The sequence below is a fragment of the Callorhinus ursinus genome, unplaced genomic scaffold (assembly GCF_003265705.2).
Source record: "Callorhinus ursinus isolate GAN/ISIS: 27379988/994484 unplaced genomic scaffold, GSC_fseal_2.0 scaffold15, whole genome shotgun sequence".
NCBI classification, from domain to species: domain Eukaryota; kingdom Metazoa; phylum Chordata; class Mammalia; order Carnivora; family Otariidae; genus Callorhinus; species Callorhinus ursinus.
In genome coordinates this window covers 4,101,898-4,172,093 of record NW_027397077.1, presented here as the reverse complement: position 1 = coordinate 4,172,093, position 70,196 = coordinate 4,101,898, and the positions used below count along the sequence as shown (strand labels likewise).

The window sequence follows — 70,196 nt, the reverse complement described above, 5'->3', positions numbered from 1 at the left end:
TGCAACCCACCCTCACTGTGGGAAACACAAAGTACAAAGGGGAAAAACCCACCACTGCAAAGCACTTGTCACAGCAAAGCCCAGAAATAACCACAGTTCACACTTTGGTCAATAGATTTCCCATTTTTACTGGGCATACTCACATATACAATGCAGTTTTAAAATACATAGTTTTATCACCTGGTTTACAACAAAATATATTGTGAACATTTTCTCTCTTGCAAGTTAAAATACTTGCAAGGTATGGAGAAAACGTAATTTATTAAGCTCTCTTGTTGGAGAAATTTAGTTAGAATTTTTTTCCAGGGAAGACTCCATCCCCTTTACAATGCATTGAGAAAAAAAGGGGGTGTCCTTGTCTTCTACAACTTTCTATAGATGATAGAAATTTGCCTTTTGGGAACCCTCCTACACTGCTGGTGAGAATGCAAGCTGGTGCAGCCACTCTGGAGAACAGTATGGAGGTTCCTCAAAAAGTTGAAAATAGAGCTACCCTACGACCCAGCAATTGTACTACTGGGTATTTACCCCAAAGATACAAATGTAGTGATTGGAAGGGGCACCTGCACCCCAATGTTCATAGCAGCAATATCCACAGTAGCCAAACTATGGAAAGAGCCCAGATGTCCACTGACAGATGAATGGATAAAGAAAATGTGGTACACACACACGCACGCACGCACACACACACACACACTGGAATATTATGCAGCCATCAAAAAATGAAATCTTGCCATTTGCAGCGATGTGGATGGAACTAGAGGGTATTATGCTAAGTGAAATAAGTCAATCAGAGAAAGACAATTATATGATCTCACTGATGTGTGGAATTTGAGAAACAAGATGAAACCAGAGAGGGAGACAAACCATAAGACTCTTAATCATAGGAAACAAACTGAGGGTTGCTGGAGGGGAGGGTGGATGGATGGGGTAACTGGGTAATGGACATTGGGGGGGTATGTGTTGTAATGAGCACTGGCTATTGTATAAGACTGATGAGTCACAGACCTGTACCCCTGAAGCAAATACATTATATGTTAATTAATTGAATTTAAATTTAAAAAAAAAGAAACTTGCCTTTCAACTTAGCTTTTTAACTTGCTTTTTGGGCCCATCTAATCATCAACCAAGTAATTCATTTTGTTTTCTCCAATATCTCTCCCATTTGCTTCCTCTTTTCTACCCAGTCTCCCTGGTACACACACACATACGCACACTTCTAATACTTCAGCATCCAGTCCCTCACCTCCAGTATCTGCTCTCTGCACTCTTGTCTGCTTTCTTTACAGACTGTTCCTTTCCTTTCTTTTTAAAAATGAGGCCTTGGGGTGCCTGGGTGGCTTAGATGGTTGAGCGTCTGCCTTCGGCTCAGGTCAGGTCCTGGGATCGAGCCCCGCACCGGGCTCCTGGCTGGCTCCGCGGGGAGCCTGCTTCTCCCTCTGCCTCTCCCCCTGCTTGTGTGCTCTCTGTCTCTCTCTCAAAGGAATACATAAAAAAACCTTTAAAAAAATAAAAATGAGGTCTTAATTGATTTTGGTCAACTCTACTCAAAGCCTCAGTTCCACATTAGGAGTAGCCTTTAATAATCTGAAGATAGAATTCAATTGTTAAAGGAAAATAGTAAGAAACCCTTGGTAGAGATACGTGTATCAAGAAATGTAGATCTTGGTCACAGAGTAGATATGACTGACTTTTTTTTAAAAATATTTTATTTATTTATTTGAGAGAAAGGGCAAGACAGAGCATGAACGGCAGGCAGAGGCAGATGGAGGGAGAAGCAGGCTCCCCGCGAAGCAGGGAGCCCGATGTGGGACTCGATCCCAGGACCCTGGGATCAGGACCTGAGCTGAAGGCAGAAGCTGAACCCACTGAGCCACCCAGCAGCCCCTATGGCTGACTTGTTATTTATTTATTTTTCTTCTTCTTTTTTTTAAGATTTTTATTTATTTATTTGAGAGAGAGAGTATGAGAGGGGGGAGGGTCAGAGGGAGAAGCAGACTCCCTTCTGAGCAGGGAGCCCCATGTGGGACTCGATCCCAGGACTCCAGGATCATAACCTGAGCTGAAGGCAGTTTCCCAACCAACTGGGCCACCCAGGCGCCCTAGCTGACTTTTTAAAGAAGTTTTTGGGAGAGGGCAGGGCAGAGGAAAGTAGTTGGTACTTGAAGAAAATGTTAGGGACCATGATAAAAATCCATTCGCTGTTTCAAGGCAACTAACAAATGATCATCTCTCAGTTAGGACACTGGAAGGACAGCCTTTACAGGTTATGAAACTCACATGACAAATATTGCATATGCAAATGTCCATTAACAGTAACTTTGTAGAGCAAGGCAGACGCCAGCTAGCGAGAAAATGGTGCCCGAAGACAGTGTTAATTCTGGAGTCCTGGAGACCAGGAAGTGCTCATCCATCACGTGGCCATCTGAAAGGTAGGGACACTTGGTCATTAAAGGAAATCCCTCCAGCAGTTTATCCTGCCCACGTTGCACATCTCTACCAGCCAAAAATCAGTTGGGACTCAACATTTGATGAGTAGAGCTATGCTTATGGGACCAAGAGTACCAATCACATGGAATTCAGGCTCCCCTGAAAAAAAAAACAACTCTTTCAGCAAAAGTCGCCATAGGCCTACCGTTAACTTGGGTTTTCCCTGGACATGTGCTCTCACACCTGGAAACTTACCCCAGCTGGTGGCACCTTCAATGGCAGGGGTGCCGCAGGACTTGGTTAGGCATCGACGAGGAGGAGACAACACATTTTGGGCCCCAAGTTCCAGGAAGAAAATACAGTCTCCACCCCTCCAGTCATCCCGTTCACACTTACCAAACACCTATCCTGGGCCTGACACAGCCAGGATGCAAGTGGAAAAGCCACAGTCCCCATCTGGGTCAGGGCTCCCCACCTGTACTCAAGTGAAGCATCCTGACCATGTGCAATTTCTAACATCTCCAGGGTCAGAACTCTGAGAGGCCTCTGAACTTGGGGGGACCGAGAAATATGGCTCAGGGCGGGGCAGGGTGAGAACCCTCTCCTCTGGGTCCCTGTCCTTCTCGCTACTGTTTTCCTCAAATCAATAAAAATCTGCAAGGTGAGAGGGTTGGGACCATTCACCAAGGGGTCCATGCGGGGTGGGGGGGGGCCTTGAGGATCCATGAGGAAGTTCCTGAGGAACAAGACGGGGGTGGGGGTCAAGCCTCTGGTGGAATTGAAGGGCAGGAGTTGGGAGTTGTCTGCCTGGAGCTTGTCTGGGTCTCCCTGCCCAAAGGGAAGGAACCCCCAAGAGCACCTCTTGGTGTTTTCTTGTGTAGAAGATTACATACTATAACACGTCAAATAGCCTTGACGTAACTCTCCAGCTGGAAGGTGACATTTCTGAGGCATGAGATATTAGGGACACCAGCGTGACCACCCCATCTGGAGCCCTTGATGCTTTTAGTAAGCAGCCCTTCGGCTGCCAGGATCTAGCAAGCCGTGGGTAAGAGGAGAGACCCCTCCCCCCTCACCAAGTGGCCACAACAACCGAGGAACTTGAAAGGACAAAAGAGGGGACTATGGCTTACCACAGCCCGGTAGGAACGTCTGCCGAAAGCAGTGAAGCTGGCCGCGCCAGCATTTACAAATGGAACATCCCTTGGGCAGCCAGGTGTCATGGGGCACGGACTCACAGTTCCTGGGCAAGAAGGAACAGAGAAGGCGATGCATACGGATTTTAACTCCTGCCTCTTTTCCTCTCCGCCCACCCTGCCCCCTTTAATGGCTTACTCTTTGCGGGAATCATGCTCACAGTTGCGGCCATAGAACGAGGGGGGGCAGGCACAGAAGGACCCCAGCATGCAGGTTCCCCCATTCAGGCAGCAAGTTCTGTTTAACTCCTTACCTGAAATGTAAGGAGAGGTGGCTGAGAGGGTGGGGGGGACTGAAAAGCTAAGCTCCTGGGAGCAAAGGTTAACACAGTGCTGAGGGCTTGGGTTCCCCAGTGCTTGGAGATGTCTAAATCTTGTGAACCGCACAGAACAGCACGCTTGCTTTTTAGTGTGGTTCTGCTACCTGAGCCTCCGAGCAGAGAAAGCTTTTACGTCCTCAGGCCAGGGGTGGTTCCCAGAGCCCTGGGAATCAGGAGGGAAACTTAGTGCATCCCCCGGAGGTCAAGTACACAATGCCGGACTAGGCTCCAGGGCCAAGCCCGGTCCATCCCTCTGCCCAGCTCCAGAATCAGCTTGCCACCCAGGAGAAAGAGCATCAGGAAGAGAGTTAACAGGAAGGACCAGGACGGTGATAGCACGCAGTAGATCTAAGGCAGGTGGGTCTTACTATCCTGGATTCCTAACGACGGCACAAACTGGGAAGACCGGTGACGGACTGCAGGCTCCTCCCGGGACCGAACGCTGTCATCTCTTAAGGGAGGCTCTCTCCTGGCAAGTTCACGGTGACCCAAGCCTAAATGACAAAAATCAACCGGTGGGCTCAGGATTTCAGGCCCGGTGACAATTGCTGCTGATCAAAATGACAAAAAGTCTCTCACCAGCAACCAATTCCAGTTCAAACGCTTTGGAAATGGCCATGATCAGAATCACACTGGGAAGACGAAATCAGACACCCGTTAGCAAAACAAGGCAAATAAAACCTTTTGCGTTAACAGAGTTAACACCTGGGTCTTCCCAGCACAAGGACAAGACCACAGACCACTAGGGAGAAATTGTAGAGTCCTCCTTTCTTTCTCCTTCCTTTCTTTTCAAATGGCTAACTCATGTAACAACATCAAGAAACACGATGAGAATAAAAATCACCTAAAAGGCAATTCTTTTCCATCTGTATCATGACTTCTTAGGCTCTGTCCTCCTAGAGCCATAATTTTAAGTAGGCATAAATCTTTTAGCTTCGATTTCACAGAACGCATATTCTGCTGTCAGATTTCATATAAGAATTTAAAAATGACTGCATGACATTCTCTGTAATCAGTGAATCACATTTTACAAACGATTTCATTTAAACCGGCCATTTGAAAGATTTTCAGGTTAAAACAAATCCCGCCTATAACTCTTCACAGTTTTGCAAATACTGAATCTATGCCTTGAAACTTCTCAGGAGCAGATTTTTAATCTGGTTGTTGATACTGATCTTTTCTTACCCAAGAGAGGAAAACGCTAGTCATCTATCTCCCAGGCCGCGCCATTAACCCCATTGAAAATGTTAAAAAAACCAACGGCAAAGCTGGACGGAACTCTGTTAAGTGTGAAGTTCTGGGTCTTTAGGAAAAAAACAGCATCCCTGAAGTTCACATTCAGGATAGGTTCATACCTGCAAGAGAAGCGCTCCATTTTTCTGCGGTCCATAGCTCCTAACAGGTTAAGGGGGAAAAAAGGTCCTCATGGCTTTCATTCATGGTCGTTGCTAAAACACCCAAAGGAAAACATGAATTTCCTGAAGTGAAAATGGGAATTCAGAAAGAAGAGTGTCCCCGATGAGAAATACGCTTTCCCCAGAAGGTCTTAGGAAGAGCAGGAGCCAGGATGTCTGGGAGACTGGGGGCTCACCACCCAGCTGGGTCCTAAGGAATGCTTTGACCTTAGCTGGGGAGCCAGCCCGGCCCTGGCCTCTCCTTTCTCAACAGCCACGCCAGCGGTGGGGAGGGCCTGCAGGAGGGCGGGAGGGGGGGGAGTGGGCGGAGACCTACGCCCATCACCCTGCGGAGCCTCTCCCGGGCTGAGGTGAGGGCGGTGAAGACCTGGGACAAAGTGGGATGGAAAAGGCGGGGTCTTGTTAAACTGGTTAACTAGCCCAAATGCCTCTATCATTGGTTGCCTCTTAGAAAAAAAAAAAAAAATCAGATTTACTCTTAAAAAAAAAAAAAGCAAATCAATTGTTCTGTGCAGTTGGTGATTCCAGATTGGAGGAGCGGGTAGAAAGTGATTGCTTTTTTTTATTTTTAAGGATTTTATTTATTTGCGAGAGGGAGTGAGAGAGAGAGAGAGAGAGAGAGAGCGCATGAGCGGGGGGGGGGGGCAGGGGCGGAGGGAGAGGGAGAAGCCGGCTCTCCATCGAGCAGGGAGCAGGGAGCAGGGAGCAGGGAGCCAGACTGGGGGCTCGATCCCAGGACCCTGGGATGATGACCTGAGCCAAAGGCAGACCCTTTAACCGACTGAGCCATCCAGGCGCCCCCAAAATGATTGCTTTAATTAGGAAACCCTCAACACCACCGAAAAGTCTCATCTCAGGGAGTTTGATACTTTATTGCCAAGTTTTACTTGAATTTCATCTTCGTTTTTCCCAAAAAAAGGCGTGTTGAGCCTGGTGCTCGGTCCTGAGTGTCCTCAGGTGGCTGAGTTGGGTGTCTCCACCAGCGGGAGGACAAAGACTAGGAAGCTCTCAGAGGGGAAGTTCAGGGTCACCAGGGGATCCCAGGGGCTCCTGACCCCCTGTGAGTGAGTGAGTGTAAATTCCAGGCGGGCCGGAATTGCAAGTGGAGGCTCCGCCTGGCTCCCCAAGACACCGGAATGAACCCCCTATTCTGGGTCCTGTGTTACCCCTACGAGTGGTTATTTGGTGGTTCCTGGGAGCCCCCTGAGGCTGCCGCTGGAGAGGCGTGTCCCTGAGTCGGAGTCCCCACCTACCATCTTGGCGCTCCAGATGATGTAATTCGCCCCAAATCATGAGTAGTTCCAGATATCATTTAATTCTAATTTCTGAAGGAAAAGCCTGTCGTTTACCCACTGCTGCGGGGCATACGGGTGTGAGGCTTTTCTGTGCTATTTTTTTTTTTAAAGATTTTATTTATTTACTTGACAGAGAGCAGGAGAGCACAGGCAGGGGGAGCGGCAGAGGGAGAGGGAGACGGAGATGGAGAAGCAGGCTCCCCGCTGAGCAGGGAGCCCGACTGGGGGCTCGATCCCAGGACCCTGGGATCATGACCCGAGCCGAACGCAGTCGCTTAACCGACTGAACCACCCAGGTGCCCCTCTGTGCCATTTTCACCCATCTCTGTCCATCGAGGTCACCCCGTGGCAGAAAGGACCGGGCAGCATCGGGGCCACTTCAGGCTCAGTGTCCCCCATGCGCAGACCACGGGCCACAGGTGCTGAGAGGAGCCCTTAATGGCTTCCACACCTGCATCTTGGGGGAATTAAATTTAAAATAATTTTTACTGAGGAGTAGGGCCCCATCAGAGCAATGGTGGGGTGCAGCCCATTTACTTTACTATAGAAGCAGCCGGCTGTTGGGTTCCTGCTGAGCTTCAGCTCCCGGTGTGGCCTTTTGACTTGTTAAAAGCTTCAGGTGGCATGCTGAGTTGCATCGGGAACGGGGAGCTTAGCTAGAAGCTCTTGGAAGCTGGATGCGGGGGAGGGCAGTGTCTAGGAAAAGGCTAACCACCCAGCCCTAGGAACTGCAAAGAAGCAGAGTGCAAAGAAAGTCAGTACAGGCACGCCTCCTGCTATCGCGCGCTTCGCTGTATTGCACTCTGCAGATACTGCTTTCTTTTGTTTTTGTTTTGTTTTGTACAAATTGAAGGTCTGTGGCAATCCTGCGTTGGCCACTGGTTCCCCTGTCTTCTCCCTCTCCTCGGGCCTCCCAGTCCCCGAGAGACACCAATATTGAAATGAAGCCAATTAATAACCCTACGGCGACCTCGAAGTGTTCAAGGGAAAGGAAGAGTCGCATGTCTTTCCCTTTAATCAAAAGCTAGAAATGGGGGTGCCTGGGTGGCTCAGTCGTTGAGCGTCTGCCTTCGGCTCAGGTCATGATCCGAGGGTCCTGGGATCGAGCCCCACATCGAGCTCCCCGCTCCACGGGGAGCCTGCTTCTCCCTCTCCCACTCCCCCTGCCTGTGTTCCCTCTCTCGCTGTATCTCTCTGTCAAATAAATAAAATCTTTAAAAAAACAAAAAGCCACAAAAGCTAGAAATGATGAAGCTTGGTGAGGAAGGCACGTCCAAAGCCGAGACGGGCTGCGAGCGAAGCCTCCCCTGCCCAACAGTTAGCCACGCTGTGAATGCAAAGGCAAAGTTCTTGAAGGAAATGAAAAGTGGGTCTCCAGTGGACACACAAAGATAAGAAAGCGACACAGCCTTATTGCTGAGAGAGAGAAAGATTTCCTAGCGAGCAAATTCCTAGCAATGGAATCGCGTGGTTGAAGGGTAGACATGCACAAATCATTTTCCAAGAAGGCTGCACCAGTCTCTACATATCCCCCACTTCTGCTCCCCCACCCCACATCCCTCTCCTAACCAGCTGGCTGCAAAAAGCCTCTTAAGTTTTACTAATTCTGTATGTAAAAAGAGTATCTCATTATTTGGATTTATACTGTTGCCCAGGGTTTATTGGATCTTGTATTTCTTTCTCCATGAGCTGGCAGGTAGTTCTTGGAGGGAACTTGAACTGGCTTCTTTCTTGCCATTTGCTCTGGGAAGCCCTTCCCCAGCTTCTGGTTAGCCCAGAGCCCTGGCCTGGCACCCACTGCTGGAGTTCACCTTATCTTATCAACACTGTATTGTAAACTGCTTGTTTTCCTGTCTTTCACCAACCCTTCCCCCTGTGCCTTCTCCCCACAGACTAGGAGGTCCAGAAACCTGGTGTGCCAGAATTTCACCTTCCCCAGCCTCCCGTCCCGTGTCTGCCGGTGCTAATCTGACCCCATCTGCCCCACCTCTGGCTGATGGAAATGTCGTTTTAGCCTCCATTTCTCAAAGTGGGGGTGGGACGAGGGCAAGGTCTTTGAGAGGCACCACAGGCAAACAACTCGCTTTCCCTATCGAGAGCCAGAAGATACGACAAAGAATGCCCCTCCCCCCAACAATCCAGGAGAGAAAAAGAAATCCTGCGTGCTACAAACCTCGCCCATTCTGGGTAACTTCTTCAGGAGAGTTCACCGTACAGAAGACAAGATAATCTTGATGTACTTACTGGAAAAGTCTGACTGAGACTTTTAGACGTGGCTATGGTTTAGAATTCTTTCCCACCAAAACAGTTCTTCTAATCAAATTCAACAAATATTTACTGACTGGCTATTCTGTGCTGAGCACAGTGGGGGAGATGGGATCTCCGAGACTGGGGCTCCCGCTCCCTAACCACCCCCTCCTTCTGCCGTAAGACAAGCCCAGAAATCTATGCCAAGTGCCGTTTTACTTTTATCAAAACTCTGCTGATGGGGAGGGAGCGGTCACTTCCTGAGGCCCTGCTGACCAAGTCATGGCTCCAGCAGAGAGCTGGTTTCACAAGACCTGGAGAATCTCATTTAAAAGTGCTTCTTAAGTGGATTTTGTATGTGATTGCATCCGGGCATTCTTCACAGCTCTTGATGGTTTTGAAATGGATTAAGAGCAAGTGGAAGTCCAAGGCTGAAATGCAAATCCCAAATCGTATCAGAAATCAATTACAGTGAGGCTTCCTGGATGCAAATGGCCCCGGGAAACTTTGAAGTGTGCCCCATTCTGGAGACAGCCCCCAGGCTGCCCTTCTGAGCTGCGGCCACCACCGTGCTAATCAGTGGATGTTGTGTTAACCCACTGAGTTTGTGAGAATTTGTTACCCAGCAATATAGAATGAATGCAAACACTTTGGAACTTTTTTTTTAATTGAAGTTAAATTTTAAGTTTATGCACTCATAAAAATGTACAAATAACAAGGGTTGTAGGTTAATAAATTATTCCAAAGTACTATGTAACCACTACCCAGGTCAAGAGTAAGAATATTACTAGAACCCCAGAAGTCCACCTCCCACTTCCCCAAAGCTAACTACTTTTCTCATTTCAAATCCCATAGATTGGTTTCTCCATGGTTTGGAACTTTATCTAATCCCAAGTGTGTGTGTGTGTCTGCTTCTTTCTGCTCAACGTTATGCTGGGGGGGAGCCATCCATGTTGTAGTTTGCTCTTATTCACTGCTGTGTGGTGCCCGTTGCATTGAATCTACACAAAGATTCAGCACCACTTCATTGGAAAGATCATTCTTACATTACTGCTCTACAATGGCATTTTTCATCAGGAATCATTTGTTCATGTGGTGTGAGGGTTTTGTTTTGTTTTGTTTTGTTTTGTTTTTAATGTCTTACTCTGTTTGGTTCGCCTCTTTGTCTCTTCTTGTAGAACACATACACACACACACACACACACACACACTATATTCACCAATAACATGATTCTACATGTAAACAATCCAAAAGACTCCAGAGATAAATTATGGGACTTGAGAAGTGTTCTGAGCTTAATTGGTGTGTCCTGAAATTTATATGTTGAAGTCCTAACCCCTAGAACCTCCGAAATGACTGTTGGAGATAGGGCCTTTGATGAGGTCGTTAAGCTAAAATGAACTCATGTGGGTGGGCCCTAATCCAATATGACGGGTGTTCTCATAAGGAGGGGGAGATTAGGGCTGAGGTGTGTGCACACACAGGGAAGACCATGTGACCCAGGGAGAAGACACCCACCTGCAAGCCAAGAAGAGAGGCCTCAGAAGAAACCAAACCTGCTGACACCTTGATCTTGGACCTCTAGCCTCCGGAACTGTGAGAAAAGAGATGTCTGTTGTTGAAGCCCCTAGGTCTGCGGTATTTGCTATGGCAGCCCTAGCCAACTTACATAGTAAGTACATTTCACAAGGGCACTAGATGCAAGGTCAACAATGAGAAGTGGGCCACCTGGAAGAGGGCCCCCCCGTTCAACTGTGCCCTCCACTTGATCTTGGACTTCCAGCTTCCAGAGCCGTGAGAAACAGATTTCTGTTGTTCATAAGCCACCCTGTGTACAGTACTTTATTATAGCAGCCCGAATGGATGGAGACAGTATGTGAACAGGCACGCTGCTGATAAATCTGACAGTGTAAGTCCACAAGGGGGATTAATCAGAAAGACAGGACCCTGAGCAGACTAGCTCATCCAGAACTGGATCCTTTGGCCTAGAGCAAGGCTGTAGTGAATTCAAGATTTTAATAATAGGGAAAAAAGGTGATTTTTTTTTTCCCATTTCAATTTCTGGGTATGTATTTACCTTTCTCCTTATCCACTTATGAAAATCACCAGGTTGGAAATCCATTGTCTTATTTCATCTCTAGATAAGCCATTCAGGTTTTCCTGAGTGCGTTTTCCCTAGAGCTCTGTTTGTCATTGATGTGGACGTTGTTTATGAAGCATTATTTGTGGGTGCTCTTTGTTTTTTTTTTTAAGATTTTATTTATTTATTTGACAGAGAGAGCATAGCAGGGGGGAGGGGCAGAGGGAGAGGGAGAAGCAGACTCCCTGCTGAGCGGGGAGCCCGACATGGGGCTCGATCCCAGGACCCTGGGATCATGACCTGAGCTGAAGGCAGACACTTAACTGACTGAGCCACCCGGGCGCCCCTGTGAGTGGTCCTTGTGTCCATGTTCCAGGTCACACTGTGTCAGACTGATGCCAACACCCAAGGCCATGCTTCCTGGGATTTCTCAACAAATATGTTGAAGGCAGGTGGAAGGCGGAAGGTGAGTGCATACCCCTGGGCACATTTAACCTATTTTAAAGAGGTTACTAAGCCTCAGCTTCATTATCCTGCATTATCCTCCTACAATGGGAATATGAACATCTGCCCACAGAGATGCTCTACTATAGGCTTCTTATATTTTATAAGATATCTTATATCTTTATTAGATAAACACCTACTATAATTCTAGCACATTCAGGCATTTGACAAATGTCACCACCTTTTTAAAAAAAGATTTTATTTATTTATTTGACAGAGGGAGAGCACAATCACGGGGAGCGGCAGAGGGAGAGGGAGAAGCAGGCTCCCCACTGAGCAGGGAGCCCGACCTGGGGCTCAGTCCCAGGACCCTGAGATCATGACCTGAGTTGAAGGCAGAGGCTTACACGACTGAGCCACCCAGGCACCCCATCACTGCCTTTCTATATATCTCTTTCCCTCCTGAGGCAGGTCAAACAACCCTCAGACATTCATTCATTCCTTACTCCTACTGTGTGCCGGCACACAGAATTTTGCCTTTAACGTAGCACTATGAAGAATTCAGCAGGAGAGTGACCTGAGCAGGTCTGCGTGTTTGGGAAGATCTCTGGCGACAGAGGTACCGAAGCTGGGAGCGACTGTTGTAATAAATCAGCCAAGAAACGCACGGGCCTTGAGTGATGCTCCGCTGAGCGGCTGGAGAAGTGGGCGCGAGGGCTGGGCAGGCTGAATCTGCAGGCTCTCCCGAGATTCCGTAGGAGGAGGGAGTAGTGACTCGCTCTGAGGGCAATGTGCTATTTCTAGTTTCCTAAGGACTTAGAAAAAAGGAGATCCATGTATAAAGAAAGCGTCAACAGGCTTCTGGATGCAGCACGGTATCTCAGGGAGGTCACTGGTGTTCCCATGTTCAGCTGAGAACAGGGTATCCTTGGGCCTCGGAGCCTGCTCAGTGAAACGAATGGAGTAATGCCTCTCTGTTGGTGTGGTGGCCAGTGTGTGACGAGATAATAGAAAATGCTGAATGTCATTTCTGGTATGTTAAGGACAGCGGTACATTTTATTTCCTGTTTTGTTTCTGGTATTTTCCAAGGTTAGATATGTCATCAAGCACTCAGAACTGTGCCTGGCATACAGTAGGCACCCAAACAGTGTGAGCAATGATTCGTGGGATGTGTATTTTTTGTTTTGTTTTGTTTTGTTTTAACTTTGTGTGTGTGTGTATCATTTTAATCATAAGGATAGTACCAAAATTAAAAAAAACAAACATGAAAAAAATTAAACAGAAGTAGCTCCACCTCCAATTGCACCAGCCCACACGAAGAGCTTCCAATGGGAATTTTAAGACTGGCATTCTTTTTTTTTTTTTTTAATATTCCATTTATTTATTTGAAAGAGAGAGAGACAGAACACAACCAGGGGGAGAGGCAGAGGGAGAGGGAGAAGCAGGCCTCCGGCCGACCAGAGAGCCCGACATGGGGCCCGACATGGGGCCCGATCCCAGAAACCCTGGGATCATGGCCTGAGCCGAAGGCAGACGCTTAACCATCTGAGCCACCCAGGCGCCAGAAGATTGGCATTCTTGATCATTACAGTTTGGCTGAGTGGGAATGACCAATGCGTCCCTGGGTTTCTTAATAGAGCCCGGTCATCGGCAAAACCGTCCTCCAGGGGGCGCCGGTGAGCACTACGTCCAGACTGCCTGGGGACCGCACGGATGTGTGGTCCGCGTCCAGGATACGGATGACAGTATTCCCAGCGGCGGACCTGGCACAGATCAGCGTTCTGGCCTCCTGCAGTTGAATAACTGTATTTGGGAAGAGGTTTGGCCTCCTCCCTGAGAAAAACTTCATGAAAGTCTTCGAAAGGGTGCCACATTCTGAGCCTGGGTTCTCAACCCTCTCCGTGGCCCGTCTTGGTGGTGAGGGGAGCTTAAATGTTCTGGCTGGTCACGTTGGCAAAGTACAGAGAATCGGCTAAAATTAACTTTCGTAATATATTTTGATTGCACCCAGTGTATCCCAAATAGTATCATTGGGTCATGTAGTTAATGTAAGTTACTGTAAGATGGGGGCAGGGCAGCCTTCCTCGGGGGCTTTTAGCCGCACCTGCCAAGCGGTGAAGCAGGGGCTCCTTCTTCAGCGGGAAGCATTTGGGAACAGTCACTGCAGTAGCGTGAATCGGTTGCTAACATTTTGGGTTTTTCATTCTTCTATCATTATATCACAGTGACGACAGGCGTGTGACACCAGGGATTTACTTGGAAGAAGGCTTTGTAGTGCGTGTGACTCAGCATTGCCACAGGCATCCCAGGCTCAGAATGGCGGTGAGGAGAGCACTCGGGCCCCGTGGACGTCTGGGCGGCTTTGTGTGTGGGGCCCCCTCAGATCGGAGGCAAACCTGGGGGTCCCCGGGGAGACGCCGAAGCTGCGGACTGCATTTGGTGAGAGGCTCCAAGGCCAGCTGGAGCTGAAGTGCTTAAGAAAGCGCCCAGCTGTGAGGAAGCAGCTGAGGTTGGTAATAAGACTGTGTAAGAGTTGGGGACTGTACGGGGACCACAGGGCTGCCCCTCGGGAGCTCAGAAACTCCAAGTTCGTTCTTTCTTTTTTCTTTTCTTTTTAAGAGTTTATTTATTTATTTGAGAGAGAGAGAGAGAGGGAGCATGAGCAGGGGGGAGAGGGAGAAGCAGATTCCCCGCTGAGCAGGGAGCCTGATGTGGGATGTGGGACTGAATCCCAGGACCCTGGGATCATGACCTGAGCGGGAGGCAGACACTTAACCAACTGAGCCACCCAGTCATCTTCCTTCCTTCCTTCCTTCCTTCCTTCCTTCCTTCCTTCCTTCCTTCCTTCCTTCCTTCCTTCCGTTCTTTCTCCTTTTTCTTTTTCTTAAAGATTTTATTAAGTAATCTCTACATCCAAGGAGGGGCTCAAACTTACAACTCTGAGATCAAGAATCACATGTTCTGCTGACCAAGCCAGCCAGGCACCCCTGGAAGTTCTTTCCGGACACAGCCAAGAGATGCGGCAGTGAGTTTAATACAGTAATAACAGTTCCCTCTATTAACATAAGTACATTGTGTATTTTAAAATACTTCCTGATCCACATCCCTGCCTGTGAATCAGAAGCCACTGTAGAACATGCTAAACTATGATCACTGGACTTCACCCCAGATGGAGTCAGAACCTCCTAGGGACAGAGGGGTCCACCCGGGCCACCTGGGTACCACTGTCTCAGACTGAGCTAATTCCAGGTCCTTAGGGTCCTTTGTGCTGGGGTCCCCGGACCTGGAGCTTCGGCATCACCTGGAGCTTGTTAGGGAGACAGACTCAGCCCCTCGCTGGCCTCCTGCGTCAGATTCTGCACTCACTAAGATCCTAGGTGGTTTGGGTGGAGGGTTGCCAGATAAAATACAGGACACCCAGGAATATTGAAATTCCAGATAAACCACAAATAATTTTTAAGTATGGCTCATGCAGTATTGGAAACATACTTATATCAAAAAATTACTTGTGGTTTATCTGGAATTCAAATGTAACTGAAAGTATTTTTATTTGCTAAGTTTCTCAATCCTATCTGGGTGCACATTGCAGGCTGAGGAGCCTGGGCTGAACAATGACCTGCTTCTCTAACCCTGGCATCATAAAGGATGCCTATTGTATTTGAATGTATTGGTAGGGGAAAATATTTTTCCCCTTAAATATGATTGAGCTTTTGAATAGTTAGCCCTCTTATAAATTGAAAAAGTATTTAAGTAGTGTTTGACCTGAAACTAGCTTTTCAATTTATATTCTTTGGTTCAGAACACCATAAACAAAACAAAACAAAACAAAACAAAACAAAAACCAAAGGAAACAATCACTAAATAGGAAACTTACATTGTGTAGCAAAAGAGAAAAATACTATTCAAATTCTAAGTAATAAAAAGCATATCCAACACTTTAGAGGTAGGATTTAATACTGTCACAGAGTTTTATTTGATTCCCATCAATTTGGCATACAATTTAAAATGATAATTTATTAAAAATTTTTTATTGTCTATTAAAATAAAAAACCTTATTTAAAAAAATTTAATTCCAATATAGGTAACTTGCAGTGTTATATTAGTTGCAGGTGTACAACATAGTGATTCAACACTTCCATGCATCACCCAGTGCGCATCCCAACAAGTGTGCTCCTTAATCCCCATCACGTATTTCACCCACCCCCTATCCACCTCCCCCTGGTAACCAGCAGTTTGTTTTTTATAGTTAAGAGTCTGTTTCTTGGTTTGTTTCTCTCTTTTTTTCCTTTGCTTCTTTGTCTTGTTTCTTAAATTCCATATATGAGTGAAATCATGTGGTATTTGACTAACTTACTTCGCTTAGCATTATACTCTCTAGCTCTTTCCATGTCATTGCAAATGGCAAGATTTCATTCTTTTTTATGGCCGAATAAGATGAACACTTGGGCTGCTTCCATATCTTGGCTATTGTAAATAATGCTGCTATGAACAGGGGGGTGCATGTTTTCCTTTGAATTAGTGATTTTGTCTTTTTTCTGGTAAATACCCAGTAGTGTGATTACTGGATTGTAGGGCAGTTCTATTTTTAACTCCATACTATTTTGCTCGGTGACCGCACAACTTTGCGTTCCCACCAACAGGGCCCGAGGGTTCCTTTTTCTACACATTCTCACCGACACTTGTTGTTTCTTGTGTTTTTTATTTTAGCCGTTCTGACAGATGTGATATCTCATTGTAGTTTTGATTTGCATTTCCCTGATGATGACTGATGTTGAGCATCTTTTCATGTGTCTATTGGCCATCTGGATGTCTTCTTTGGAAAAATATCTGTTCTTGTCTTCTGCCCATTTTTAATTGGATTGTTTTTTGGGGTGTTAAATTGTATCAGTTCTTTATGTATTTTGGGTACTAATCTTTTATCTGATATGTCATTTGCAAATATCTTCTCCCATTCTGTAGGTTGCCTTTTAATTTTTTGATCATTTCCTTCACTGTGTAGAAGCTTTTTATTTTGATGAAGTCCCAATAGTTTACTTTTGCTTTTGTTTCCCTTGCCTCAGGAGACCTATCTAGAAAATCATTGCCATGGCTGCTCTGAGAGACATTACTGTCTGTGTTCTCTTCTAGGATTTTTTTTTAAAGAATTTATTTATTTATTTTACAGAGAGAGAGATAGTGAGAGCAGGAACACAAGCAGGGGGAGTGGGAGAGGGAGAAGCAGTCTTCCCGCGGAGTGGGGAGCCCGATGCGGGGCTCGATCCCAGGACCCTGGGATCAGGACCTGAGCCGAAGGCAGATGCTTAATGGCTGGGCCACCCAGGTGCCTCTCTCTTCTAGGATTTTTATGGTTTCAGGTCTCACATTTAGGTCTTTAATCCATTTTGAGTTTATTTTTGTGTATGGTGTGAGAAAGTGGTCCAGTTTCATTCTTTTGCTCATTCATTCTTTGATCATATGTAGCTGATCAGTTTTCCCAACACCATTTGTTGAAGAGACTGTCTTTTTCCCATTGCCTATTCTTTCCTGCTTTATTGAAAATTAATTGGCCATATAATTGTGGGTTTATTTCTGGGTTTTCTATTCTGTTCTGTTGATCTACGTGTCTGGTTTTGTGCCAGCACCATACTGTTTTGATCACTACAGCTTTGTAATATAACTTTAGGTCTGGAATGGTGATGCCTCCAGCTTTGCTTTTCTTTTTTCAAAATTGCTTTGGCTATTTGGGGTCTTTTATCATTCCATATACATTTTAGGATTGTTTGTTCTAGTTCTGTGAAAAATGCTGTTGGTATTTTGATAGGGATTGCATTAATAAAATGATAATTTAATTATAAATGTCAACACATAGAACATATAGTCCCTTCAAAATCCAACTATTTTGTAGTTAGAGTTATTATGTCTATATTAGACAAAGGGTGTTTTTCTGTCTAGGATGAAGGTGTATAAGGAGTCTGTTGCTCGGAAGTGGGGGTGGTTGTAGGGACCCTCTTGGAACAGGCAGGGGTGGGGGCTGGGAGGGGGACCTGGGGGGTGGGGGGATGCAGTAAGGTGGGAGCAATTCCTGATTAACTGACTGTCACATTGTCACAATGTTGGGTCTCAGCAAAGCATCTTTGCCCAGTTAGTAAAATCGCTAAAGAGAACCTAAATTCACATATGTTTTAGGAACTTTAAAGGAAAAACAAGGTGAAATCCAGACCTGTGATAGCTGTAGCTTCAAACATTGAAAACAGTTTTACATTCGCTGGATCGTATGGCACCCTGATCCTGCTTTTCATGTGGTTCCTAGTTCGGAGTGCAGAGAACACAGGGCTCTCTCTGGCCTATTTTACTTGACTCGCTTCAGGACGGCCTGTGTGAAAAGGGAGGTACGGTAATCCCGGGTTGTAGGGCTCACATTGGCCAGCTCATCGTTTGCCCCGTGCCAAGCCCTCCCCTCTGAAATGTGTTTTGTCTCATGCCGGGCTGAGTCACATAGAATAGATAGATAGTTTATCAGCACATGTCCTACAGATCATATTATCAGCTGACAAATATAGCCCGTTAGTGCACAGGCCAGGAAGCTCCAGTGTGTGGTGGCCGCGGGTGTCAACAGTCTCTGCAATCCGGATTCCACTGGGCAGGCAGCGGGCAGGGGCTGGGGCTGCCGTGCAGTCACGGGTAGGTGGCCATTGTGGGAGGGGGACGTGGCAGGGGCAAGTGAGCATCTGCTCCTGAGACTGGGGGGTGGATCATGGGGGCGGGGGCTGGGAGTGAGGGGGTTTGTGGCACCTGCCGGGAGGATGGGGGGCAGCGCCTCCTTGTTTATATCTTCCCACTGTCCCATGGCAGGACAGGGGTAAACACCCCCAGTGAGACACAGGGCAGAGGCTCGTGCATTTATCTGCATTTTAGGGCAAGAACTGGAATTGGGTGGCGAAGGAGAGAATGTGGCCGGGGCAGGTGGTCCCCAGCAAGGCTGCTGCTGTGGCTGGGGGTCCCCAAGATTCCTGCTCCTGGTTAGTGGGGTCTTTCCCAGTAAACTACCCTGGTACCCAAGGCTGAGCTCAAAACTTTCGGGTCCAAAGTGTTGTCTAGGGGAGATAAATCAACTTTGTTTGTGTCTTGGGTGGCCTGGAAGGGATGATTGACATCTGCGGGGGAAGTCTTTCCTCCTGGGACTGTCTCACCCTCCTGGGGAGAGGGTGAGGGTGGGAAAGTGATCAGAGACCCAGGGGAGAATCATCTGGCTTTGTAAGCCGCTCAGCTGCGTGCCGGTGACCCTTTTCTGCCAAATCCTCTCCGGTAACTCAGGGGCTGGGGTGATCTGGCAGAGAACCTCCGCTAACCATGCCCGGAGGAGAAGAATCCTCAGGTACTCATATCTTATATTTCACTGGTGACAATGTCTGCCTTCATTTCTTTTCTTCTTTTCTTTTACTAACTGATATTTTTGGAGTTTACTAGGTGCCAAGTTCGGTCTTAAGCACTTGACACAAATTATCACACGTGACCCTGTCACCAGTTCTCTGAGTGGGGTGCTGCTGTCCCATCGTGTTCAGATAAGTACACTGGGGTGCAGAGAGGTTAGGTGACCATCTCAGGTACGTGCAGCTCTAAGTGGAGGAGGCGGGACTCCAGCCCCAGCAGGCGGGCTGACCCTGAAAAGGTCCTCCGAATCCCTTCCCTGAGCCTCTGCCTCCCAGCCAGGATTTTCTAGTTTAACAAATTACCATGAAAACAATGGGTGTTCCCAGGGAAACTCTGATCTAGCGAGAGAAAATGTAATTTAATTTAGAATTTGGCTGCAATATCATGACTATGCAGACCTCACTTGAGTATTTAGCCTCTTTAATAACCCTACTGTTTCTATCGGAAAACTCGCCCTGTGTTCCAACTCTGGGGTCCAGGCAGTGGCCTTACGTGAGGATCGAATGGGGTTTGTGCATCACGAAAGCCCTTTGCTGGCCATGTCTTTGCCCCCTCTGTACACTGGTGTCACCAGGAAGCCCCGTGGTCATAGTCACTCCCTTGGTTCCAGCAAGGCTGATAGTGGGTGTCTTGTTCACGTGGTGGCCATGCTGGGAAGAATGCTGTGGAAAGCCTGGAGCCGGTCTGGGCAGAGGAAAGAGGGGCCCTGGGGGTTCTGAAGAGCAGGTGAGGACCATGGGGCTAGGCCTCTCTCCCCATGGATGTTCGGGTGACCCCCCTGGACCTCAACTCTGTCCCTCAGACTATGCACACACTGTGCGTTCTGCCTAGACACACCTCCCCCTTGCTGCTGTCTGTCTTCCAGCCTGGCAGAGGGGGCACCCAGAATGGCCGGACCCCTGTATTGTGGGCTTTGTTGGGTCTCCTCCCCCAGGCCCTTTGTACTTCAGACCCTCAGAGATGTGAGCTCTGTACCCAGCCTCCCACGCCCCTCTGCCCAGTCTGCCGCTTGACCAGAAGGGGGAGGATGAGGTGACCAGAAAGTCCCCTCCCGCCTGGAACCCTGGCATTCATCTTCTGAGTGGGGACGAGTGCTCTGGTGCCAGGGGACATGTTTTTCCAGTCATGCCCTCTGGCTCAGACAGTGGATAGCTCTGTAAAAGGGATTCTAATGTACCTGGGCTGTGGAGGGAGTGTGAACAATTACCCAAGCAAACCTGCACGGACAGTCCCTTTCCCCTTCCTCAGGGTCCCTGTGGGACTGCCTTGAGCCCCCCTCCCCCCACGCACTTGAGGGCGTCCCTCGCTCCTCTTCTGACTGCACAACATCTGTCTGCGCCCATTATCAAATCCACACGCAGCACTGAAATGTATCTCTGTGAGGATTTGTTCTCCTCCCCAGATGGAAAGCTTAAAGGCAGGGACATTCATCCTTCCCCATTTGATAGGTGCCCCTAATGTCAGTTATTTGGGGTTCCCAGCAATCAAAGAACAGGGATACACGCCAAGTAAACTGGCTCAACATGCAGGGTTTCTGTGTTGAGGTCCAGAAGCAGGAGCCTGGCTACATCTCCTCCAAAGCTACCATCTGTCACCCTCTGTCCCCTGGTGACCGCTTTTTAGGGTCAGTGGCTGACTCTGAGCCCACGTCTGGGGCTTCTCAGGTGGCTGCCCCTGTCAGTAAACCGTGGCCCTTCTCAGTGCAGTCCACAGTCAAATTATAATTAAACCAACAAGCAAATCGTTCAACTCATATTATGTGCTGTGAAGTAAATTAGCAACAGTCTGAGAGATGAACTAACGGGGGGCTCTACCTTAGATGAAGAGGCCGTGAAGGCCGTGCTGAGGAGAGAACACTGAAGCTGAGTTCGGGGGCGTGGGGTGTGGGGAAGCCAGGAAGATGGGGGAAGAGAGTCTAGGCAGTGGGCACAGTGTGTGCAGGGTCTGAGGTACGAAGAAGCGCGGAGTGGGTGAGGCACAGAGGAGGAGAGCGGTTGAGGGTGGATCATGCCAGAGTCTCACTGGGCCCTGGGAGGAGCTGGGATCTCCCCCTCACCCCAGAGGGAAGTCTCTGGAGCACTTGAACCAGGCGGCAGGATGATCTCATTCTCTCACTGTTGTGCGACAAATGGATTGGATGTGGGTGAGTGGGAAGTCAGGACGCCAGCTGTGAGGCTTCTGCATGACTGAGGCCAACTGTGACACTAACTTGTGGTGAGAAATGCATGCCCTCTAAGACTTGGGTGATACACTGGATGTGCGAACGAATGTGTGTGTTTGTGTACGTGTTCGTGCCCACATGGTGGGCAGGGTGAGGAAGCAGAAGGCATAAAGGAATGACCTCCAGGTAATGACAGAGTCAAGGTGAGGAATTAAGGCAGCCAGGAATGGTTAGATTCTAAGTGAGGAACTTTGGAAGGAATTATATTTCTTTGAGATACGTGTGAGACAGCCAAGTGGCTATGTCAAGGAGGCAGCAAGATATAGACACTAGATGTCGCTATAAATTGAGACTGATTCTTATTTTACTGTCTACCGTATTAATGATTTATTGCTGCATAACAAATCACCCCAACACTTACAGCTTAATACAACAAATATATCATGTGATGGTCTTTGAGGGTTGGGAATGGCTTAGCTGAGAGGTCCTGGCTTAGGGTCTGTTGTGAAGTTGCAGCTGAGATGTCTTCTGGGGCTGCTACCATCTGAAGGCTCAACCGGGACTGGAGGATCTGCTTTTAGACAGCTTCTGCTCACGGGGCTGCTGGCGGGAGGCCTCTGTTCCTCTCCATATGAAGCTTCTCCACAGGGCTGCTTGAGCATCCTCATGACACAGTGGCTGACTTCCCCCAGAGGGCATGCCCCAAGAGATAGAGAGAGGAGCACCTGGTGGGACTTGGCCTCAGAAGCCACATGCCATCATTCTCACCACATTTTATTCATTAGAAGTGAGTCACTGAATCCAACCCATGCTTAAGGGGGGAGAAATTAAGTTCTACCCTCTTAAAGGAAAGAATGTCAAGGAATTTGTGGGTACAATTTAAAGCCATCATATCCACAAAGCAAAATCTAGTTTATTGTTCATTAAAGCTGGGATGCACACACGGGACCGGCAGATGTTTTTGTATGGCACGTGGGCACCGCTGGAGGGGGCTAGCACTGTGAGCCATGGAGACCAAGCTGGAGCCTCCCCCACCTATTCCCCTCCACTCTCAGTGTCTGTCTATCTGACCAGCTGTATCTTGCTGGTCAAGGCCCATGCTGGTTGCTCTCTATATGTTGGAGACTCTGCTGTTGGCAATGGCCAGGCACCAGGCAGTGGAATCTCTGCTCAGGAGTTGGTGACTTAGCAAGTCCACTTAGCCTCCAGCCAGCTACCCAGCTTGAGCCGGCAGGAAGAGAGAAGGACACACCAGCATCTGGGTGTCACCGGGACAGAGAGTGAACCTGACTACAGCAGATCCCCATTCCCAGTCCCTCTGTGTGCTGGCCTGCTGGGCCTTTCCCTCTTGGGCCAGTCGCTCTTGTCTTGAGAATGTCTCTAGCAGGTGGCAACTGAGCACAAAGCATGGAAGCATGCTCATGGCTCTGGCAGGCCCAGGGCAAGTCATCAGGGAGGGGCAGACCAGGAGTTTTCTCTTTTGCGATATAAGTACCTACAGAATATCTTCCATTTTGCCAGTTGGACCGCGAAGCCTCCAATATTTACTATCTTGCCCTTTACTGAAAAAATTTACTGACCCCTGCAGTGAAGCAAAAGGTTTTTCCAGGAGGAATTTTCCTTTCCACTGTGAATCCAACCTTTGACCGTCTCTGCTTGTTGACGTGTTCACTCAGGACCCAGAACACCAGAAGCACGGGAGAAAAAATAAGCTTCAGGGCACTCTGCCCCAGTGTCCTTTCTATTGCCATGAGTGATGTTATTGTCATCCTCTCGTCTCTTCTAGTCCTGTGTGTTTTCTTCCCTGGAAGATGCTCTGTGGCTGTGGACCGTGGGGCCCAAAGCTAAGGATCCGTGTTCTGGTGCTTCTGCTGTAATGCAAAGCCAGATAGATCTCCAGCAGGGAACTGGAATCAGATGTCCCCTTGGGTCCATGAATCTTTGCTGTAAAATCCACTGAGGGCTCAGGCTAATGCTCTGCATTTTTTATGGCGCCTCAGGAGAGTCTGCTCAGATGTTTTGTTTTCTCCATTCTCTAGGAGGATAGTGCTTTATTGGAATTGACGGTCTCTCACACCACACCCTGGAGAGGTGAATTTCTCTTTACTGCTTTGGGATAGTATATCATGGTGCTCTTTCTATAGTTCTGGAGAAACCTAATGCTTAGAAAATTGCATTTTACGTATTTGCTGAAAGGTTGTGTTGACTGGAGCTCATGCTACAAAGAAGAGATGAGCTTTGTAAATTTGCCAGGGAATCGTCTCTCGTTCCTGAAACTGCTGAGTGACTGGTCCCCGCTCCCCATTGTGGCTTTGTTCCTGGATGGAGCGTCTCCTGCCTGTCCTGGAACGACTCATTGGCTCCGATTATAAAACCTTTTTTCTGATCTGACACCCACCCACAGACCTACCATCTCCAGGGTTGATCTCGAACCTGCCCAGTTGTCTAGGGAGGCCTAGATTCAGCCCTGTCCTGGACAGGACACCAGGGGCTGGGCTGGACCTGGCATTCACGGGTTGGTTATTTCTTAGCTTCCCAGGCTTTCTGGACAGTACATGCACACTTCTAGCAAACGTAGTCATCTCTCACTGCTCTTAGAGCCTCTGCATTTTGTCACACACATTTGCAAGCGGAACATCTCACAGGCAAGACCTTGATTTAAATTCTGACACATTCAAAACCCTCTTAATTGAAGAATAGAACCTCCTTCTCTGCTTTGCGAGATACAAGGGAAATGGGGAACATGGTTAGATGACAGACAGGATATGCTCTTTCCCACCCAAATACTGACATTAAAATTGATTTGGAAGTATTTAAAAATAGAACCTACAGGCATCAAGTAGAGACCATTCCTCTAGGATACAAACCTGAATTACATTTTTCTAAATGAATGCATAGAAACTAATGAGCAATGGTGTGTGTGTTGGTGTGTGTGTGTGTTTACAGCATGGGCGGTTAATGGACAGATCTGGCTACTCCCCAAGGATTTGCTGGTCTAAGAAAATGACAGTAACTCAACAGCAGAGGCTGAGCCACGCTGGTTGATCTAGAGCACACAAATCCTGAACAAGAGTGCAGTCTTTCCAGCTTTAAGTACCCTGGGCTGCCTGGGCTGTCCACGCTGCTCGGAAAGCTTACTTTACTTTGGCTTTTTGCTTTGCTTTTATGCGTAGACTTGGATTATGTGTAGAGATGGCCTCAAAGCATTTAAGTCGCCCTGGTTCTTTCTCTCCTTCTAATTTTTCTCTATTTCAGGCTGGGGACTGTGCTCTCTTGTCTTCAGGCTGTTGCTTGGCCGGCCTTTATGGAAGCTTTTTTTTTTTTTTGGTCAAAAGCCAAAACCTTAAGACCTTTGCAGCGTAGGAGCTCCTGAGCTGAAAATGACAGAGTAAGGAATGTGGTAAAAGACAAATTAAATGCAGTGGTTTCTGGTTCTGGGTGAGACAGAGTTAGGCACACTCCACCATGTCTATCCCACTGAATGCAGCTCTGAAACCTGGAACGAATACATGGAGCAGGAATATGAAGACTCTGCAAAGTAACTGGTTGCAAGAGAGTAAGGGCAGGACACCAGAATTCCAAGTACAGAGAGCCCGTGGTATGTTTCCCATTTTCGCCTGCAGCGTTGCGCAGCCTGGACTCAAAGCAGCCTCGAACCCAGAATTGGGCACAAGGATGCCTAATATTGCTCCACAGGTGGAAGAGGGGACCCCTCATGCTCAGAGAGTGCAGGCAAATCCCTGTTCTTCTTTTCACCATCCTGTCATGCCTCAGCCCCCAAAGGATTTAGTAGTAACAGGAGGGGCAGGGGCATGGCGGGGGGAGGTTGATAGTGGAGGGCCTCAGTCACTCAAAACTTTGAGAAAGGGGTCTTTCCTTTTGGATCGGAGGAGTTGCAGGCCCCAGAGGGTGGAGAAAACTCTCATTGCTTTTTCTCTCCCCAGGCCTTCCTGCTACTTGGCCCCCAAAAGAGCATGCATAGCAAAGCAGGGGGATTAAAGCCCCAGTTCTCTGGCCAGAGGACTGTAAAAAGGAGCCCCAGAAATCTAGGGCGCCTGGGTGGCTCAGTCGGTTAAGCGACTGCCTTCGGCTCAGGTCATGATCCTGGAGTCCCGGGATCGAGTCCCGCATTGGGCTCCCTGCTCAGCGGGGGGTCTGCTTCTCCTTTTAACCCTCCCCCCTCTCATGTACTCTCTCTCTCTCTCATTCTCACTCTCTCAAAATAAATAAATAAATCTTTTTAAAAAAAAAAAAGAAATCTAGAAGAACCCGGGGAACTGAGGAGAGGGAAGAGCTTGGAGAACAATCATAAAGTCATTTAGAGCTCCTGGGCTCATCCCTGAGCTGCACCTGGGGATCTGACCCTAATCAGCATGCCTTCTGCTGTTTGAGCTGAAGGCCAGGGTGGACCAAGGCCTCCATCCCAGACGGCCACTGGGGGATGACATGGGCAGCTGAATGGCACTGAGCCATCGGAGGACAGTCTGCGGGGGAAGGAATGTGAGGTCTGAGCTGAACCACACTGATCACCTACTCTGTCATTCATCAACGTACTGCCTCTCAGCTCTGAACGTAGCCTTCAACATCTGTACTGTGTGACACACAGCATTGTTCCTTGAAGTACTAGTCCTTTAAAGAGAACTCCACGTTAGACTTTCTCAGGGGAGAGCCCTGGAGGGACAGTGCGGTGGGAGGAGTTCCCCTACCTTTTCCAGGGGCAGGAGGGGGCAGGCAGGGGCACGGTTACTGGAGCCGGCCCCAGCCCCTGGCCCAGAACCTGGTCCTTTGCAACCCCCCAGCCCTGGCTAGCAAGAACTTTTCTGCAGTTCTTTCCACCTAGAAAACAGAGCCCTCATAGAGCCCCTGTGCTCTGAAGGTTTCCTGCGACCCGGGACCCCCACTGCATATGTGCACAACCCTGGTGGCTGGTCACGTGGCCTTCCACTGGCGCTCTGGGTGCGGGGTGGGGTGGTGGGCGCTATGAGTTGCCCAGTGAGCCAGACCAGTCTGACCAAACCAGAGGACTTCCTCGCTGTCTGCTGGGCTGAGCTGCAACTTCTCAAACGAGGTTGGAAGAGCTTCCAAGTTTGTCCTTTCTGGGGTCCTCTCCCTCTGCCCTCGGGTGTGAATGGAAAGATAAAAGGATCAGCAACAAGTAGAAGATATAAAGAACCAAAGGGCAACTTTAGAAATAAAATAGACAATCACTGAAACAAAAGCACTCCCTGGATAGATTCATAAACATAATGGAGATGATCTAGGGAAGGGGTGGGACCTTTGAAGATGGATTGCTGAATATTACCAATCTGAAAAAAGAGAGGAAAAGAGACTTCTAAAATAGTGAACAGACTCATGAATCTACACAACGATATTGAAAGGGCTAATATTTGTGTTGTCCGAGTCCCAGGAGGAAGGGAGGAAGAGGGCAGTGCAGAAAAAAAATAGTTGGAAGGATAAAATGGCTGAAAATCCCCAAATTTGGCAAAAGATAAAAGCTCCCGACCAGAGGAGCTAGGCAAATCCCACACAGTATAAACCCAAAGAAATCCATGCCCAGATTCGTCATAATTAAACAGGAAAACCAAAGACAAGGAACAGTTCTCAACAAATCGAGAGAAGCAACAAAATGAGAGAACCACGATGCATCACCTCTGTGAGACTTCGGGTTCCAACGACTGCACACTTCTCTTGGGCAACCATGGAGGCCAGAAGAAACGGGCAGTGCCTATAAAGTGCTGAGCGAAAAGAGTGAACTCGGGATTCTCTATTCAGCAAAAACAATCTTTAGGAGTGAAAGATATTCAGGCGAAGGGGAACAGAGCATTTGTCAGCCGATGTCCTCTGCCTGAGGGGACTGTTGAAGGGAGCTGTTTAGGCAGAAGGGAAATGCTGCCAGAGGGGACGTGGGACAACAGCAGCACCAAGGCTAGAGCCTAGGTGACCTCGGTGGTAGTAAGGTTTCCACGTCTCATTCCAAGTGGTTAAAATACTGTTTCTGATGGACTATGAGAAGGGAAGCTGGAAGCTTATTCTCCCTAGGGCAACCATGAAAAAGAAAAGACCACACGGAGAAACATAGTCCAAAACACAATAGAGAAAATAAATTGAATACTAAAAAAATGTTCAGATAAACACAAAGGAAGACTTGAACGTGTAAAGAGGAAAACAAAAGAGGAGTGAAGCAGAAAATAGGTAATAAGTGAATTTAGACCTAAATGCAAAGTATCAGTAATTATGTTAAATGTAAATTGCCCAAATACACCAATTAAAAGACATTGTTGGAGTGTGTGAAATAAATGATCCGACAAGATTCGGTCAACAGGGGCGCCTGGCTGGATCAGTCAGTGGAGGGTGCGACTGCTGATCTCAGGGTTGTGGGTTCAAGCCCCACGCTGGGTGTGGAACCTACTTAAAAAAAAAAAAAAGCTTCTGTCTGCAAAATCTCACATCAAATATGACCATATACTTAGGTTAAAAGTAAAAGGATGGAATTGAAAAAGTTTTGCAAATCACGTATCTGACGAAGGACCTGTGCTTAGGATATATAAAGAATTATTACAAGTCAACAAGAAAAAGGCAAATGGCCCAGTTTAAAATTTGGCAAAGGATCTGGATAGACATTTCTCCCAAGAAGGTATAAAAATGGTCTGGGGCGCCTGGGTGGCTCAGTCGTTAAGCGGCTGCCTTCAGCTCAGGTCATGATCCCAGGGTCCTGGGATTGAGTCCTGCATGGGGGTTCCCTGCTCCGCGGGAAGCCTGCTGCTCCCTCTCCCCCTCCCCCTGCTTGTGTTCCCTCTCTCTCTCTCTCTGTGTCTCTCTCTGTCAAATAAATAAATCAAATCTTTAAAAAAATAATAAAATAAAATTTAAAAATGCCTTTAAAAAATAAATAAAATCTTTAAAAAAATGGTCGATAAGCACATAAAAAGATGTTCGGTCAACATCATTAGCTGTCAGGGAAACGCAAATCAAAACCACTAGAGGCACCTTTGTCAGAAATCTCCTTTAGGTAAAAGAATTTTAAGGGAGACAAAAGACAGTCCCAGATGACAGAAATGAAGGGAAAGATAGAAGTAAATCGGGGCCAGCATTTTCAGCTCCTTAGACGAAAATGAGGGCTCTCCAGCATTCCACTGCACAAACAGAAGCCGGCTCTCCCACTCAGCATGACAAGCCATTCATAGAGTACACAGCTGAGTCAGAAGATTAAATATTTGATTTTGTATCCCCACTGACTGCCATTTAGAAGCGTCTGGAACTGGAGCAGAGAATATTCAACAGTCCTGTGATCTGCCTGCCAACTGACATGCTGTGTGTGTGTGTGCAAATCAGGAAAAGGATGGAGCCAGATTTCAGTGCTCTTAAGTAGGGGAAATTTAAAATGATAACTAGGAAGTTATTTTTAGATAAGGGAGATCAGTGTAAGTTAGTGGAATGAACATTAAAATGTACTTTTACGTCCTAATAATTTTTTTTTTTTTTTTTTTTTTGCTGTGAACAAATAATCACTTAAGGCACATAGTAAAAACAAGATGCAAGATGGGAACATAAAAAAGAAGAGAGAAAGCTCGTTGAGCGGCCTGAGAGGGGAGCAATCTGGATGCAAATCTTTTATTCAGTTTTCATTTGTTGATTCCACAAGTATTTATGGAGGGCCTGCTGTGTGGTAGGCACTGTGCTGGGTCTCACTTCAATGAAGGGCCAAGATGTACCTGACTTTGATTTTCCTTGCACTTGGAAAACCAGTAAACAGAGACCAGCAGCTTGTGAGGTTTCATGTTGCAGGGGACCCTCACAGAACAGTTCCCCATGCTCTGTGGTGTGGTCAGTCCTGGCTGGGAAAGTGCTCATGCGCTTGGTGCAAGGATCGGTTTTGTCGCTTAACGGTGACTGATGTGTAGCCTCAGATCATCAGGAGTGTGTGTATGTGTGTTTTGTGTGTGTGTGTGTGTGTGTGTGCGCGCACGCGCGCGTGTATGTTCTGATTAACTCACAAACGTACCGTTGAGTATGGTACAGCTCTATTGGGAAGATGAGATGCTAGAAAATTCAGTGGAACGTGGGCTCGATCCAAGGACCCCAAGATCACAACTGGAGACCTGGAACCATGAGGCTTGCGGAGGGCCCAGGGGGCTTTGGGAACCCACAATTCAGCTGAGAGGTAGGGACACAAATGTGACCTTGTAGAGGAGAAATCACAGAGTGGGTGTTGGACTTGACTTACCCAGAGTACTATCAGGCTTTAAGAACATTAGCAAACTGCCATCTTGGAATTAATAGGGCATCTCATCATTACTTAAGACAATGGATTCATTCTTGTTTCATTTTAAAGTTCTTGCTAAAACTGGGGCGCCTGGGTGGCTCAGTCGGTTGGGCGTCTGACTCTTGGTTTCAGGTCTCCAGTCATGATCTTGGGGTCCTGGGATCGAGCCCCGTGTGTGTCATGGGCTCCATGCTCATCAGGGAGTCTGCTCGTCTTTCTCCCTACCCCTCTGCTCTCTGCCCCCTCCCCCCCACCGCCGGCTCATGCGCACTCTCTCTCTCTCCAATAAATAAATAAAATCTTAAAAAAAAATAAAGTTCATGCTAAATCTATTTTCTTCCGTGTGTGTGTGAAGCTGACATATGTATGTTTCTTAAATAGGTAATTTCCTGCTCCCAACATGGGACACAAAGTAGCCGTGTTCGACATTTCTGTCATCAGAGCCCTGTGGGAAACGCGTGTCAAGAAGCACAAAGCTTGGCAGAAGAAGGAGGCAGAAAGGCTCGAGAAAAGTGCATTGGAAAAGTATGTGTTTTCTGTCCTTACCTGTAGCTTCTTTAGCAAATGGGGACTAGGCAGGCTGCGGTTGTGGTGTGGAGGGGGATGCCCTTCTTTTGGGATTTCTCAGTGACTCTTGCTCATTGGGCTTCAGAGCCATCCCACTGTTGCCCAGAGCGAATGTCTGATTCCCATAACAGTGACCGCCCCCGCCCCCCGCCCCCCGCCCCTGCCCTGTGGTGTATGGACCTACATGCATTCCAGGCACTGTACCAGGCACAGGGGAGATGCCATGATACAGTAAACTCTCTACAGTACACTCTGTGGAAGGCTGCTCAGCTGGCCTCACGAGGCCCTCTGATGCTTTCCACACCTGGGCAGACCATGCCCTAGGGCAGCTCAAGGTCACTCGCAGTCCTGCATTTCCACCCTCACCTGTTGAGCTGAATGCTGGGTAAGACTCACTGTACTGACACCATTTTTAGTTGGATCGAAAGGAGGTAATTTGACTGTGCTCATGTAAACTCATGGAATAGGCGTAAAAGAGAGTTACACGTATATGAAATGAAGCTGAGCACTTTGGAAAAACTACATTTGGGACAGCCATGAGCCACACAATTGACTCAGCACTGCACAAATCCGAAAAGGTATGGCAAGTTGGAGAGGTTGCACATTCTGATGGCTTTGCGTGCCTACTTTTTATTCCCTATGAAGGAACCAAAACTGGAGCTCTTGCATGATGTGCGGACGGTGTGGTTTATATAAGGAAGGCAGAATGGGATTTCTGATTGGCAGACCCATTCTCGGAGGAGGTCCCTGACCCTATCTCAAGTTGGCAAAGGTTGATATTTTTCTGTGCTTTAAGTTAAAAACCAAAGGTGTAAGGTGTGAATGTCTCTCTATTAGTTCTCCATTTTTATGAACTATTTGGATCAAACCAATACCTATTCTGGTCATGCTTGATAATTAAGCTGTTACTGTAAGCATCACAGCTGTTCCAGGTGGTTATCTTCATCCCCAACTTGCAGACAAGGAAGTTGGGACCTAAGTGACTTGCCCGAGCTGACACAGCTGCTAAGTGGAGGATTTGACCAAGCTTTCCCCTGCACAACGCTGCAATCTCAGACAGTTGGGACGTTCTTTCCACTTGGACCAATCTGAGGTTATCCAACATGATGTGAATCTTGAATTTAAGCACTGGAACCTCAGACCGGGGAACACCTGCGGTAATGGGTCTGAGTGATCTACACTAGTACGAATTACACAGGTCCCCAGACCCCGTGAGCCCAAAGTGGCTCTCAGCTCTGCTCAGACCTCCTCCCCACTCCTAGCATCTAGGGTTACTCTAGGGTAGGACAACTTGCTGAAGGGGCACCCAAGCCCTGGGGGGTTTGGGGAAAGTGTCTGTAGCTGGCGTAAACCTCCCCCACCATCCCGAGGGTTCTTGGAGCTGGAGGCATCTGCAGAGAGCCCGGGTCCACAAACTGTTCTCTCAGCTGTTTTGGAGTGGTTTTTGCCTCCTGGCCTCTGTCTTGCATTGTGGTGCTAAATGGCCTTGTGGACAGCTTCCCATACCTCCCGTACACCAGGTCGGCCCTGAATTGGGCTTGTGCCACGTCTTATCTTGCCCTAAGACGGAAAACTTCTTAGGGATTTGTTAGGCTTTTCTAGCTCAAGATAAGAAAAACAGCCATCATATTGGCTGGGCAGGTGAGGAGGAAGTCGGGATGGTGGAGGAAGGAATGTGGGGGTTCAAGGAGCAAGCTGATTAGCTTCCCTGCAAAAAATGAATGTAGTAAATTTACGTTTTTTGCAGGTGTCTCTGAGTTTCCATACTATGATTCATACTGTGATTGTTAATACTATTTGAAGGTTAACCGTTAGTTTCTCAAGATTTGTTTTCTGTGGGGAAATCAATATATTGAAAAGCTGGTGAAATCCTAATCAGAACACGCAATTATCTGGTTAATTTAATTTTATGAAAACAGGCAAAACACTGTAGGTTGCTCTGTGACCTCACTTCATGGTACTTCATTTTTGTAAGACTGTATTTGTTTCATGAAGCATGTATCAAAACTTAAAAGTTATAAGCAGGGGGCACTGGGTGGCTCAGTCAGTTAAGCAGCTGCCTCCAGGTCAGGTCATGATCCCAGGGTCTTGGGATCCAGCCCTCCACTGAGCTACCTGCTCATTGGGGAACCTGCTTCTCCCTCTGCCTGTCGCTTCCCCTGCTTGTGCTCTCTCTCTGACAAATAAATAAATACAATCTTTTTAAAAAAGTTATTAGCCGAGGGGGCACCTGGGTGGCTCAGTCATTAAACATGTGCCTTCGGCTCAGGTCATGATCCCAGGGTCCTGGGATCGAGCCCCACATCGGGCTCGCTGCTCAGCAGGAAGCCTGCTTCTTCCTCTCCCAGTCGCCCTGCTTGTGTTCCCTCTCTCACTCTCTCTCTCTGTCAAATAAATAAATAAAATCTTTAAAAAAATGTTATAAGCAGAGATACAATACAGACTAGCACTCTATCTGAAACTCAGTCACCAAGTGGGGGAAATAGAAGAACCGCTGTAAGGCTCTGAGAGAGGACTTTCTCATCCAGGGAGGCTCTTTGCCATCCAGCCTAGGATTGTGGGTTCTTTTCTTAAGGGAAGAGCATTTTATTTGCACATTTACTGATTTAATTAGTGGAACTGTAATGGCATCATTTTACATGTCTATCTGTCTTGTATTTGAAGTTCTACTAAAATTGATGCAAGAGGATGATAATTCAACTATACGGGTGATAAAGTATAAAGACAAAGACAGTTTGTTTATTTATTTATTTGTTTATTTTGATCTCCCTCCCTTTTTCTTATTGAAATGTGGCTGACACACTATGTTACGTTAGTTTCAGGTGTACAATGTAGCAATTTGACAACTCTATGTTATGCTAGACAGTTTATTTATTTTAATTAGTCTCAAGGAAGAGAATGGAATTGAAAAAAAGAGTTCATAGTCTCATCTTGACTCTCACCAAAAAATAGCTTATATTCTCATGAGGTTTTGGAGGGAATGGGATAGAAAACATTTAAAACGAAATCCAAAAAAGATTTGGTATATGCTTCTTTTTAATGAGATGTGTCTAATATTCTTTTGTTCTCCATTGTATATTGGCTGCACCAAAATATGTGAGCCATTGATGTTGGTTTATTTGTGATATAGGAAGGATGTATTCTGTAGGGCTTAACGGGCATTGTTCCATTCCATTGGCAGGGTAGCCCTTCGGGTTCGGTCTAAGAAATGAGGGTAGAAGAGACGTTAACCTGAAAAGTGCTTGGTGAACACAAGGCTTGGTGAACGGTGGCCATGCTGTTGGCTGTTGCCATTTTGGGGGGGGATTTCTTTTATTCCTTCAATCCGCATGTCTTAGACCCGGGGTCTGCCCCACATCCTTGACTGCTACAATCAGGTCTAGATCTATAAGCAGGTATTTACATTCATTTATTTATTTATTTTTAAATATTTATTGTTTATTTAAAAGAGGGAGAGAGTGCATGAACAGAGGGAGGGGCAGGGGGAGAAAACGGAGAGAGAGAATCTTAAGCAGGCTCCATGCCCAGTGCAGAACTTGGACGCAGGGCTCGATCCCAGGACCCTGAGATCATGACCTGAACCAAAATCAAGAGTCGGATGCTTAACTGACCGAATTGCCCAGGTGACGCTAGGTATTTACATTTATTTTTATCACATGGTATTAAAATATTTAAATTATACAGAAGCGCTAATAATGAAAAGTAACAATCCCAAGCCAATCCTACCACTTTCTCCCAGTATTAAACTCATCTCTCTCCATGTGCTGGAATTTTTAAACTTACCCCTTTTATGACATTACATGGAGACGTCAGAGGTAGATCCTGAAGCCCTACCTCCTTGATTGCTGAGTGCCTACCCCAGCTCAGCTCACTGTGACTAGGATCTGGGTAGGGTGGTAGCTGGGCTAACCAGGGCCATCAGCAAAATACTTTTTTAAAATGCTCCTCTTTCTCCCAGCTTAATGGCAAGCTTGAAACTCCAATGATACCCAAAGTCATTTTGGAAGAGCAAAAACTGTGACATAGACCTTGGGAGCCAGCCCTGCAGAAATTCAGGAACAAATGTCCCAGGCAGACACAAGAGCAATGTGAACACTAAGGCATGGGTTGGCCTGGGATGGGGAAGAGGCGGGTTTTAGGGTGAGGATTAGGAATTTGGGTTGGAACATGTTAATTTGGGACCACTTTTTGACACTCAGCTGGAGATACAGGGGAAGCAAGGAGTCTGGATTCAGTGAGGCAGTCTTGGCTAGAGAGCTATAATTGGGCACCATCAGCATACAGATCTATTTAAAACCACGGCACTGGGAGATATCCAAAGAATGAGTGTAGATAGAGAAGGGCAGAGACCCAAGGGCTGGGTGTTGGGACCTTGGAGATTTGGAGGTTGGGAAGTTGAGGGGGGGCGGTCAGCCTGGCGACTAGAGAGGTAGGAGTAGAATTGGCAGAGAGGGAGGTCCTGGGAGCCAAGTGGCAGTCAGGCTTCATGGGGGGTCGGGGGGGAAGGGCTGTGCCAAATGCTGCAGATGGAAGATGAAGACTGGATTTGGCCACTGCGTCTAGCAAAGTGGAGGTCATGATGACCTTGAGAACAGTTCCAAAGAAGCGGGATGCTGAGTGAAGGGGGTTCAACAGAGAATAGGGGAATGGGAACAGAGAACTGTGGATGTGAGTCAGCACAACTCTTTCGTGGGGTTGGCTATAAAGTGCAGCGGGCTTGATGGAAGACATGAGGTTGCAGGGGGTAGAGGTGGGGGGTGAAGGTGGTAGTGTTGCCCTTTAAGTTGGGAGAAATAACCGTGGTGCATGCATCAATGGGAATGATCCACAGGAGGAAAATACTCAGGAGAGAACCAGGGGCAGGAAGTCCTTGAGCAGGTGAGAGGCTGGGTTTAGCTCGGGAGGCGGTGTAACCACAGGGAGGATCTGGGAGAGTTCTTACAGACCAGCCTAAGCACAGGCAGAGTTGACAGGAGCAGATGCGAGCCGGTGGCGTGGATGTGGTGCTGGGAGTTCCATGCGTTGTGTTCTCTTTCATTTCTTCCCTCCCTGAGCCAGGAGCTCTGAGACGGAGGATGGGGTAGGCACTGGTGGAGGTTCGCTTGAAAGGGAGAAAATGTACAAGAGTCACCTAGGGCCTGGGGCAAAGGATCAAGCTTGGGAGTGTGGCAGGGCTGCTGGACAGCGGTGAGGGGCCTGGGGTCAGGGGTCACCATTCAAAGCGAGGCCAGTTTGCAAGGCAGTGAATTTTCCTCCACCTTCACTCCTGGGTGGGTGCAGGGGCAGAGCCAGGGGTTGGGGGGGGAGAGGTGGATGCCAGCTAAACTGAGGTTTGTCCAGGTGCACACAAAAGAACAAGAGAGGGGCAGGGGGATTGAGGAGTGATGCAGGAGTGATGAAAATGGGACCACAAAATGTTTTTTTTTAAAGATTTTATTTATTTATTTGAGAGAGAGAATGAGATAGAAAGAGAGAGTATGAGAGGGGGGAGGGTCCAAGGGAGAAGCAGACTCACTGCTGAGCAGGGAGCCCGACACGGGACTCGATCCCGGGACTCCAGGATCATGACCTGAGCCGAAGGCAGTCGCTTAACCAACTGAGCCACCCAGGCGCCCCACACAAAATGTTTCTTATGAAAGCCTTACTGAGGAGCATAACTGACACACAGGAAACTACACGTATTTAAAGGATACAGTTTGGAAAGTTTGATGTACATATACCTCCGTAAAACCATTTGCACCATCAAGATAGGATCATATTCATCATCTTAGATGTCTCTTCCTCGCTCTAGGTGGTTCTTTCTTCTCATCCCCTGTCCTCGGTGCCTGGGCAGTCACTCCTTCCTGTTGCTGTAGATGATTTTGCATTTATTAGAGTCTTACAAATCATTTTATATAAATAGAATAATTTTTTTTTTTTGGGGTCTGGATTCTTTCGTTCAGCCTGATGACACCGAGATTCATTCACGTGGTAGTGTGTATCAAGAGTTTATTTCTTTTTATTGCCGAGTGGTAGTCCACGTGTGGATAAGCTACAGTGTGTCCATCCATTCACCTGTGAAGGTGCATTTGGGTTGTTTTGGCTATAAAGCTAATATGAACATATGCCCAGGTCTTTGTATAGTTATACACTTTCCCTTGTCTTATAGAAATACCTAGGAGTAGAATGTCTGGATCATACGGTATACATATGATCTTTATAAAATCCATTGGGATCTAGAGGGTTGGTGACTGGCAGGGTCCGGCTGTGTCCCCAGCCACCCACCCCGGCATTGCAGCTCTCCTGAGGAATTACTGACATTGACCACACTCTAGTGCTGCTACCAAGCTTTGCTAACACTACCAACTCTTGGCTGGTGGAAAGACAGTCTATAAGCACTTACTAGAATGTTTCAACACCTGTGATTCCTTTAACAGCGTGGTCCAGGCTCTGAATCAGGGGTCTCTTGCTGGCCCTGATTCTCCTTCTCCACTTTTTTAGTCAAAGTTGCTGATAATTCACAACTCTGAGGGTTTAAGATGCCCCTTACATTCCCACAGCAGAGGGACCAAGAGAAGAGGTGCAGGGAGGAGGGCTGAGGTTTGGGTGGTTGGGTGGGTGGGGGTGCTTGAGTCTCCTGCGGCGGCGGGGAAATTGCCGGCCTGGGGAAGGGCTGCGCCTGTGCCCAGGTGGCCTGCCGGCTACTCGAGGCAGGTGAGGGCGGTTCCCCAGGAACGTGACTTCGGCCTCTGCTGTCCATTTAGGATAAAGGAGGAGTGGAACTTCGTGGCCGAGTGCAGGAGGAAAGGCATCCCCCAGGCTGCGTACTGCAAGAATGGCTTTGTAGACACCAGTGTGAGGCTTCTGGAAAAGATCGAAAGGAACACCCTCGCAAGGCAGAGCTCACTTTTCAAGGAGAGAGACAAACGGAGCAGTCCATTTGTGTTTGAACTTTCTGGGGAGCAGTGGACGGTGAGTGCAGCAAGGCCCAATGTGCGCTGCTGGGCTCTGTTCCAGGCATTGATTGGCCTTGGCCTTGGCCCAAAGAAGAGCTTTCCCATGGATGGGGAGGAGCCAGTTGCCTGCTCTGAACCAGATTCTCTCCTCCCTTCCTCCATGCAAGACCGAGTAGTCCTGGGGAGGGCAGCAGGATTCCTCCCAGGCTGGCAGGGGCTGCGACCCCAGCGGCCCTCACCAGGATGGCGCAGCCTTTAAAGTGTTTACTCCTGTGGTCTCTCCCCCAGACCTTTAAAATCACTCTTTGCCCCCCACCCTTTTTTTTTTTTTTTTTTTTAATATACTGAGTCTTTTAGGTAACAACCCCTAGTGGGTAGTGACAGACCCTTTAACTGCTTTTCCTCCTGAGAGTCTGAGGCCAGGACAAAGATGCCCCCTGTGCCCTTTCCTCAGGTGTTTACAGGTGGCCTCCTGCTCCCAGTGCCCCTGACCTGCTGCTTTGCTTGGGGAGGCATCTCCAGGGCTTGCCCGTGATCTGACGTTTTCTGGTAGAAGCAGCACCTGAGTGTGCCATGGGCAAGCAAACTGGGACGATGGTCCCTTTCTGGGGCGCATCTCTTTTTATCTCCCCAACTTATGGCTGAAGGCACTCTGGGCCCGGAGACTGAAATTTGGAGGGGGGGGTCCTGGGGGCTGTCCTTTATTGGCCATGTGATCTGGGGGCAGTTTACTCCACTTCCATATATTTTATCTTCTCCAGTGCTAAGGCCTGCCTTGGCTTCCTCTAAGGGCTGTTGTGGGTTCTAAATGAGCCGATATTCTACGACACTGACTTGTTGGCTGCGCTGCCCTTTGAAACCGGGAGAGATTATTACTGTACAACCTCTAGTCTTCTTTCTCCTGCATCCCCATCACTGAGATCAGTGGGTGCTCTTCTGCAGTTCCAGTTAAATACCGCTGGTAAATCGTTCTCACGCGCCATTGTCAAACATGGTCCTGGTCTAAGCACTTACCCCACAGGGGTTACCCAGCCCGCCTGGAGAACCTCCAGCCATAAGCACTTCTCAGCACCTTTCCAACTGTATCCCAGAGCCCTTGAGCTAGGGGCGGCCTTGGATTCTGCTGAGTTCCTCTGTCACTGCACAAATGAAGGCCGAGGGAGGTGGTGCACCTGGAAAAAGGCAGAGCCTGGCCCAGCATTCAGGTCTCCCTGCTGTCTTTCTGGTGCTCTTTCCTATGATAGACTCAGAAAAACAGTGAGAAATTTGGTACAGCAACTATTAGATCTTTATCAAGCAACTACCTAGGGAGGGGAAATGTAGCACAAATTTTAAAATCCAGTGCATAGACAGATTTTGTTTTGAGATGTTAAATCAGTGTGTTGTAAATTAACAATATATGTCATGGCTATGGGTGTGAGCCTGGTTGTCTGTGTTCACTGGACATTTGATCTTAGTATCATGAATGAACGGCAGTTTTGTAATTGGGCTAATCTGTGAAATTAATGACAACCCCAGAGTGAAATTAATGACAACCCCGGAGTCTTAAAGTGGCTTCTTGGAGGGGCTATGGAGTGGGCTAAGGTTAGGCCTGACGCTCTCCCCCATGCTCTCTTGCTTCTTGCCTTTTACGTAAATGCCTGGTTGTACTTGGCTTTGTGCATGCTGCCACTCGGCTCCGACACCTTGAGGAACTAGTTGTGACTGATGTCATTCATTCTGTTTTAGGAGCTCCCGGATTCACTGAAGGAGCAGACACACCTGAAAGAATGGCACATCAGTAATACCCTGATTCAAATCATTCCTACTTATATCGAGCTGTTTCAAGCCATGAGAATTCTGGATCTGCCAAAAAACCAAATCTCCCATCTTCCTGCTGAAATCGGTAGGTTCTCCAGCAGGAGCCTCAGTGTTCTTGTCTGGCAAGCAGGCTGCGGGTGGGCAGGTGGTGGCTTGGCCCAGGACACCGCTGGGCGGGGCTGTTTCCTGTGTTCCCAGAGCTGCTGGTTAGTTCGCAAGGTCCCCTTGGGGCAGTGATAGCAGGATGCCACCTGCAGAACTCAGCATAGGCAGACATTTGCCAATGGCTCAGAAACTAGAAGTCTCATGAGTGAGCAATGCTGTGTTTAGGAACTTTTTGTTTATTTTCTTTTAGTTTTAGAAAGTTAAGCAGGCAATGACATGCTCATTCAAACATAAAATACGACCAATTTGTTCCTGTATAAGTTTAGTGTAGCCTATTATGTCATTTTGATCAACATTTTATAATTTTCCATCATTTTTCTGTTCAGCTGCAGTACCTTAAAATGAAGACTACAGTGATCATTACTGCTTCTCTTTCTCTTGGGGTGGGAGGGGTGAAGGTCTGGGGGCTGCCTATAGTTCCATGAAGGATTAACTAGAGAGTAAGCAAAAAAATGCTATGGTCAAGGACTGACACGCTCAGGATAAAAGACGAACGGACATTTAATCAAGTGCTTAAAAAACAAATACAAAGTTATGTTTCATGTCTCCCCCATTGTCATTTATACAAAAGTTTTATATCTTGGTCTTGTGTTTGTTATTAAAAGACCTTAAAGGATCTTCCCCATGGATGTTCATTTGTTCTGACGACAGGTCGTTTGAAGAACCTGAAAGAACTCAATGTGAGTTTCAACCATCTAAGGAGCATTCCTCCAGAACTGGGAGACTGTGAAAATCTAGAGAAACTGGATTGTTCTGGAAACCTAGAATTAACCGAGCTCCCCTTCGAAGTAAGAAAGCAGTCATGTTGGCATTGTGATTTACTTGTATTTGGCTTATGACATGGGCTGATCTATAATGCAGGGAAGGCAGTTTACAAGATGAAATCCATCTTTATTATATCATGCTTTCTTGACATTTCAATCGCCCTATACCAGCGATTTAGAAGGTCTTTTAAAATGTTTTTATACTAGGCCAGGAGCTGAATTTAAGTTCAGAAAAGCTATCAAAAACAAACAAAACTAGGCAAAAATGTCCTGTTTTCATATAAGATATTTTTATTTAATGCCTATTCAATGTATGATGCCTGTTGTCTGTAATGCAGATCTGGATTTTTTTTAACCCACAGTGGTAAAATAAATTGGAGACAGTTGGAAATAAAGGGGGTAAAAACTTTTTAAAAGTTTATAGATTCATAAAAACTTGTAGATAACTAAAGTAGTCTTAACAGATAGGATTTTAAAAGTCCATTAATTTAAGCAATATTCGTTAATGATTTTTGGTCTGTATTCACTGGAGAAATGATTTAAAATCCCATTCTGATGAGATGGAGCAGCTGAGAGCAAAGAGTGTTGCCAAACAAAACTCAACAGGCTTCTTGAGAAGGGAGATAGAGATCTCATAATCCTGCTGGTAATGAACAGAGTGGAAACAGTGTTGCTGGTGTGGTCCAGACAAGGCCCTGGCTGCTGATTAGAGTCCTAGATGGGGTGTTACTCTCCTTGCTTGGAAACTTCTGGGTGGGAGGAAGTGGCTCCGTCCACTATCGCCCCAGGAAATGCCTGACAGTCCAGGTGAGGGCGTCTCCCCAGGGGCATGACTCCCTGCATGAGACTGCTCATTCCCCAGGCCTCTCTAGTTTATTTATTTTAATTAATTAATTTTTAAAGATTTTATTTATTTATTTGACAGAGAGAGAAAGAGCGTGCCCGCTAGCAGAGGGAGTGGGAGAGTAGAGAGCCTGATGCAGGGCTCCATCCAGGTTCTGAGATCATGACCTGAGCTGAAGGCAGATGCTTAACTGACTGAGCCACGCAGGCGCCCCCAGGCTTCCCCAGTTTAGAAATTGGCTCAGTCTTCTCTTGGTTGTCCAGGCTGGAAACAGTCCAGGTCATCTTCACCTCTCTTGCTCCCATGCCCTGTATTCACTCTGTAAGTGAGTCTATTGAAAATGCCCTTCAGAATAGGTTCTGTGTCTGACCACCACCCAGGAACTGGTCACCAACACCCTTGCCCAAGCCCGTGCTGTCCATCATCTGGACTGGGACAACAACCTTTCTGGGCTTGCGTCTCTGTCCCTTCTCTGTTTCCCCCCCTTTATTGAGATATAATTTATAGACCTTCAGATTTAGCCATAAGTAATTCACTTTTAGGATATTTTAAGCATTCCCTCAAAATTCTGTCTCACCTGTTTACAGTTAATCCGCATGAGTTGGCATATTGAACAGCGCTAGGCAACCACAATTTGGGTTGTTTTTTGGTTTGTTTTGTTTTTGTTGGCAAACAGCAATGTCCTGCTGATTCATCTATATTGACATAGGTGGGAGCAAATGTACTTGGGATATAGATTTTTTAGGCTCTTTGCTTTGAATGGGATTCTGTAAATGCGCTGTACTTGTTATACTTCCCCAGGTGGCTCTGTTAAAACAGCTCACTGACTCTTCTTGTATATAATGTCACTATTTCCAGCCTGAATGGTTCTCATTGGCCATAAATTTCAGCCACCTGTTCAAAGTATGGCTTATTCAGGATAAATAGAAACTATGTAGCTGAAGACAGGTCATGTCTCAGCCTCATGTATCCAACTTGTAGTATCCAAAGGAAGCACACAGCACACCAGGTTCTCACCTCTACAGACTCAGGAAAGCACTGTTTGCCTGGATGCGGTATCCAAATGCTGGCTTTAGAACATTATTTTCCCTTTGGTTAAAAACATTACATTTACCATTGTGACCATTTTTAAGTGTATGGTTTGGTAGGGTTCAATGTATTTGCATCATTGTGCCTGTCTTCATGAGGATGCTTCTCACGCAAATAATTGTCACAACCCTGAATTCAAGTTCAAATAGACCTCAAGTAGAATGAATGACCCATGGAGGGAACTACCAGGAATTTTGAGACAAAGGTAAAGATAATGAAACTTCTGTATAAATGAGTGTTGTATTTATTTTGACTGAATGTCAGATTTTTATCTGGACAGCACCGGAATTGTCAGGCAAATATTAACTACCTTTCAAAAGAGTTTGAGTGTTTTGCTTTGCCCTTGCTGAAGGTAGTTAGTGGGGAATGACTATATCCAGGCATTTGCTCTCCTTGCTTGTTTGATGCCACTGTGATTTTCCTTATTCTAATTTTCACAGAAGTCTTAATTTATTGAGGATATTTAAAGGAAAGAACTTGGGGCACCTGGGTGTCTCAGTAGGTTAAGCATCTGTCTTCAGCTCAGGTCATGATCCCAGGGTCCTAGAATTAAGCCCCATGGCTTCTCCCTCTCCCTCTGCCTGCCGCTCCCCCTGCATGTGCGCGCGCTCTCTCTGTCAGATAAATAAACCTTAAAAAAAAAAGAAAGGAGAGAACTTATTCTTTTAGAGGCTGAAAAAAATGCACCTTCTACATTTATTGTAAAAAGGAGAAAGATGAGAGGCTGATGGTAATTCAGTCTTGATTTTTCTGCTGGTCTGAGAACCCCTGCAACACAGCCAGAGACTTTAGACTGAATTTTGGGCACCCCAAACATCTTTTTTGACTGCTTATTCGCTGTCACATTACTGTCTTCACATTCATTTTCATAAATTCAAAACAAGAGCAAAATTAGAATGTGCCCATTCAAGGGGGTGAGTTTGACCTGTGTGTCACTAAAGCAAATGTGGCAATACGGAATTAGGTATTATATTAAGGTAAAGAGAGGCATAAGCCTACTGATTCTTTCTTTTCTACATTTCACATTTCCTTCTGTTGGTCCAACTGGCTCCATATTGCATATTTCATAAGTTTGGAAAATGTGTTCTGAGAGGCAGCCCAAATGTTATTTGTGGACTCTGAAAATAAGTCAGTAAAAGGTAGCTCCTTCTATTTGTCTATATTGTCACAGCCATGACCCAACTTACAAAAAAATCCAAACATGAGACACTTTTCCATTCAATATTCATAGATATGCATTTGAAATAAAAAAAATATTTCCCTGCATATCCAGTTACCATGTTAAAAAACACAAATTACGGAAATGGGACATAAAGAGTAGAGATTTCTGATCTTTTGCCATGCCCTTCACAAGTTCAAATGTGCGTCTTTTTTAAGATTTGCCAAAACTCCTTGTGGCTGTCTTCAAGTCATTCTGTTTTTTTAAGGCTTGCGCTTTTTGTCTTCTGTGACTTTGCACATGTTGTTTCCCACCTGGAGTTCACTTCCCTATCTTTCCACCTGTCAAGGAACCTCAGGACCCAGTGTAAAAACTCTATTCTCTGTGAAATCTTTCCTGACCCCTTCCCTTACCCCACCGTGACGTCGGCACATTAGCCCCTTATGTCTGTGTTACGGAACGCTCCAAGTTGAAAACTTCTTCACATTAGTTCTTGCTACATAAAATGGCATTGCTTATTTTTAAAAGTGTGAACTCCTGCAGGGCAGCCCCTGTGTGCTGTTGATCTCAGCCTGCCCCGCATCAGCGCTCCAAGATACATACTCTGCTGATCTGCGTTGCATATATTCTTAGAAGGGCCTTTGGGAAGAAATAGCACCTGAAAATTAGTAGTTGAACATACCGGCTCTTACAAAAGTAATTAGAATATGTTGTTATTCCTTTCTAGTTAAGTAACTTGAAGCAAGTTACATTCGTAGATATCTCAGCAAACAAGTTTGCCAGTGTCCCGATCTGTGTCCTGAGGATGTGTAATTTGCAGTGGTTGGATATCAGCAACAATAGTCTGAGTGACCTGCCCCAAGATATAGACAGGTAGCTACTCGCATTCTGAAGGTGAGGTGTATGAATTACTTACTAACGCCTTAGACACTGTTAACGTTTTAAACATGCATAACACACGAATGGTCTTTGAAATCAGTGACTTTTCCAAGAGCTTATTGTTTCTGGGAAATGAGTTTCATTCTTTATATGATAAGACAGCTTCCAGTCAGCCTCATACATGTGCGTGCATATGTGTGTGCATATGTGTGTGCATTTGAACACATTTCTGCTGTCTTGGTGAACTTTAATTTGCTTGAGTCCTCAAAAGAATGACATCATTAACTTTCCTTTACCCCACAGAAATAGCAAAGTATTTTTATTATATATGGAATAGACACATATCACTCTGTGTCTTTATATATATGTTATTTTTGGATGAGGAACATATTACTCTGTGTTTAGACTATCGGTGAGGATAATTTTTTTGTTTCATTTATTGATTTATCACACATAATTTTTCAAACAAAATCGACGTGATTAGGAGGTTTTTCCAATTATATCCCTGTATTTCGTGTTTAGAGAATAATTACACCAGGCTGCCTGGCTGGCTCATTCAGAAGAGCATGCGACTCCTGATTGTGGGGTCGTGAGTTCAAGCCCCACATTGAGCATAGAGCTCAAAAAAAAAAAAAAAATTATACCGAGTCATGTAAGATCCATTCATTCACTCATTTATTTCATTCATTCATCCCACCAATGATTTTAGGCTCCTGAATGCCAGACCCAGAGTTTAAAATGGTGAATGAAACAAAGTATCTGGCCTCCTGGGATCCACAGTCTTCTTTATAAAGATAGAGCATAATAAGTAAGCTGTCGTGACACAGAAGCCAAAACTGACTTAGTGCCAAAGGTCACTCACATGACCTTTTTCTACTCCGGGTACTTATGATGTGTATTGGTGCTTTCCAGGTTTGTGAGATTAAGTGGGAATTGTTTTAGTTTGAAACACGAGGGGAACTTGGTGAACTATTTGTGGGATCAGTCAAGATTTTGCAAATGCATGCAAGAAAAAACTGGGGGGGGGGTTGTCCACCGAGTCAGAATAAAACGGAAAACAAATAAAACATATCTGGAGCGCATTTTGCTCATTTCCTTTTCATTTTGCAGGTTTCTTTCCATTTTAAAGTTAGAAAATATGATGGGAGAGGAATATCGGGCTTTCAAGATATACCCCAGGAAACATGTTGCCCAAATCTGTTCATTCCCGGCCCCAACTCCAGTAGGGTTCCTTTCCCATCCCCTGCTGACCCCGGGGAATGTGGCAGACACTTGGAGAGGTGTACTGATTGGTCAGGCCCCCTCCCAGACTAATGTATAATGCGCCGTTTGCTTATCCTGCTGTTATATTTGTCTTTGCTTGGCAATTAAGCCAGTGAAAACTTAAAAAAACCCAAATAGTGTCACCTGGCATGACTTTATTTAAATTTTAAAGTCCGTTTATTCTCATAGGGTCACATACATAAAATAAACTATGTAGGGATTTCGTACCAGAATTTCCCCCCCCCCCCCATGAAGTTAATCCTTAAAGTCTAATCCGTTTTACTTCTTCTTAGGCTAGAAGAACTGCAGACCTTTCTCTTGTATAAGAACAAGCTGAGTTATCTTCCTTATGCCTTGCTTAACCTAAAGAAGCTCACCTTGTTAGTTGTCAGTGGGGACCATTTGGTGGAGCTCCCGACGGCCCTGTGTGACTCATCCACACCTTTAAAGTGAGTAGATCCCTGTAGAGACATTCACGCGCAAGGTAAGGGGCACCTGGAGCCTGGGCGCCCACCTGTCTCAGGAACCAGACTGGATGGTTCTTGGACTCAGAGGACCTAATCCCAGTTCACAGAAGTTTCAATGCCTTTTTACAGGATTTTGAAGTTTTTGGCCAGTGGCATGAGGAAGTAGATCTTGGAGGATTTCTGGACAAACGCTGCTTTGTTTGAAACGTGACAAAGTGCACGTCCAGGGCTCCTGGTTGTCTTAAGCTTCTCTGGTTTCCTTAAAGGAACCTGTAAACCACCCCAAACTAAGAAAAACCATCCCTGCAAATGTGATACAGATTCTAATCTGGCAGGAGACATTTGAACAGTCTTTTTTACCTTGGAAGTGGACTTGAAAAGCCCCGGCTCCACCCTCCCCTGAAGCTGACTCCAGGCCACCTTGACAAGAGGTTACTCCAGTGAGAGCTACTTCCTCCCTGTGTCCGGGGACCCATCTGCCTTGAATACCAGGTGTTTGCTAATTGGCGATTAAGGGGCGATTTCCCAGAGATGTCCAGTTCTTTCTGTGGTAAATGCTCACTTCGGCATAAATCTTCCTCATCTTCCGATCCTGGCAGTAAGATGCATAGCAGACAGAAATAGAGAAGTGAACTATTGCAAAGAGAGAGACGAAATTCATTCCTGTGTTAAGCACAAGATGAACAGGGGTATGACATCTTCTCCCTACTGGCCCACCATACACCTTGCACTGGAATGGGTCTTCCCTTGCCCTTGGCTGTCCTAGGAATGTCTTCTGGTTGGGAAGAGGCCCCCTGGTGGGAGGGGTAGCAGGACCCCCCCTCCCCCCGCCGCCTTGGAGCCCCTTCCACACCCACGCAACCAGGAGCAGCAGCTTCACAACCAAAGACAGAAAGGGAACTCCTGGTGAGGGGAAAACTGACCTGGGTGCAGGTAACTAAAGTCATTTCAAGTGATGTCATGGTAGGACTTGGAAATCTAAAGGAATCAGATGGAAGCTCTTTGAATTAATAAAAGTTTAATAAAGACACTAGATATAAGTTTGCATTAAGACCTCTATGTCTTACTGGTTTCTTAGAAATAACCAATAAAAAATAATGGAAAGAATGATGGCAGTAATTGTATTAGCCAAAAATAGAAAAATCTAAGAAAGAGATCTAGAAAAGATGCTAGTAAAATAGCTCTCTTACGTGAAGAAAATGAGAAAGTGTCCCCAAAGGCTATCAAAGAGAGGTCTTGAGTATTTGAAAAGACATACTATCTTTCCTGGGTGAAAAGGAGATAAAGATGCGATCTCTTCCAAAAATTATACTTCAGTGTAATGTGATTTCAACCATGACTCCAGTGGGATTTCTTTTTTGGAACTTGAACAACTGATTGGAAGGGATATCTGAAACGCAGGAAGCTAAGAACAGTGACAATAATTTTGGAAAACAAGAGTAACAGGATAGAATTTGCCTTACTGAGAATCATAACGTGTTTAAAAGGTGTAAGAATCAAAATGAGGTGGTGCTAGGCAATGATTTGTGGATGAATTATAAGAACAGAGTAGGTAGTACTGAAAGTGAGCCTAACCTATGATACAGGGTTTTCATAAACCAGTGCGGAAGGTCTGAGTGACTTAAAACACCATTAGGGAAGTTGGCTAATTAGGGTGGACAAAGCCTGTTCTTCACTTTACAGCGTCAGAAAACTTATGGCCTGTAGCCATATATATGCTGTGTGTCATCTAGGGAGACATCTAGATTAAGCCACAGATTAAGTATTAAAAGGAAACTATAAAAAGAAACTATAAAAAGAAAACGATAAATGCCATGTTAATGATGTGTGGATTGACCACGTGTTTAACACCTATCCTTCTTGAGATCCCATTGAGATGAGGAAAAAAATAAATAAAACCTATAAACGCCCCATGACAGAGAAAGCAGGGGAAGGCCTTCACAGAACGAGAGATGTCACCACGCTTTGGGCGACATACAGCAGGTGGAACAGTGGTGACTGATAAAAATAGAATGGAATAGGCTCAAGTTCAGAGACCAAACCAAGAAATTGAGCCCATCGGCCCGTGGAGAACTCTGAAGAAGCATGTGGTCAGAAATTCCAGGTCCGGGTTGGTGCAGATTGAGGCAGGGTGCTAAAAAATGAAAGGATAATTTCATGTACACAGACGATCCCCCGCCTTCCAATCTCCTCCTCGATTCCATTGGGCAGACCACTCAGCACCTGACCAAAAAGCCTGAGGTTATGTCTCGGGTGGCCCTGGGGGAAAAACCCCAGAGTTTTGTGTTTGGAGCCTCCCCAGGGGACTGGCAGCTCCTTGCCCGCGTGGTCACCCATGGTGGGCTGGAGCCTGGGCAAGCATGGTCTGCATGTGCAGGTGTCCAGCCAACATTTAGTGGTCTCAGCCTCAAACATGAAGGCATCACCAAGCCTTTCCAGATGCATGAATTTTTCAATTTTGGAATCAAACTGCAGGCAAGATAGAAAAGTTAAGTATGGTTTCAGACCAGAATGCGGGTGGTGTTGGTGTTAATGGTGTAAAAGTGAAAGTACGTGACGTCTGTGATGTGCTTTGAATGCATCAAAAAATAAGATGGCTCGATGAGTAGATCGAGGGGTGGATACATGGGTGGGGGTGTGATAAAGCAGGTGCAGTAAAATCTTAAATATGGAACCTAGGTGGCAGGGATGGGTGTGTTCACTGTAGCATTTTCCTGACTTCTGAATGTTGGAAAATTTTCATAGTGGAATGTTGAAAAAGGTGAAAGTATAGATCAGAAAAGCTGGGAGGTGGGAGGGTTGGGGAACTGAAGAGAAGGGAAGGAATACCTCCGCTTGATTAAACAACATTGAAGTATTGGTCCTGTGTAGAAGAGAATTCCAGCAGGTTAAGTAAAAATAATGATTGACCGATGAAAGAGACTGACTCTGGGGATCTGAGACACAGAGGTCGGGTGACAGACTATAGTTTTAAATAAAAAAGTATCCTTGCACTATTCAAATTTTAAAATACCTACAGTGATTACTCTGATAAAACATTGAAGAATGATGAAATATAGGCATTTTCTTTTTTTTTTTGGATAGGGACAGATGATAAAAATTAACTCAATGAAAGAGCTTGCAAAGGGGGCACATGGGTGGCTCAGTTGGTTAAGCTGCTGCCTTCGGCTCACGTCATAGTCTCACAATCCTGAGATCGAGCCCTGCATCGGGTCCCCTCTCCCTCTGCCCCTCCCCCCCTCACTTATGCTCTTTCTCTCTCTCTCTCTCAAATAAATAAGATCTTAAAAAAAAAAAAAAGAGCTTGCAAAAGAAAAGTTGCATGGATCTATCCACAAAGAATTTAAGACTTTTTGCTTTCTCCGAATTTAGACATTAAATAAAATTACAAGGAAAAAGAACTGGGAAATATATGTTACAAAAATAGGACAGGTGGGCTTTATCTTCCACGTGTATAGAGCTTCCACAAACCAATAAGAACAATACCACCCAAGCCAGCAAGGGCTCACACTTGCAGCCAGAGACTATTCGAGGGATTTCCAAGTTTGAATTGAAATAATTACATTGTCTTTCACACCAAAACATCTTTCAAAACAGGACAGGAGATCAAACGTCATTTTAGTTTCTGTCCTTGAGCTTCTTTTTTTTGGTAAGAGTATCCATCTTTTCAGTTGCAAGGATATTGACCATCTGACTTCTTTATAATTTAACCCCACCTCATCTTAGAGTTTGATATCATTCATGGGAGTAATATCAAACGTAGCAGGACATGATCCAGTGTGAAGGGTCTGACAGAGAGCAAGTGTTAGTGTCCACCTCAGGGCCTCCTGCCTGCTGTCTTCCGTTTGTGGTTGAGTAGCTCTCATCCCCCCAGCAGACCTCTGAGCAGGACTGATTCCATAATCCTATTGGATTACTCCATGGACCAGTTCCACTGGTGATGCTAATATTATGTGGTCATCTGTGACCTTCAAAGATAAGTAAGAACTTGAGATTTAATACCACAGAGGTTGACTTCTTATGAGAGGAATTCTGTGGTTAAATATGTGCAGGTGAAAATGTGATATTGTCCATATTTTCTTGAATAGATTTGTAAGCCTTATGGACAATCCTCTTGATAATACCCCGTGTCAAGACGGTGTGGAAGTGATGGAAAGTGAACGAGATCGTCAATGCTTTGATAAAGAATTTTTGAAAGCCTATATCGAAGATGTTAAGGAAAGAGGTACGTTAATCTTATTTAAAATTATTTTAGGGGCACCTGGGTGGCTCAGTCAGTTAAGCATCCAACTCTTGATTTCTGCTCAGGTCATGATCTTGGGGTCCTGAGATCAAGCCCTGAAACTGGGCTCGGTGCTTAGTGCAGAGTCTGCTTCTCTCTCTCCCTCGGCCCCTCTCCCGGGCTCTATCTCTCTCAAATAAATAAATAAATAAATAAAATCTTTAAAAAATTATTTTAAATAAATATATGGAATTCCATGTACTCATACAACACATTTATTGACATGACTCACAATGATAAAAAGTTAATTGGTTAATTGATTATTTTTCCAAGTACCAAATATATATGTATATAATTTTTTTTAAATATCAAATTTTTCTAGTGTACTTGAATACTTGATACATCACCAACTGTTTGACAGAGAGGCCTGGAAACATACACTTGAGACGTTGCATGAGTTTTTAACAAAATGACATTGACAAAAGAGTATCCCGGTTAATGGGAAAATAAGATTCCATTTCAAAATCCATTTAACTTCAACTTTAGGAAAAGTTGTTTCTTACATAAATCAAGGTCCACTTATATAAAGATCACAAAAGGAAAAACACGAGGTGGCAGACTAGTACCTAGATCCCTTTAGCTTTGGTTTCCCACAGGGTGGTGATAATACCCAGGAGCAGGGGGAGGTCACAGGACCTCAGGAAAGGGCGGGAAGCTATTTCCCCAGGGGCTGTTTCCAAAGTGTTCTGGAAGGTAGAAGCCCTTCCTTCTGTGGTAAGCACAGAAATACAGGAAGAAGCCATAAGCACCCTTTGTTCTTCTAACCACCTCCTTCCTGGCGATGGCTGCGCATTCCAGATGAAGGATGATTGGTCACATTCAGATATTCAGGGGTTTCATGACATCAATGAAAAATACCATTTATTTGGCAAATTAAAATTTTTTTTTCAACTAAATTAAGCAAATCTCTATGCAGTTACCTCCAATCCATTTGGCTGTCCCCAATCTTGAATGCTGAAATAGTATGAAATAAATGAGACATTTATATGAAACATGAAACAAATAGCAGAACCATTTATTTTGTCAAAATTTATCTTTGGGTTGTATAAGTTTCCTCTTGTGAAAACCTTTATTGTTGTATTTTATAGATTTATTCATAATTACATTTTAGAGCTATTGTTTAAAAATGCAAGAAAGAATTAGAGAAAATAGGTAGTTAGCTTTGGATCTGTTGGTCAGTGATAAAATAATTTGCTCTGTAAGGTTAACTTTAGTGATGATAGCTTTTGAACTCATTCACTTATTTCTAAATAATTATAATAATTCTGTCTTTCATGTATTCATATTGGTTCATATGATATTGCCAATACTCAGCTGGTTTTGACCAGAGTCCATAGCTAAGGGGGAAAAAAATGTAGCTTTAGCAAGTCACGTGGACCTCCAAACTCATGTGATTTAAGAATGATGAGCAAGTGAAAACTCTTTGCTGGTCCTCAAGTGTTAGTGACCCTAAGAATCACCTGCAGGCCCTGCCTCAGAGATTTTGACTCGGCAGCTCTGGGGTAGGACCTGGAATGTGCATTTCTAAGAAGGTCCCAGGTGATGTTGACACCTTGGGCCTGGGAGCCTCACCTTGAGAGCCATTGGTATAGACGATCCTTTGACAAAATTTGGCTGTGAAGGGAGAGTGGGCAGTAACCAGTGAGAAGAGCAAGACTGAGTAAAAGGGGTACTTACTAAGATCACGCTTGGTTTAGGAATAGCCCAAACTTTGCTTATAAACCATTTTCCCTTCCACCTGGGGTCTTACCTGCTGTCTCAGGTCCTTGGCCATCTATTTCTGTTTTGTCAGTTTTTCTTATTTTAGGGTCATACAGTTTCTCAGATCCTGATGTAGCTGTGTCAGTTTGTTGGAATGATTGCAAAAGAATGAGGGTTAATAATTCTATCTTAGATCTAAATATTTCTAAAGCATGACTAAACATTTGTGAAAGCTGACTTAATGGTGATAGATAAATCCATTTATCTCCATAGTTTAACATAAGAAGTGGTAGTATTTTGTGTGTTAACATGAGCCATGTTTTGTAGCTACACTTTGTGATAAAATGGGGAATGATTGAGTATCTTTGTTTCTTTTGTTACAGAATCTGTTCCCAGCTATACCACCAAAGTATCTTTTAGCGTTCAGCTTTGATGCCATCCATTAGAAGACTGCAGAATCTCCCTGTGCCGTGGAGCTATAAATCTTGGTGTTGTGGAATAATGGTTTGCACTTAAGGACAAAGTCTAGAAACCACAGTCATAATTAGGAAAAATGACTTTCGGATTTCACATTTGCAAATACTTCTCTCTGTGGACTGGAGAATTGCTAAGTGGGTTTATATATAAAAGTTCATTTGCATATACTTGTTTCCAAATAGTCACATTTAATATTTTAGAAAGTGTGTTTTTTTTTTAAATTATAACTTAGAGACCAAAATCTGAGTTGATTACGCTGTTTTTAGGAATCCAGGGATAAAGGGATTGTAAAAAGAGCATTTATATGGGACTAGCCAAATGAGATTTTATTTTATTTTGAAAGAGTTTTAATGAATTATTTCTTTTACTAAGAAAAGCTTTCCTTGGGTTTATACAAACTGCTGTTTTCATATATTTTAATTGTATTTTGTAAGACTTTAGGTATAATTTGGGCATTGAAGGTAGAAAGAAGAGCTGGATTGTCTGCCCATGCATCGGGCACAGGATACTCAGATGGTGCTCTGGGAGTCCTCACAGAGGCATAGTGGTCCTGGCTGGTCCTGGGAAGCCCTACGTGGCCTGCATGGATGGTCCTCCTGTTCTGAGTGGGTACCTTGGGGGTCCCAGGATGCACCTTAGAGCAGGGAGCAGAGGCAGTACCCTTAGGGACTCCTCCTCCAAGGTGGCTTTACAAGGTAGCAGGGATGACTACTTGTCCATTACAGATGAGGAGTGCCTAGGAAAGCTTTCCTGACAGGTGCTACAGGAAGACTTTGCCCAGGCCACAGTGCTGCTGTCCACAGGGAGCTCATGAGACTGCTTTTTGTTGGCAAGGATGGGATTCATGATAGGGCTTTGGACTCTTACACCACATCACATGATTTGGAGAAATTGTACAAATGTCTATTTTTATACCACGATTTTGGGCTAAAAGAAAACAGGACTGTGAATTGAAAATAAGCTTTAACAAGTAGCTTTTGTGACTAAGAAGGAAAAAGTGCATATATTTACGTATATTCCTATATGAATTGACTCCTACATGGTCTAGTTCAGTGCCATCCAATAAAATTTTCTGCAGTGATGGAAATGTTCTTTAACTGTGCTGTCCAAATGTAGTGACCACCAGACACACGTGGTTTTGACTACTTGAATAATGACTGGTATAAGTGAAGAACTTTTAATTAAGGATTTTTTAAAATTTTTTATTGTTATGTTAATCACCATACATTATATCATTAGTTTTTGATGTAGTGTTCCATGATTCATTGTTTGTGCATAACACCCAGTGCTCCACACAGAACGTGCCCTCTTTAATACCCATCACCAGGCTAACCCATCCCCCCACCCCCTCCCCTCTAGAATAATTAAGGATTTTTAATTAAATTTAAATTTAGATTGCCACAGGTGGCTGCCATATTGGACACACAAGTCTAGCCAGTTGGGTTTTTTGGAAGACAGGAAGAGTGATTTTTATTTTCTCTTATCTGAAGAACACTCTGTCTCCAGAGGGGCCCCTATTGACACCCTCCATATTTTGTCTTGATAGATTTAATCATAATTCCCAGTGTTTTATCCTCAACAGATGCAAAACAGGCAGAACATTCTAAAACCATATGGTAATGCTTCAGCGGAGGATTGCTTCAAGTTAAAAACAAACTCTGAGAAGTAGGTTAAGAGATGAAAAGAGTAGGAAAATGAGAAATCACTTCAATTGAACCTCAAACAATTGCATTTTTCTTTTTAACTCTTCAAAAATGAAATTGAAATTTATTACTTGTACTACTTGAATGATTTTGAAATTGCATTTCATGGCAAGGTATACATTATATATAGCCAAATGGAAAATAAATCTTAAAAGGGGGCAAATAGGGGCTTTCACACAAATTGTCCATGAATAATGTAAAGTTTATTTCAATAAAACCAGTCTTTTGTGCAAAAACCTTGTTTTGGTGCTACATATAAACAAAGGAAAAATATTGCAAAGTATATAATACATAATTATTTCGTGTTACATTATATCCCATACCAAATATATTGTTTGAATATAACATTTGTAGAGATACTATTTAATTTATTCATGTAAATGTAAAAATGCCGCAGTATTATAGGGCATCTCAGTGGAAATATCATAGAGATTTGAAAATTTTACGTGACGCATATGGACTGACTCATAATTTGGAAAAGGAATTTCCATAGCAGGATATATGTATGAGCATTAAAGCAATATGAATAAAAGAATAAAATGTAATTCCTAGAAGAAAAATGTTCTGGTTCCAAAAGCTTATTATTATACCCATTTTTCAGACATTGGATTGTTAAGGGGCAGAGACACTTAGGTGAAATCATCGAGTAGTACATTTTAATTACCAGCAAGGACCACATCATATTTCTTAACTGGAGCTTTCTAGAATGACCATTAGGCATGCTTGCCAAACACCAGTTTAGGGTAACTTAATGATGATGGCAAACAGTAACCTCCAGAAATCAGTTACTGTCTTTCCTTCTTTGTCTCCCTTCCTTCCCACCTCATTGCCATCTCTCGACTCTCTCACTACTCCTGAGTGGGAAGGAAGCCTACTTTGAGGTGTTGTGTTGTGGTGGGTGTAGGTTTATGCGATTCTCATTTTCCACGTCCTGATTCATAGGGGCACCACTTTGCCTAGCTTCTCCCACCCTACTTGTCGGCAGCAGTATGTGTTATTAGAGTAACTTTTGATCACGTAATAACATTTCTTGGAATTTTAAAGAACTTTCCAATTCTTTCCTGAAATTAAAGTTCTTGACGCCAGTCTTCAGTGAGTTCACAAATCGTTCAACATCGACTTCCCTTAATGTCCCGATGATCTAAATTCCATTTTCTAGTTTGTTTTCCTTATCGACATACTCCAAATCATTCCACCCATCCTTGCCTATCTTCGAACACTGTAGAGTCTGTCTGGAGATATCGACAGATGTTTCGAATCTCCCTATATTTGCCATCTCTTTATTGTGCAAATGTGCATGCACACACGCGTGCACGCACATTCCAGTCTCTTCTGGAAGCTGATCGGCACTGGGACTTGGGGAGTCAGGATTGCAAGACCAGCTCTTTTACTAACACACCGTATAATCTTGGGAAAAATCACTTCACCTTTTACCTACCTGTAAAAAATAGAGTTGGAGAAGATGATTTCTAAGGCTGATTCTATCTTTAACATTTTATGACTTGCCTTCTACTAAGAACCCCCTTTTATATTAACCCAGCGTGTCCTCCCTACCTCACTGGTCACTCAGCTTCCAGCTCCTTATGGGCTGCTGGGCACCCTTGTTCCTTAGGCATCTGTTTGAAACTATCTTGTCCACTATTACATGTTAAATTTCTGGAATTTGCTAAATAGATAGACAGACTGTGCCCAAATATTAGAAAATGAATAGCAAGTCTGTGAAGAATTTACCCACACATTTCTGTTGCGTTCCCAATACTTCCATCTGTGCTGAGATGTACAAATATTATTTCTGATATTGCCTCAAAAGAAGTGTGCATCATAAAGAACTGCATTTTCTAGATATCCAAATCAAAGATACAGTGAGGTATCACCTCACACCCTTTGGTGTAGCTATTATTAAAACAAACAAAGAAAAAAACCCCAGAAAATAATTGTTGGTGAGGATATGGAGAAATTGGAACCCTTGTCCCTGTTGGTGGGAGTGTAAGGTGATGCAATTCCTACGGTAAATAGCATGGCAGTTCCTCCAAAAATTAAAAGTAGAATCACCGTATGGTCCAGCAATTCCACTTCTGAGTATGCTGAAAGTAGGGTCTCAAAGAGCTATTGGTACACCCGTGTTCCTAGCAGTACTAGTCACAGTAGCCAAGAGCTGGAAGCCTCCCAGATGTCTACAGATGGGTAGACAAAATGTGGTATATACATACCATGGAATGTTCTTCAGCCTTAAAAAGGAAGGAAATCCCATCACACGCTACAACATGAATGAAACTTGAGGACATTATGCTAAGTGAAATAAACTAGTGACAAAAAGACAAATACTGTATGAGTCCACCTCTATGAGGTCCTCAGGGGAGTCCTATTCCTACAGACAGAAAGAAGAATGGGCGTTAGCAGGGAGGAGGTGGAGGGAGAAAATGCGAGTTGTTTAATGGGTATAGAGTTTCAATTCTGAAAATGAAAAAGTGAAAAGTCAATGAGAAACTGAGTGCACACTCCAGATGGGTGTATATTTATTTAATTACACATTGTGTCACAATACCATTCTACTAGTACAGTAATGCACATTATAAACTGTGCAACAAGAATAGTAAAGTACAAAGAAACATGAAATAGAGTTTGAAGGCTATCTCCCCCACGTGGGTGGATGGTCCTGCTGCAGCCCTGAGCTGCACAGACCCTGCTGTGGAGAACATTGCTTTGAGACCCAGGCTTTCAACCTAATGAAAACCACGGCAAGTGCTTCCACAGGCTGACGTCACCGGGTCTGTGCAAGCTTCTCTGGGGAGAGAGGATCCACAGGTCTCATGAGATTTCCAAATAGTTCTGTGAGCCATAAAGGCTTCGGTCTCAGTTCTGAGAATGAGCAGAATGTCAGCGAACTTTACACAAAACTGCGTTGAATTGAAATTAACATTAACCCTTAAAAATCACATGAAATCAACCACTTTAAAATAAACAATTCAATGGCATGTACTGCATTCACAGTATTGTATAACCACCCCCTCCATCTTGTGCCAAACATTTTCATCACCACCCACCCTCTGCCCCCAAAAAGCCCCATACCGATTAATTCCCTTCCCCACAGCCCCTGGCAGTCACCAGGCTACTTCCCGTCTCTGGATTTACCTCCTCTGCGTATTTCCTATCCGTGGGACCAGACTACATGACTTTGAACCTGGCATCATGTGGAGGTCCACTGAATGGTCTCTACAATAATCACCACAACAATGATCAGAATGAAAAAACAGCAGCAAGCATTAAAGTTCCTGCACCTGAGATTCTGGACTGTGTGGCAATAGGGCACCCCACTCCAGGTGCTGACCTGGATTCTCCTCTCCATGTGGTGGTGGGTGTTTGGTCTTGAGCTCCAGTGGGTGGGGAGGATTGTAGCCTTTGTGGACACAGTATACCGGGGTTGGGGTAAAGCCTTTCCCTTGTTTCCCGTGGCGTTCTTCTTCACTGCTTCTGCTCTGGTGTTCCCCTTCACTGTGTCCGCTGGGGTGTTCCCCTTCACTGTGTCCGCTGGGGTGTTCCCCTTCACTGTGTCCGCTTGGGTGTTCCCCTTCACTGTGTTTGCTGGGGCGCCACTCCTAGTGGGAGAGGGCATGGGGATGGCGGTCCCAAGGGCAGGTGAGCTAACGGCAGGAAGTGATGGCAACACTGGTAACTGCAGGGCCTCACCTGACCCACTCTGAGCACAAAAGCCCAGCAGACAGGCCTCGCAGTTGTTACTGTCATGCATCCCTTTAAGAGAGATTTCCTTGATGGTAGGTATCTCCTCCATGGACTTAAATCCTTCTCTGTAGCATTTCTTCAGAATTCGGAACACCAGGTTGTTCAGGATCCTTGAGATGTTCTCTTCTGTGAACTCGGGAACCTCAAATGGAGACTGATTGCATCTCTGACATCTCTGGGCAAAGACCCTCATCTTCACCCTGCCCCTGGGTTTCTCCCCACTCTTGTGCATGTGGAAAAGGACCTGAACTTGAGCAGAGGCCCAACTGCGAGAGCACAAGGAGCACTGGAACCTGCGGGGACAGAAGACAAGACCCTCAGCTTGGCCCAGGATGGCCGAGCTGTGGGCTGGGCCAGGGGGTGGAAGGGGCGCCCAACCACACAGAGACGTGACTTGACTGGGGTCGAGGTTAGCGGGGGAAGAAATTAGCGAGCCCCTGTCTCCACTGTGCCACCAACATGCGCTGTGACCCACAGGTGTCTGTCATGAAAATAACAGATCACAAGCTGTTGGTGTTGGAAGGGACCTTCTAAGTCCTACACGATGGTGCTAGAGATGAGGCGCACGCTGGAACCCATCATGTGCAGAGACTTGGTGGGCGTAAGAAGCAAGACTAGACCTCTGGTCTCCTAACCCCAAACCAAGGCTTCTTCAAATGTAGATTGAAGTGGGTCAGAGGCTACGGGGCAACCGCAGCTATTAAATCATCCCCCAAGAGCTCCGAACTGAAATCCACAGGTGGTACAAGTGGGTGCTGGTAGGTGCTACCGTCTGAAAGTTTGTGTTTCCCCCTGGTTTCACATATCGGAATCCGAACCGCCAAAGGTAATGATGTTAGAAGGCCTTTGGGAGGTGATTAGGTCAGGAGGGTGTAGCCCATGTGAATGTGATTAGTACCCTTATCAAAGAGATCCCATAGAGCTCCCTAGCTCCTTCCACCACGTGAGGATAACAGGAGAAGTCCACAACCCGGAAGAGGGCTTTCACCAGACTAGCTGACACCCTGATCTTGGACTTCTAGCCTCTAGAACTGTGAGCAATACATTTCTGTTGTGTATAAGCTGCCCAGTCTGGTGTATTTCTTTATTTCTTTATTTCTTTATTTCATTTTATCTTATTTATTTTATTGCCACCCAAACAGACGAAGACAGTGAGTCGTAGAGCCACAGATCAGGGCTGGTCTAGTGTCTGGAGGAAAAGCATTGCTTTGCCCTGTTGCCCAGGGGCCCCCAATCTGCCAGTATTTTAGGGAGATCACTGTGTCCAGCTCTCTCTCTTTTCGCTCCCCCTCCCACCCAATTCATCGCTCAAGGTAGCCTGGAAAACTTCATGTTCTGTGTGCACCTAGCCTCAGGGTACGAGAGAATGACACCTCATCTCTGCAGGGAAGAGGGCAATTTCCTGAGCTCAGATATTTGGACAAATATATGTCAGGATATGATGGAGAGAGGGGAAGAAGGCACACAAGAACATGGCTGCACCCAGGACAGGAATGATGGGAGAGGCACAAGCTACAGGATGGCAGGGACATTTCATGCTCACCAAATTATCCATGCACTCCTGCCCACTTCCCGACCCCCTCGAAGTTATGTTGGGCAATATGACTGGTTGCCCAACGGGACGTGGGCAGTGACGTGTTATTTCTAAATCTGGCACAGAAGCTCTTGGAAAACCCTCCAGCTCCTCTTCCTCTGCCTCGGTGACCTGGGGACCACGTGTTAGGTCAAATCATTGATATTTCGAGGTTTATCTGTTCTAGCAGCCAAGCCTCGACTAACCTGGGATGGTGAATTGGAGGGGGCTGGGAAGAATGAGCCAGTCAAGGTTTCCTTCTTGTGTTTTGATTCTGGCCGCACCTCACAGGGTGAGCATGGCCATGAAATGAAGGGAAGAGGCCAAGAGGTTCTGACCACCATGAGTGAGATGCCCTCACTGGGGTCATTCGGAGTCGGTGGTGCACAGGGCCCTGGACTCTGCTCTCCTGAGCTGCTTGCCCCGGCCCTCCCTCTGGGTTATATTGCTCTGTTCAGTGCCAGCTCAGAGTTCAATGTTCTCACAAAAGAAGGGGGGCGGGGACTGAGATTTTGCTTGGATGCTCTTGGTGCCAGCTCCTGGCCTGGGAAAGCCATGGGCCACAAGGAGAGGAGACCTCTGCTTCCTCTGCCCAGACCCTCCCCAGAGAGGAGGGCAGTGGGCAGGCACCGAGGCCCTGCCCCAGGCCTAGGAGAGAGTCTCAGGCCCCCACCCTCTGTGCAAGGGGGCGGCCCCACCCCCTGACCCTTGGGGCTCTGCTTTCCCACCTGGGAAAAAGGGTAAGGCTTTGGATGACTTCCAAGAGTCTTAGTTTAAAAGGATCCATCAGCCCAGAGCACAGGGAGCAAGACTGCTTGCTGCATGTTGCTCAACTACCTTCACCTCTGCCCTCTCCTGGAGGGGCCTCCTCAGCCCGCGGGACCTCTCCCTCCTGGGCTCCATAGTGAGCCCCAGGTCCTCCGAGGTGGGAACTTTGCCCACCCAGCTCTTCTTCACTGCTCCCCCCCCCAGCCCCTATGCAGCCCACACCAGTGCCCAGCCCTGCTACTGTTTGGGGTTCACTGTGATAAAGAAAAAACCCTTTACCAAAGCTAAAACTTCTTGGATGATGAGCACCATACTTCCTGTAGTCTTCCATGTGCAAGCATGGGTAACAAATAAACAAGAATTTTCTGGAATACATACCATCCCTTTCCCCACTCACCTGGCAAAAACCCGCTGCTGGTACTGTGACCATCCTGGCTTAAGGCTGTTGGGAAGAAGGTCTTTGTCTACTGTCAGGGTCCATATGTGCCATGGCTTCACTTCCTGAATTAATTCCTGGAACATTTGCTTCCATAGCTCCATGTCCTGATTCATCGTATGCTATGTGGTGAGCTGCGTGCATCAGGATCTCCTGGAGACTCTGACGGGTCTGTAGCAGGACATGAGGTTTCCTGCTTTAAAGAACAAGGGCTGGGACCTGCTCTCCCTTTGTGTACCTGACCTGGGCCCGTGGACCAGGTCTTTGCCTCAAGGACAAAGGTCAGTTGAATCTGGCTCCCAGTTCAGAGGACAGGGCTAGCCTCCTCCACAGGGAATTTCCAAAGACACAGAATGCATGGTTTCATCCAACAAAATATGAACACGGGAAAGCTCCAGACTCTGGATTGGATCTCAGGAGGGGATCTCAGTCTTGCTCTGCTGATTACCTGACTTTAGCCTGGAATACATCCTTTACCTCTGAAGCCTCTGGAAATGGTGGAGAGAGGCTGCAGGTGCTTTTTCTGTTCTAACACTTGGAAGTCCTTATCCACTGGGCTGCTGTGCTCGCGACTGGGGAGGAGAGATGCAGATGCAAAGAAGGACCGGGCCATCGTGGGCCCTCCCTGCTCCCTGTGTCCCTGCCCTGGGCTCTCTGCTTCCCGTTCCAGCGGGTCTCTGTATGACTGGATCTTACAGCCCCCACGTTGTCCGAGGAGACTCCTGAGCCTTGTCCTCCACCCATTAGAAACCAAAGCTGACACAGCCCGAGTGCCCCGATGAGGCTGCAAGGTCGGTCCCCACGTGGGTGAGCAGCCAGTGGCCACACCTGACCCCACTTCCTTGAGGAGAGGCTTGAAAAGGAAGGAGAGAGGAGCAGGGGGCAGGCAACGGCCCAGGGAGGGCGGGCAAGATTCTGGGTGTCTGCATGCCACGACTCCCTCCGCAGACAGCCTGCCACTGACCTGCGCCCCTGACCGACTGCTGCCCAAGAGGAAAGCCCCACCCTCGGCGGTCCGCTGCCCTGGCATCCTTCCAGCTGCCTCCGTGCCTCTCGGGCCACTCTCCACGCTGCATCTGGGGCAGGGGCGTCTTTCCAGAGGTGGAAGCCCCCACCCACACGCTGCCACGCTGCATGTTAGCATGGCATTTGGACCCCTCACAGGCCACCCCTGCCTTCTACCAGCCTCAGCCCTGCCATCTTCCCCCAAGCCCATATCCGCCCCTACACCCTAAGCCACAGCCCCTCGCTCCATGCCATACTCTTAGACTCTTGCTGTCCCAGCCCTGCGCCCTATGCTCACGGCCGCCCCACGGAGGAGAGCCCCTGCCTTCGCTCCCAGGGCTCCTGCCCAGGTTCCAGGGCCCAACAGCGCATGCTCCATGTTCCACGCCCCCCCCCCCCCCCCCCCCCGCCCGCCCCAGCCAGCCCACACCAGCCTCCTAGCTGCACCCGGGAAAGAAATCTCAGCCAGGTGAGCAAGGTTGCTCCCTCCCCGCCCATAGTTGTACAAATGCCAATGCTCTTCTGCATCGCAGAGCTAGTTCAGAGCAAGTGGGGAGCAGAGGGTGTTGAGACAAGAGCCTGTCTTACTTTCTGGCCTGGTATGAGATCTTGTGTGAAAATGTCATGGGCAGTTCTGCGTTGTTAAAACCACCCTTGGCGGGGCGCCTGGGTGGCTCAGTGCGTTGAGCCTCGGACTCTTTGGTTTTGGTTCAGGTCATGATATTAGGGTTTTGAGATCCAACCCCGTGTCAGGCTCCGTGCTCAGCACGGAGTCAGCTTCAGATTCTCTCCCCCCTGCCCTTTCCCCCACTTGCACTCTCTTTCTCTAAGATAAACAAATAAATAAAATCTTAAAGAAAAAAACCAACCCTTGAAAGCAAGTGTGCAAGGAGATCCTTGAAGATCCCCAGATAGCTCAGTGTTTCTTTGTCCTGTAAAGGTTACTTTTAGCCTCTCGCTCTACTAAGAATATTCTGATTGGAAGACTCTGCCTTCTTAAATGATGTAAGTATTTGAACACAAGCATTAAGGAATGTGAGAAGGTTTGTCACATTTAAATTAACATAGACTAGGGTCGTTTGGGTGGCTCAGTGGGTTAAGCGATCGACTCTTGATTCTGGCTCATGTCATGATCTCGGGGTTGAGAGATCAAGCCCTCCATCGGAATCTGCCCTGGGCCGTGGAGCCTGCTTCAGATTCTCTCCCTCCCTCGCCCCCGTCCCTCCCCCCTCTAAAAGATTAATTAATTCGTTAATATAGGCTAAATGTCTTCCCTCTAACTATCGTGAGTAACATCATTTGCCTGATCTTCCAGAGAATTCTGGGTTTCTGGGGTGGGGGTGGGGGTGCCAGGGCCTACGAAGTAGCACAGGAGCTCAGCAGGGCTGAAGATAGCTGGAGATTCATATGCCTCAGACCAGCCATGGGGTTCTCATTGAATTGGTCTGGGCATCAGATCTCTAAAAATTCCTCAAGTGATTCCAAGGCCGGGCTATGATGGTCACCACTCCAGGAGGCTTAAGGGAAGGACAAGGTGGGCAGGTCCTCGTCAGCAATCACAGACCCAGAGCCAGAGGGGTCCCTCCCCCTTAAGTGCTCTGCTGGGGTCAGCAAAGCTTACAGACGCTGTCCTGGGGGAAGTGGTCCTAGGGCTGCCCAGTTGCCTCCGCCAGTTGGGTAGGACACTGGTGGTCGGAGCAGTGGGCTCCCAGAGGAGGAGAGGAGGTGGATGGGGTGGGAGAGAGGAAGTGGGGGAGGGAGGAAAAGGAAAGTTTGGGCGCGATGAGGAGGGAGGGGTTTCCTGGAGCCTCTCGGGCAAGCTCCTTCCTGGTCTCACTGCAGCTGCAGAGGAGATTTATAAAGGGGGTGAGGGGACAGGGGACAGAATGGAGCTGGGGTCAGGGGGTCTTTGGTCTGGGGCTCTGACCTGCTGTGTGACAGTGGACAAGTCACTTCAGGCCTGTTGAGGATGAAATGCCACGTTTCATGCGGAGGGCTACTAGGCATGCCTGGTGCTGAGAAGGGCCTGGAAGGAAGCCAACACTGGTCCCCGAAGCTTGACAAAAACAATTCCTTGGACCACAGAAACCCCTGCCCTCTGGAAATGGGAATTTACGTGCAGACAGACAAGCTCTCCTCACTGCCTCTGCCTGGCCAGGGTTCTGTCCCTCCCTTCCTGGTGGGCAATGGCCGCAGCACGGCCCTCCTCTTACCCAGCTTCTAACCCAGAGGCCATTCTCCTCGCAACAGGGTCAGGGACACTTGCTGTCACTCTTTCTGAACACTGGCTGGGCTCTGGCTGTGCCGCTGGACGGGGGCCGTGTGTGAAAGCTTGGGACAGGCCCAGCTGAGCTTGGACAACACTCTGCCTTCTCGCTTCAGCTCCTGTGCTGAAAACAAGTGTCCTTTTCAGGTCTATTTGTGCAATGTGTGTCAGATTTTTTGTGTTTTTTGTTGGCGATCTCGTTGTTTCAAGTGGCCCCGAAGCCTAGGGTGCCTAGTGGTAAGGAGGCTGGGATGTGCCTTCCAGAGAGAATGTGTGTTCGATAAGCTTCATTCAGGCATGAGTTCTAGTGCTGCTGCCTGCATCTTCAATATTAATACATGAACATGACTTACTACGTAAGGTGTCTTTAAACAGAAACAACTCAAGGTTATGGATTGCTCAGCTGACCAAAAGCTAGAGGCTGGCAGGAACTAAGTCTGCATTTCCCTGGGGAGCGACGGTTCAATATTTTGCTATTTCAGTGTTCTTGGCAACTTTATGGACCAGAACCGCAAATCATGAGAGGGGGCTGCATTTTCCTTTGTCTACCCTGTGGTTTATCTTCCCTCCCATCCTTCCAAGGGGAGAACTGGCTTGGTGAAACTAAACCACTTCCGAGCCTTGCACTCACCTGTTACCCAGTTTTTGTTCAGAAAGTGCTAATGACTAGGGCAGTTAGCTCTGGTATTCGACCCTGCCAGATCTCCAGGCCGTCTGCTAGCCCCTGTCTTGTCTGTGGCCCAGAGATCGAAGTGTCATTCTTTTCCCAGCCTGGCTTCTGGATGGGTGCTTATCACTGATAGAACGCACCGGCAACTGTAAATCCAGCCATTTCAGACTGCAATTTCTTTTTACTCCGATGTGCCAAATTGCCTGGACCCTGGGGAGTGGTGGATATATTCCAGGAAAGCAAGTCCGCTCCATCCTCAGCCCAGTGCTTTCCAAGTCCTGTGCCAAAGGCGGTCTGGCCCCTTCTGGCAGTCCCTTATCATCCCTTTCCCCTGCGGCGCTCCTGGGTCTCTCCCAGCAGTGAGAGCTGATACAGAGAATGAAGCTGATATAGAGAATGAAGAGGTTCCTGGGCTCAGTCCTGTGATGTTCCATTGTGTAGAAATTGGGAAAAGAAGGATGATCCAAGAAATGAGATGTCATGTTTCTGCAGTCTCTGCATCAATCCCACAGGAAAGAAATCATCTGTGTGATGCCACAAGGTGCCAACAGACACCACTAGGAGCCTCAATCACTCATTCACTGTGTGGTTGGTGAAAAGACACCAACAGACATCATTAGGATGTTCCTCCATTTATTCAAAAAATATTAGTGTCAGTTTCTGTGCTCCAGACACTAGGGCTACGGCGGCAAATAAAGCAAAGAGTACCCTCACAGAGCTTATGTTTTATTCAGATGGGGAGACAGACAATGACCCAATAAACAAGCAAAGGCTTCCACGTGAGATGACATTTGAACCAAGACCTGTCTGAAGAGAAGGAATGGGCCAAGCATATACGGGGTGGAGGCACATTCAGATCAGAGGGGACAGCCTGTGTGAAAGCCCAGAGGTGGAAGTGGGTCTGGTGTGTCCGTGGAGGAGCAGGGAAACCAGGGTGGCCAGAATCAAATGAGCGGAAAAGGAGTATATGAGGTTGGAGATGCAGCTGAGGGCTGCAGGGCCTTGTAGGATTTTATTCCTAGTGTGATGGGAAACCAGTAAAGAGTTTTGGGTACGAGAGTGAGAAGGTCTGATTTCACATTGTGTGATCTCTGCTGTCTCATCTGTCCACTCAGGCTCTCTGCTGTCTCTGCATTGAGCTAAGGACCAAATGGACGTCCATGCCTAGTGGGTCAAGGGCAAAGCAGGGAGACCCACCAGAAGCCTGCTGCAAGGACAAAGCAGGGAGACCCACCAGAAGGCTGCTACCCATTGGGTAGAAAAAGGAAAATGCAGTCCCCTCTCATGATTTGTATTTCCCTGATGCCGAGTGATGTTGAGGACTTTTTCATGTGTCTGTTGGCCATTTGGATGTCTTCTTTGCAGGAATGTCTGTTCATGTCTTCTGCCCATTTCTTGATTGGATTATTTGTTCTTTGGGTGTTGAGTTTGAGAGGTTCTTTATGGATTTTGGATACTAGCCCTTTATCTGATATGTCATTTGCAAATATCTTCTCCCATTCTGTCGGTTGTCTTTTGGTTTTGTGGACTGTTTCCTTTGCTGTGCAAAAGCTTTTTATCTTGATGAAATCCCAATAGTTCATTTTTGCCCTTGCTTCCCGCGCCTTTGACGATGTGTCTAGGAAGAAGTTGCTGCAGCTGAGGTCAAAGAGGTTGCTGCCTGTGTTCTCCTCAAGGATTTTGATGGATTCCTGTCTCACAGTTAGGTCTTTCATCCATTTTGAGTCTATTTTTGTGTGTGGTGTAAGGAAATGGTCCAGTTTCATTCTTCTGCATGTGGCTGTCCAATTTTCCCAACACCATTTGTTGAAGAGACTATCTTTTTTCCATTGGACATTCTTTTCCTGCTTTGTCGAAGATTAATTGACCATAGAGTTGGGGGTCCATTTCTGGGCTCTCTATTCTGTTCTTTTGATCTATGTGTCTGTTTTTGTGCCAGTACCATACTGTCTTGATGACGACAGCTTTGTAATAGAGCTCGAAGTCTGGAATTGTGATGCCACCAGCTTTGCTTTTCTTTTGCAACATTCCTCTGGCTATTCGGGGTCTTTTCTGGGTCCATACAAATTTTAGGATTATTTGTTCCATTTCTTTGAAAAAAGTTGATGGTATTTTGATAGGGATTGCATTGAATGTGTAGATTGCTCTAGGTAGCACAGACATTTTCACGATATTTGATCTTCCAATCCATGAGCACGGAACATTTTTCCATTTCTTTGTGTCTTCCTCAATTTCTTTCATGAGTATTTTATAGTTTTCTGAGTACAGATTCTTTGCCTCTTTGGTTAAATTTATTCCTAGGTATCTTATGGTTTTGGGTGCCATTGTAAATGGGATCGACTCCTTAATTTCTCTTTCTTCTGTCTTGTTGTTGGTGTATAGGGATGCCACTGATTTCTGTGCATTCATTTTATATCCTGCCACTTTACTGAATTCCTGTATGAGTTCTAGCAGTTTTGGGGTGGAGTCTTTTGGGTTTTCCACATAAAATATCATATCATCTGCGAAGAGTGAGAGTTTGCCTTCTTCTTTGCCGATTTGGATGCCTTTTATTTCTTTTTGTTGTCTGATTGCTGTGGCTAGGACTTGTAGTACTATGTTGAACAGCAGTGGTGATAGTGGACGTCCCTGCCGTGTTCCTGACCTTAGGGGAAAAGCTCTCAGTTTTTCCCCATTGAGGATGATACTCGCTGTGGGTTCTTCATAGATGGCTTTTATGATATTGAGTTATGTACTCTTTATCCCTACACTGTGAAGACTTTTAATCAAGAAAGGATGCTGTACTTTGTCAAATGATTTTTCTGCGTCTATTGAGAGTATCATCTGGTTCTTGTTCTTTCTTTTATTAATGTAGTGTATCACATTGATTGATTTGCAGATGTTGAACCACTCTTGCAGCCCAGGAATAAATCCCATTTGGTCGGGGTGAATAATCCTTTTAATGTACTGTTGGATCTTATTGGCTAGTATTTTGCTGAGAATTTTTGCATCCATGTTTATCAGGGATATTGGTCTGTAGTTCTCCTTTTTGATGGGGTCTTTGTCTGGTTTTGGGATCAAGGTAATGCTGGCCTCATAAAATGAGTTTGGAAGTTTTCCTTCCATTTCTTTTTTTTTTTTGGAACGGTTTCAGAAGAATAGGTATTATTAATTAATTAATTTTTTAAAAAAGAGATTTTATTTGTCAGAGAGATAGTGAGAGCAGGAACTCAAGCAGGGGGAGTGGGAGAGGGAGAAGCAGACTTCCTGCAGAGCAGGGAGCCCGATGCGGGGCTGGATCCCAGGACCCTGGGATCATGACCTGAGCTGAAGGCAGATGCTTAACAACTGAGCCACCCAAGCACCCCTAGGTATTAATTCTTGAAATGTTTGGTAGAACTCCCCTGGGAAGTCATCTGGCCCTGGGCTCTTGTTTGTTGGGAGAATAGTTATTTTTTTAAAAATACACGTTTTTAGTAAACTGTCTCACACTGGTGCCCCACCCCCCCTCCCCCCAGGCACGCACAAAGGGGTGTTAGGAAGGCTGGCACACAGGGCACCCTCAGTGGAGCACCAAGCAGCAAGGCAGCCGGGTCGCTGGCTTCTGGCCTCGCAGATCCCAAGTGGGGTTGCCAGATGAAACACAGTTTTACTTGGATTTGAACTTCAGTTAAATTCCAATTTCAATAACAATGAATAATAAAGAGTCTTAGCGAGTTTTACACTACAATTAGTATCTTATACTAAAAGTTGATCCCTGCTCATCTGAAATTTGAATTTAAATCGGGGACCCTGGTGCTGACTTTGGGCTGATAAATGTGACTACTTTCGCCGAGGGGGGCGGGGGTCGGGGGCGAGGGCCTTCGCATCCCTCGCGGTCACTCCAGAAGCGATCCCGGCGGGTCCCGGGCGGTGGCGGACGAGGTGGGCGGGAAGCTACAAGTCTCGCGAGAACGCGAGCCGGCTGGAGTCGGGCCGGAAGTGTTTGGCGGGCGCCGGCTGGGCGGGGCCGGAAGTGTGCTGGGGGCGCGGGCTAGGCGGGGCGAGGGGCCAGGGGCGGAGAGGCGGGGAGCAAAATGACAGCTGCGGGAGAGTGCTGCTCGGCCACAGGGCCAAGGCCGGACGAGTGAGACGAGCAAGGACCCTTCCATTTGAACTGTACGCTAATGAGATTAGATCCAGAAGCTCCGTAAAGGAACAAAACCCTCACACGTAATATTTCTAGTTATTCAAGTTTGAGGGTTTGTGTCCTCCCGTCCCACAGAATATAGTTCCAGCTTCATGGCGAAGGGGAAAAGGAAAAAAAAGGGGAAGGCAGCGATGAGGTGAACTGCAGTGGGGGGCGGCCCGGGGCCCCTGCAGTCCCACTGGTTACAGGCGGAAGTGAGTGACGCCCAGGATTTAAATACCTCCTTGATATTAACCCCACTGTCGCCCCAAACGGAGCATTTCCGGTTCCAGTCAATTGTCTTGAAGTAGAACGAACGTTCTGAAGAGATGACTAGTCCACAAAATAACAAATTTTTCACGATTTTTTAAATGAAAATGAGAACTACTAGGGTTAAATAAAAGGGATTTAACCATGGTCCTGGCTGACTGGAGAAGGAATAAAACACCGCAGAGCGGGTGAAAGGTATTTTACAGTGTTTTGTTAGGTATGGAACTAGCGAACTGGGGATGGGCCACCGTGTCATCACCACACTCCCCAGTCCACTGTTACTGGCTCCTGGAAAGTCAGTCCACCTTCATCTCTGACATATTTCGTTCATCCTATTTTAAATCTTTGTGAACCTGCAGTCACTGTTGTCCTAAATACAGCTAAAATGTACCCTTTGTTTAGACCGTATTTTAAGAAAATAGGTATGAGGACCTACCTTTATGCCATTCATATCTGTCTAGCCTGGCTTCTAAGATTTTGACTTAAAAATGTTTTATGCAATATACAGTCAGAAGAATAAGACATATATACCAGCATAATGAGTAATTATAAAGCAAATACTGGTATAAATACTACTAAGTTCAAAAAATAGAATATTGGTATTGTGAAAGTGCATAAAGGAAATCTTATTCAAAATTGAGTCAGCAGTCGGGGGCGGGGTGGTGGGGTGTGCCTGGCTCAGTCCTGTAGATGGCGGACTCTTGATCTCAGGGTCATGAGTTTGCGCTCCACGTTGGGCATGGAGTCTACTTAAAAAAAAAAAAAAATGGGACGGGAGAGCGCTCATGCGCTACCACTCCTCACAGCCTAGTAGACCAGCACGAAAAAGGAATATTTCCTTATCACCCAGAAAGAGCAAGCTGTGCTTGCCTGCAGCCAATGAGAGGCCACCACCACTTCCAACTCTCCTTTTCCTCCAAAGAACTTTATTTTTTTTTAAAGATTTTATTTATTTATTTATTTGAGAGAGAGAGAATGAGAGATAGCGAGCGCGAGAGGGAAGAGGGTCAGAGGGAGGAGCAGACTCCCCGCTGAGCGGGGAGCCCGATGTGGGACTCGATCCCGGGACTCCAGGATCATGACCTGAGCCGAAGGCAGTCGCTTAACCAACTGAGCCACCCAGGCGCCCCCTCCAAAGAACTTTAGTTCAAACCAGTCCCTCCCCAAATTCCTCTTTCCTCCTCTAAATGGACGTTCTCCTCCTTTGTTCTCTGGACTTGCCTATTCACCATAGTTTGCAACTCCTGAATTGCGATTCTTCTGCTCTTCCTGAATAAACTCATTTGCTGCTTGGTCACCTTTGTTAAATTTTGAAGGTTGACACCATCATTCTAGAAGCCCCCCAAGTGTCCCTTCTCATCAAAACTCTCTCCTCTTCTCTAGAAGTGACCACTCTCCTCTAACTTTGGTGTAATAATTACCACCTGTGTGTCTGCAGCTCTATTTTTAAATTTTGTCTTTTAACAATGTCACGTAAACAATCAACCTATATGTATTTTTTTGTTTTGCTTCTGTTAATTAAATGAGGCCACTAGATGGAGGTGGTTCTAATGCCTTGGTAGCTTATGTAAGCAAACTGGAACCTAGGTCAGAATCAATGCATTGGAACCCGAGAAAATGAAACTTAAGAACAACCAATCACAGCCAACCAGACTTTCCCAAATAAGGCTACTGTGTAAGCTATAGCCAAGCAAATAATTTCCTCACTTAGCTTCTGAGTCTTCTCTATAAAAACCTGTTCCCTAGCTCCTGCGGGTGGAGCACACCTAGCCACTTTTGGTCTGGAGCTGCCTGACTCCAAAATTCTTGAAAAATTTTAATGTGCCTCAGTTTATGTTTTAACACTTCTTTTACCCAGTAGTATACATGTGAGATTCATCCATGCTGTTTCATGCTACAGTAATTTATTGATTTTCAATCCTGTATATTCCATTGAATGAAAACTACAATGTTTTTATCCAC

General features: G+C 46.3%; 3 protein-coding genes across 4 annotated transcripts; 1 reads left to right on the top strand and 2 right to left on the bottom strand.

Annotated features, from left to right (window-relative positions):
- Window positions 1-128: 128 nt before the first annotated feature.
- On the bottom strand, window positions 129-9,033 carry CRIPTO (cripto, EGF-CFC family member). The gene is made up of 7 exons (XM_025885624.2): window positions 8,830-9,033; window positions 5,302-5,394; window positions 4,526-4,578; window positions 4,315-4,440; window positions 3,766-3,880; window positions 3,564-3,673; window positions 129-2,425 (listed from the first exon to the last, which is right to left on the bottom strand). Exons 2-7 carry the CDS (start codon window positions 5,334-5,336, stop codon window positions 2,310-2,312), a joined length of 555 nt encoding a protein of 184 aa, XP_025741409.1. The 5' UTR covers window positions 5,337-5,394; window positions 8,830-9,033; the 3' UTR covers window positions 129-2,309.
- Window positions 9,034-17,959: 8,926 nt separating this feature from the next.
- On the top strand, window positions 17,960-53,025 carry LRRC2 (leucine rich repeat containing 2). Of its 2 annotated transcripts, none has more exons than XM_025885640.2 (9): window positions 17,960-18,089; window positions 29,645-29,788; window positions 36,574-36,781; window positions 38,494-38,650; window positions 39,382-39,518; window positions 43,314-43,459; window positions 45,022-45,177; window positions 49,284-49,420; window positions 51,562-53,025. In XM_025885640.2, exons 2-9 carry the CDS (start codon window positions 29,664-29,666, stop codon window positions 51,609-51,611), a joined length of 1,116 nt encoding a protein of 371 aa, XP_025741425.1. In that variant the 5' UTR covers window positions 17,960-18,089; window positions 29,645-29,663; the 3' UTR covers window positions 51,612-53,025. The 2 variants fall into 2 exon arrangements, with proteins under 2 accessions (XP_025741425.1, XP_073757855.1); XM_073901754.1 differs by lacking the exon at window positions 17,960-18,089 and adding an exon at window positions 23,078-23,091.
- A 2,827-nt stretch (window positions 53,026-55,852) lies between these two features.
- RTP3 (receptor transporter protein 3) lies at window positions 55,853-60,095 on the bottom strand. The gene is made up of 2 exons (XM_025885625.2): window positions 59,838-60,095; window positions 55,853-57,392 (listed from the first exon to the last, which is right to left on the bottom strand). Exons 1-2 carry the CDS (start codon window positions 59,990-59,992, stop codon window positions 56,546-56,548), a joined length of 1,002 nt encoding a protein of 333 aa, XP_025741410.2. The 5' UTR covers window positions 59,993-60,095; the 3' UTR covers window positions 55,853-56,545.
- Window positions 60,096-70,196: the final 10,101 nt, after the last annotated feature.

Coding starts and splice junctions, on each gene's coding strand:
- CRIPTO (XM_025885624.2), bottom strand. CDS start 5,336: ATGGACCGCAGAAAAATGGAGCGCTTCTCTTGCAG. Junction 4,441..4,525: donor TGAACTGGAATTGGTTGCTG/GTGAGAGACTTT, acceptor TTTGTCATTTAG/GCTTGGGTCACCGTGAACTT. Junction 3,881..4,314: donor GTCGTTAGGAATCCAGGATA/GTAAGACCCACC, acceptor CTTACATTTCAG/GTAAGGAGTTAAACAGAACT.
- LRRC2 (XM_025885640.2), top strand. CDS start 29,664: ATGGGACACAAAGTAGCCGTGTTCGACATTTCTGTCATCAGAGCCCTG. Junction 36,782..38,493: donor TTTCTGGGGAGCAGTGGACG/GTGAGTGCAGCA, acceptor ATTCTGTTTTAG/GAGCTCCCGGATTCACTGAA. Junction 39,519..43,313: donor TAACCGAGCTCCCCTTCGAA/GTAAGAAAGCAG, acceptor ATTCCTTTCTAG/TTAAGTAACTTGAAGCAAGT.
- RTP3 (XM_025885625.2), bottom strand. CDS start 59,992: ATGAATCAGGACATGGAGCTATGGAAGCAAATGTTCCAGGAATTAATT. Junction 57,393..59,837: donor CAGCAGCGGGTTTTTGCCAG/GTGAGTGGGGAA, acceptor CTGTCCCCGCAG/GTTCCAGTGCTCCTTGTGCT.